Source organism: Monodelphis domestica, chromosome X (assembly GCF_027887165.1).
Source record: "Monodelphis domestica isolate mMonDom1 chromosome X, mMonDom1.pri, whole genome shotgun sequence".
Classification (NCBI taxonomy): domain Eukaryota; kingdom Metazoa; phylum Chordata; class Mammalia; order Didelphimorphia; family Didelphidae; genus Monodelphis; species Monodelphis domestica.
In genome coordinates, this window is record NC_077235.1 from 61111193 (window position 1) to 61183281 (window position 72089).

Below are 72089 nucleotides of genomic sequence, written 5' to 3' on the forward strand. Positions count from 1 at the left end.
CGAAGCCCAGTAAACTGTCTTGGCAGGTTGGCTAAACTAGATTGAGGATAACCATGAGGCCTAGAACACATCTGTAAGATAGGGAGATACCTATCCCAGACCTGTGAATACTTCTCCCTGATGAAAAGGGCAGATGAGAAAAATTTGTTTGAATGCCTACAGAGGCAATAAAAGCAGGCACTGTGGAGCAAGTAAGTCTTGATCAGACATTGAAGAAACCAAGGTCATCCATTGCATTTCAAGCCATAGGCAATCTTCTTGACTTTTGTTTGCCACTGGACTTCAATGACTCTGGAACCTAAAATGAGGCTGAATACTAGAAGCAAGAGACTGCCATATTTTCACACCAGTGCCTCATTTAAATCCAATACATGTAAGACATCAACAGTGATGGCATTTTTGGTGCTCTTTAAATATGAAGGTCAACAGCGAACCAGCTGTCTTCCAGATACCTCCCAAGTGTAAAAATGTCACTTGCCTTTCTAGCTCTGTCTCTCTCTTGTGGAAATGTATCTCTTTCCTTCATCATCCTCTACAATCATTGCCCTGCCCATTCAAAAGTCAACTTTTGTTTCTTGTTCTCCCTTTCTCCCTTTGACTCTCTCTCTTTCTATCTCTCTATCTCTAATCTCTCTGTTTCTCACAATCAACCTATTTCTGGAAACCTACACTTCTGACTCAATATCTCCACATGCCCACTTGTCCTTTCCCTTTCACTAACCTTTCCCCTAGCCTCAGCAAACCCTTCCCTTTGTCTCTCTTCTCCTATCAAGTCTTTGCCTTGCTCTCCCTCACATTCAGTAAGCCATATTTTCCTTTTCTTGCTGTAAACAATATCATCAGAGAATTAGATCTGGGAAAAACTCTAAGGATCCAATCATTTTAGGGCAGACTATAAAAAGCCTTAAACACATTAAATGACCTGCCCAGGACACATATCTAGTGTGTATAAGAAAACATAAACTCAGGTCATGTAGACTCTGAACAACAATGTTTTATAAACAGGGAGACTTTGTTGAATCTCTCCCCAAATTTCCCTCAAGCTCCATTCCTAATGGTCCTTTCCCTCTATATCTCATCTCCTCAATCAACTATTATTCTCTCTGAACCTATCACTCTCCTCCCACACCAATCCCATGTGGGCTTTCATTTCTTTGAGAGAAGCTGGAGAGACTTTAGAGGCCATCAAGTCCAGTCCCATCCTTTTACAGAAGAGAAAAATGAGGCTGAGAGAGGCTATATGAATTGCCCAGAGTAATATGGATTGTCATTGTGGGTCAGGTTCATACATAAAATGTCTTGACTCCAAGTTTAGCTCTTTCTACTATGAGATCCAGCTGCCTACCCCCTGCCTCCCCACCATCCTTAGGTTTTCTTTATCTCCCAATCTCTCCCTTACTCATAGTCTCCTACCTCTATTGTTCATCCTTCTCCTCAAAGCTCATGTGTACTCACTCTCTCTCTCTCTCCTGACTATCTCTTTAACTCTTTCTCTTCCCTCTTCCACTCTCTTTCTCTCCTTAGAAGATATTTGCTTCTCTCTTAACATCTTTCCTTCAAATGGTCTTTTCCTTCTCTCTGTCACCATTATTATCATGTATTTGGAACTGGAGGTAACATTATGGGCCATTGAGTCCAGTCCCAATATCTTGTAGCAGAATAAAGAAACTGAGGTTTAGATTTAATGGACTTGCTTAGGGTTAAATATCTAGAAGGTTTGTGAAACACAATTCAGACTCAAATCTTAATAACTCCTCCCTATCTTATCTATAGTACTCTACAACTTTCTACAACCCACTCCAAGGAATGACCAGATGAGAACTATCTACTTCAATGGCCATGGAGGCAGCTTAAACAGGCGATGTGGAGCTTGGTCAAACATCAAAGATATCTAGGTAATCCACTTCATCTTGGGCCATCACCATTCCTCCTGACTTTTGTCACTTGACATCGATGATTCTGGAAGAGAGCAACAATAAGAGAGAAATGATTAACCATTTAGTATTGAGATAGGAGAAGAATATTACATTTAGTAAAAATAAATTATCATTAAGAGACTTAGCTCTGTGACAGACATTTCCCACCCACCCTCATGCCAGTTCTCCCTTCTCTTTCTCTCTCCCCTCTGAGATGACCCATTCCCTCTAACTAGCTTTCTTCTCCCATCCCAGTCCAAAATGGCTTTCTTTGCTGTTTTTGGCACCTTTGAAATCACCGATCATCATCATCAATAGACACCATCAAGATCAGGCCCATGATTTAAAGAAAAATAAAAACTGAGGCTAACAATAGTTAAGGAATTTCTCAAGTAACAAAAGTTGCCAGCAGCTGATGTGGAATTTAAACTGAATTGGTCAACACCAAGTATACTTCTCCAACCCCTAGGACACCTAGCTGGCTAGTCATATAATTACAAGGTGTCCCTTTCCTTTACATCTCTCCCTCATTAGTGGGGATTCCTTCCTCTTTTGCTGACTATCCTCCATAAACCATCTCTTCCCTCATGTACTTGCTCATTATCAAGTGATACTCTCTATTTCCCTGCTCCTCTCTTGCTATCTCTATTTCTCTGAGAGAACTAGCTACTTCTTCCCAAACCAGGCACCATCCTTAGTAGCCTTTTTTCTCTAGATCTCTCCTCTACTAGATTCCATATTACCTCATTTGCCTTTGTCATTCACTAGAACATTGATTTGTAAGGAAATCACTAGACTAATAGCATCATTGTTCAGAGAACAATGGCATCTGAAATGAATCAAAGTTCAGAGAAGAAAACATTGTCTATGAGATATTTAAAAGTTACCCTGGAAAACCTACCTTCATAGCACTGGCATTTGAATTCAAGTAGTTAGGACTCCGAATTGAAGAACTCTTCTTTTAGCATCAGGCTGCCCTCTGGACTTCATCATGCCTCAGAAACCTCTTCTGCCTGGAAGATCTCTTCATTCTTCAAAGTCACACCTCAGAAGGACCAGCAGACCCTCAGGCATCTCTCTCTGAAGGGATGGCTTCACCAGTCTCTTCATTTATTACCAGGATATACTCGGGACATTTTCATCTTGTCCCCTAACTGACTACCCTCCTCCCCAGGGCCATGCTCACTTTTTAGCTTCCTTTGCTCTGTGCCTCCACTCCTGGGATTACCTCCATGAGGGTAAGAGCTCTCTTTCTGTTTCCTTATATTTGTATTGCCAGGGCATAGCTTACTGCCTGGCACATTTTACAAACTCAATAAAAACTTGTTGAATAACTGAATGACTCTATACACTATGACCATTGGCTACCTCTTTCCCAATCTCCACAGTTGTCTGGCAGTCCTGCTCACATTTGGTCCCCTACCTGTTTCTCGCCTCCCTATACTGTGGCCTCTTCCACATTCTCTTGTCAATGACCAAGAGGTCTTTTCTGGCTGATTCAGCACCTTTATTTCTACTACTCTCACTATCTCTTTCACTCCAACTTTGTCTCTCTTTCTCTCTTTGACTCTATCCAGTTACATTTCTGTCATGTAGCACAAGCCTCTCCTCCCTTCCATTTCTTCTTCCCCTGTCCCTGCTCTACAAAAATTCCTTCCTCTTTTCTCTCAGGCCTCCTCAAAACCTACTGTCTTATTCTTAACCCCAAAGAATAATATATACTCTTTTCTCTTGCTCTTTATCTCTCATTTTCATAGATTAGAAATTGGAAGGACTAATATTAGGGCTATGGAGTCCAACCCCAACACTGTAGAGCAAAGGAAAGTGAGACTTGAATGGTTTAAGTGACTTTCCCAGCAACAAAGAGCTAACAGAAATGTGTCTGAGGCACCCTTTGAACTTCTTACTTGCAGGAAGTCCATTAAGAGACCCAGTTCTGTTAAACATACAGTCCATGCACCTGCCCTGGGAGATATCCCTTCTGTGTAGCTCCCTCCTCCCTCAGATCCTATTCCCTCTAATTCTATCTCTTTATTCCTCTTCAAACACACAGGAGCTTTCTTTTTGCTCAGTGGCACCCATAGGACCATAGAGATGGAAGAACATTAGAGGCTATGAGTTCCAGCACCAACAGTTTAGAGAGGAGGAAACTTAGTTCAAATGAGCTTCTGGAAACTTCCCAGGCTAGCACAGCATGTCAATATGGATCCAGGTTCAAATATGATAGCCTTCATTACAAATGTAGCCCTCTGTATGCTATAACATTTGAATTTCTTTCCCCACCATACCAAGTAGGCTTTATTTTTGAGTATCATTTATTGCTGTGCTTCTACCTGTTGCCTCCTATACTCAAAATCTTCCACATTGACCTCTTCTCTTGCCACTCCATTCAATTAGTAGTATTCTCTTTCTTTCTCTTTATCCATATCTGTCTTTCTGTCCCACACCCCAAACCTCTCTCCCCCACACCCCAAACCTCTACAAATCTCCTTTAGCAAAAGCTCTTTTTTCCTTGCTCTCATTCTCATTTTGTAATGTGTAGTCTTTTCTTTTTTCTTTGTAACCAATGTGATTATATATTTAGAACTGGAAGGAATCTTAAAGACCACTGAGTTCAAATTGATTTAAGTATAACAAAAGAAGCAGAGGCTTGGACATTCAAAATGAATTGCCATGTTTCAAACAATAATAAAGAACTTGATGTAGGATTGACCTCAGATCAACAAAACTTCAAAAATCAGAATATCCATGAACTCCATCCATACACACATTTCCCAAGCCCCTTCCCAGCTCTCTTTTCTCTATATATTTCCCCTCTAACTCTCTTCCCCCACCCCAAGTCCACAAGAGCTTTCTATGCTCTCTCTGGCACCCACGAATTCATAGAATTTAAGTTTTATTATATACCATCAAGGGCAGCCCCATGATTTCACTAAACAGAAAACTGAGGCTGACAATGGTTAAGTGACTTCTCCAGAGTAACAATATTTCTTAGCTGAGTTTGTGGAATTTTAACTCCAATTGTCAACTTCAAGTAGAATGCTCTATTGATTAGAACACCTAAATTGGATTGCCCTACAGTTATAAAGTATCCCTTTCCTTACATTTCTCCCTCACCTGTGGCCCCCATTCTCTATTGCTCACTGTCCTCCACAGAGGTCCCTTCCCTCATTTCCTTCCCCATTATGAAATTGTTCTCTATCTGTTTCTCTCTGTCTCTCTAATTTCTCAGGAGAACTAGATATTTCTCCCAAAATAGGCCCTGTCCTCGAGTCGCTTTCCTCTCTATGTCTCCCCACTATTTTTGATGGCCTATTTCCTCAATGCTTTTCTGTCTCTTCTCCCCAAAATCACATTTTCTAGCCCTTTGTCATTAATTCTTAGGCACATGGAACTGGAACGAATTTTTGTTGTTGTTCTGTCAATTCAGTACAGTCTGGCTCTTCATGATCCCATGGACCATAGCAAGCCAGGTCTTTCTATGCTCCCCAATCTCTCAAAGTCTGTCCAAGTCCATGTTTGCTATTTCCATGACATATCTATCCATCTTAACATCTATGATACCCTTCTCTATTTGCCTTCAATCTTTCCTGACATCACAGTCTTTTCAATGACTAATGTCTCCTGTCTTCTCATTATGTGGATGACGTAGTTAAAGCTTCTGCTTCAGTATTAGACCTTCCAGTGAATAATCTAAATTATATTCTTTAAATATTGATAGATTTGACCTCTTTGATGTTCAAAAAACTCAAAAGTCTTCTCCAGAACCACAATTGAAAAGTATCAATTTTGTTGCACTCGGCCTTCCTTAGAGTCCAGCTCTCACAGCCATCAATAGCAAATGGAAAGCCCATAGCTATGACCAGCAGACCTTTGTGGGCAAGGTGATATCACTTTTTAGAATTCAGTCCAGATTTTCCATACTTTTACTTCAAAGGATCAAGAGTCTTTTAATTTCATGGCTGCAGTCACTCACTGTTTGCACCGATTTTTTAGTGCAAATCTGACACTGCTTCCATTTCTTCTTATACTTGCCAGAAAGTGATGGGACCAATTGATCAGATCTTAGAAAGCAAGCTTTTGCCCCCTTCTTTCACCCTCATCAAGAAAATTACAGGTCATCAAATCGAAATGTTTCATTGTTCAGAGAACAAATGCAAGTCTATGAAAAATTAACCATCCAGGGCAAAACAACTTCATGGAGCCTAAGGAGGAATTTGAACTCCAGCAGTTATGACTCCAGCTTTCAGTGCTCTTCATTTCTCAGACACCTCTTCTGCCTGGAAGATCTCTTCAGCCCTCAAAGTCACACCTCAGAAAAACCAGCAGGCCCTCAGGCATCTCTCTCTGAAGGGATGATTTCACCTGTCTCTTCATTTATTACCAGGATACACTCTGGACATCTTCATCTTGTCTCCACACTGGCTACCCTCCCCCCCACCAGGGCCATGCTCATTTTTTAGCTTCCTCTACTTCCCTCTCTTCCACTATTAGGATGTACTTCCTTGAGGAAAAGGACTCTCTTTCTGTTTCCTGATATTTGTATTTCTAGGGCATACCTTCCTTCCTGGTACATATTACAAGCTGAAAAAATAATGCTTGTTGAAAAACTAACATTTTTACCATATCCCACAAGGACTCTTCTCTCTTCCTTTTTCTCTTTCCCTTTTCCTACTATAAAATATCCCTACTACTTCTCCCATCCTCAAAACCTATTGTTTTACTCTTAATTCCAATAAATAATATATAGTCTTTTCCCTTGCTCTTTATCTCCAACATTCTCAAATATTAGAAGCTTGAAGGAATATTTTGTGCTTACAAAGTCCAATCACATCATTCTAGAGAAGAAAGTGAGGCTTGGATAATTTAAGTGACCTGTCCAGCATCAGAGCTGACAAGAATGTGTGAGGCAGAATTTTAACTCAGGTATTGTTGACTTCGAAAAAGAGTTCTTTAAGAAACATAGCTCTGTGAAATACACATTCTACTCCTCCTCCTTTTCAGTAATCCCTTCTCTGTATCTCTCTTCTCGATGACACATTATTTTCTCTAACTTTCTCCTCCTAGTTTAATACCAAGGGAAAATCTTTTTCTTTCATTGGTACCCAAAGGATCAGAGAGCTGGGGAATCTTTAGACACCATCAAATCTCATTCCATCATTTTGCTAAGGAGAAAGCTGAGGCTGACAATGGTTAAAGTGACTTCTCCAGAGTCAGTGTCTCAGCACAGAAAATGGAATCAAAATTCCAACAGTAAACTCCAAGTAGAATCCTGTTTCCAAAAGAAAATCTAACTGGTTTGTCCTCAAATTTGCCAGTGGTTTCTCTCTTTATATCTCTCCCTCACCTGTGCTCTCCAAAAACTATTGCTCACTCTCCTTCACAATGTTCTCTTTTTCATTTTCTTTCTCATCAAGTGCTTATCTTTCTCTATATGTTTCCCTGTTTCTCTTTGCTTTGGTATCTGTCTCTGTCTCTGGTTCTCTTTTTCTGTCAGTCTGTTTCTCTTTGCTTTTATTTCTATATTTCTCTTTCTTTCTTTTTCCCCCACTCCAATCTCTCATTCATTCTGACTCTTTCCATCTTTTTCCCTCATTCTCTCCATAGCCCCTTCTTTCTGTTTTTCCCAATAGCTTTGATTCCTTGTTACAAATCCCACCAGAAATACCTTTTTCTTTTTCTTTTTATATTTTTTCTCTCTCTTTTTTCTATCTAATATCGTCTCATTTTCTCCCTCCAACTCACTCTCTCTCCTTCCTCCTTAAAATCTTTTTTCTACATTGCTATAATTCCATTCAACAATTAGTTGTATTTCCTTTTTCTCTTTCTCATCAATATTAATGCATTATTAGAGTTGGAAGGAACTATAGGAGCCATTAAGTCCAACTCCATTACTTGTTACCCCCCTTGTTTTTTGAAGGATATTAAAATGACATCATTGGTGATGTCTTTTTATTAGTACATAAATTGGATTTAAGTGAGCCAAAGTCTCATAAGTTGTCTGACTCGCTGTCTCTTCCAGAGACATGAAACTCCAATGACAAGGAAAATGGCAAGATGACTAATTATGGGTTGGGTTGCAGTAGATGGCCTTCAATGTGTGACCAAGCTCTCCACACTAAACAGCACCTGTTTCACATCCACCCTTTCCAACAGGGGGAAGTATTGAAGTGCTCTAGGTAGATATCCTCCCAACTAACCAGTTAGGCATTTATCAGTGTGTGGCTGTTAAACATCTACAACTTTTTGGAGTCATAGGTAAGTGCCTAGTGGCAAGTAGAGATCTAGTTGACACACATTCTTCTTTCCTTCCTTTTCAATGGGGTCTTTTCTGGGTCTCTCTTTTCCTGGATGCCCTATTGTCTCTATCATTCTTGTCCCACTCTAAGACCACAACAGCTTTCTATGCTCCATGATAACCCTAGGATAGGAAAGTTGGTGTAGCATTACAAACTGTCAATTCATCATTTAAGAGGGAATGAAATTCAGTTTGAGAGAGTTCATGAGAATAGCCCAGGACAACACATCTTATACGTGTGCTTCAGGATTCAAATTCAAAAAAGCTTCACTATAAATGTGGTCCTCTATCCATTAAAACACCTAGATGTATCCCCCTCAGGCCCAAGTATCCATTACTTTGATGGATCATTGGTGGCATTCTACTTGTGATCTCCTATCTTCAAAACCTGCCAAGACAGTCTTTGCCTTCATTACTCTATCTAGCATTATACTGTTCTCTTTCTCCCTCCTTTGACTCTACATTTCTTTCAGTCTCTTGGTCTGTCTCTAGATTTTACTCTTCTCTCTCACCCTTTCCTTCTTATCACTCTCTCCTTCCCCAAAATTTCTTTTCCCTTGTTCTTATTGCCATCCAATAACAAGTGATCTTTTCTTTTTTGTCAATATTAACAAGATTAACATAGATTAAGAGTTAAATGGGAAGAAGTGTTCTAAATCTCTTATAATCAGAGAGATGCAAATAAAAACAACTCTGAGGTATCACCTCACACCTAGCAGATTGGCTAACATAACAGCAAAGGAAAGTAATGAATGCTGGAGGGGATGTGGCAAAGTAGGGACATTAATTCATTGCTTGTGGAGTTGTGAACTGATCCAACCATTCTGGAGGGCAATTTGGAACTATGCCCAAAGGGCGACAAAAGAATATCTACCCTTTGATCCAGCCATAGCACTGCTGGGTCTGTACCCCAAAGAGATAATGGACACAAAGACTTGTACAAAAATATTCACAGCTGCACTCTTTGTGGTGGTCAAAAACTGGAAAACGAGGGGATGCCCATCAATTGGGGAATGGCTGAGCAAATTGTGGTATATGATGGTGATGGAATACTATTGTGCTAAAAGGAATAATAAAGTGGAGGAATGGAAACAACAAATTGGGAAAAAATCTTCATAGAAACCTCTGACAAAGGTTTAATTACTCATATTTATAATGAGCTAAATCAATTGTACAAAAAATCAAGCCATTCTCCAATTGATAAATGGGCAAGGGAAATGGATAGGCAGTTCTCAGATAAAGAAATCAAAACTATTAACAAGCACATGAAGAAGTGCTCTACATATCTTATAATCAGAGAGATGCAAATCAAAACAACTCTGAGGTATCACCTCACACCTAGCAGACTGGCTAACATAACAGCAAAGGAAAGTAATGAATGCTGGAGGGGATGTGGCAAAGTAGGGACATTAATTCATTGCTGGTGGAGCTGTGAACTGATCCAACCATTCTGGAGGGCAATTTGGAACTATGCCCAAAGGGCGACAAAAGAATATCTACCCATTGACCCAGCCATAGCACTGCTGGGTCTGTACCCCAAAGAGATAATGGACACAAAGACTTGTACAAAAATATTCATAGCTGCGCTCTTTGTGGTGGCCAAAAACTGGAAAACGAGGGGATGCCCATCAATTGGGGAATGGCTGAACAAACTGTGGTATATGTTGGTGATGGAATACTATTGTGCTAAAAGGAATAACAAAGTGGAGGAGTTCCATGGAGACTGGAACAACCTCCAGGAAGTGATGCAGAGCGAGAGGAGCAGAACCAGGAGAACATTGTACACAGAGACTAATACACTGTGGTATAATCGAACGTAATGGGCTTCTCCATTAGTGGCGGTGTAATGTCCCTGAACAACTTGCAGGGATCCAGGAGAAAAAAACACCATTCATAAGCAAAGGATAAACTATGGGAGTGGAAACACCGAGAAAAAGCAACTGCCTGAATACAGAGGTTGAGGGGACATGACAGAGGATAGACTCTAAATGAACACTCTAATGCAAATACTATCAACAAAGCAATGGGTTCAAATCAAGAAAACATCTAATGCCCAGTGGACTTACGTGTCGGCTATGGGGGGTGGGGGGGAGGAAAAGAAAATGATCTGTGTCTTTAACGAATAATGCTTGGAAATGATCAAATAAAATATATTTAAAAAAATAAAGTGGAGGAATTCCATGGAGACTGGAACAACCTCCAGGAAGTGATGCAGAGCGAGTGGAGCAGAACCAGGAGAACATTGTACACAGAGACTAATACACTGTGGTATAATCGAACATAATGGACTTCTCCATTAGTGGCGGTGTAATGTCCCTGAACAATTTGCAGGGATCTAGGAGAAAAAAACACTATTCATAAGCAAAGGATAAACTATGGGAGTGGAAACACCATGGAAAAGCAAATGCCTGAATACAGCAGTTGAGGGGACATGACAGAGGAGAGACTCTAAATGAACACTCTAATGCAAATATTATCAACATAGCAATGGGTTCAAATCAAGAAAACATGTAATGCCCAGTGGATTTACGCGTCGGCTATGGGGGGTTGGGGGGGGAGGAAAAGAAAATGATCTATGTCTTTAATGAATAATGCTTGGAAATGATCAAATAAAATATAATTAACAAAACAAAACAACAAAAAAAAAGAGTTAAATGGAACCTTAGGGGAAATTGAGTTCAACTCCATTAAAGCAAAAGAGAAGTAGCATTGGAACTCAGGTCCTCCTGACTTCCAGGGAGAGTCTGCTAGGAGATGTAGCAGTTTGGCTATACATATTCCCTCCACTGCATATATTTTTGTTTCCTGTGGGTGCTTCTTTCTGTCTCCCCATCCTCAAAGGCTGATTTCCTCTAACTATGTCTTCCCTCTCCCCTTTATCCTATAGGATATCATTTTCTCTCTCTGGCACCCAGAGGATCATAGAGCCAGAGTAATTAGACACCATCAAGTCCAGCCTCATAAATATAAAACAGGAGAAAACTGAGACTGAGAGAGGTTAAGTGACTTCTCCAAAATAACAGAGGTTGTCAGCAGTTCATGTAGTATTGAAATTTTAAAATTCAGTTTCATGTAGTATTCTCTAATAATTAGGACACTTAGCTGGCTCCTTTTATAATAGCAAGGTGTCCAGTCCTTTCCCATCTTCCTTCACCTATGGTCCTTTATCTCTATTGTTCACTGTCCCCCACAATGGGCTCTCCTCTCATTCCCTTGTCTACTATTGAATAGTCCACTTTATCTTTCTTTCTCTGTAATTCTATCTCTCTTGCTGTCTTTGGCTCTAGTTCTCTGTTTTAGTCTCTCTACCTATCCCTGATTTTCTCTCTATATTTATCTCTCCCTTTTCTGTATCTCTCTGTCTCTTTGTCTATTTCTGTCTCTGTTTTCTTCTCTACTTCTATCTGTCCTCAAAAGCATTTTCCCTTTCTCTCATTCCCACCCAATAACATCTTTACTTTTTGTTTCTATCACCAATATAATATGATCATAGATTTAGAGCTGGGTGGAACCTTAAGGGCCACTTAGTCCAACTCAATTATATATATATATATATATATATATATATATATATATATATATATATATAAAGAAACAGAGGTATAACCACCCTAAGTGAATTGGCCAGAATTAAATATTAATTCAGAATTCGAAATAGGATTTTAACTCATTATCCTGATTTCCAAAAACAGTCACTCAGATACCTGGCTGTCCACAGTAATCCCTACCCTTTACCTCTCTGTGCTACTCAGAAGCTTGAAGCCTTATTGTCACTCTGACCCCAAAGGAATTTGTCTTTTCATTTTCTTTCAGTCACCAATATGATGAGACCTTTAGAGCTGAAAGGAACCTTAAAAGATAAGCGCCCAGCTCCTTTATTTTACAAAGGAAGAAAAGCAGCTTACATAATTTATCAGACTTCCAACATCACACAGTTAAGAAGTGTGTTGGGAAACAGAATGTTAACTCAAGTCATCATGAACCTAGACATCAATATTCTATCCTTTAGCAAACATAACTAGGTCACTTCACACATTTTCCCTGACCCTCAATTCAAGTTGTCCTTTCTTGCTGTCTCTTCCCCACTTCTAGCTTCCCTCAAAGAAACAGGAGATGACCAAATTTCCAGACCTGTTCATCTCAAATGTTCACATGGCCTACTTGTGCCTGACTTGTAGTAGAGTCTTCAAGCTCACATTGGTTTTATCAGCCACAGTAAGACACATTCCACATTGAACCGGAAATAGTAATGGATTCTAGTCCTCTTCAAGTATGTAGGATAACAACCAACCAAGCTAGCTTTCCTCACACAATCTTACACTAATTCCAAGGAGTCTTTTCCTTTCTTTTTTTCTTCCTCTCCCTCTCCCTCTCCTTTTTCCATTCCCTCTCCCTCCCTCCTTCCCTTGCTCCCCCCCCTCATATCCACTGGGTTGTAAAGCTACAGAGACTGACCATAAAGGTCCTCAAGTGTAGCCTCATCTTTTTGCTGAAGTTGAAATTAAGACTGGCTAAAGCTAATTTACTTGGCCAGGGGAACATGGCTGGTGACAGTGTGTAAGTCAGAATTGGAACTCAAATAGTCTTGACTCAAATACAGTGGAGTATCCACCATGCAACCTGAGCATTAGGTACAGCATTAGAGTCCTGGGGAAAAGCCAGGGAAATACTCATTGTTGAGAGCTAGTGCCATATTCAAGGCAGAGCAGGATGACAACGTGCCTGCATTGCAGAGTGAGTCAGGGAGCTGGCCTGGTATTAGGAGCCTGGCAATGGGGGAAGGGCAGTTGTGCTGGATTTGAGCTGCAAAGGGAATATTTTCTATTTCCTCCTGAAGCCAAAAGGGAACTAATGAAGTTCATTAAGTCCAGCAGGAGGAGGCTGACCTGACTGGACCTACATTTTAGGAAAATCACTTTAGCACCAGAAAGGGGGACACATTGCCTGAAAGGTAGGCAGATTGGAGGCAGGCAGACCCAACAGCAACTACTGCAACCATCCACAGGGGAGGTGGGAAGAGACTGTACCAGGGAAGTGCCAGTATCAGAGGACAAAAGGATATATATTCAAGTGATATTAAAAAGGTAAAATTCTCTCTTTTCTGATTTGGATTAATCAAGAATGATTCCTATACACATTAGAATTCTCCCTCTCCCCAAATCTGAATTGCTGCTTCATTTCATTGCCTTTGAAGCCAACCTGATCTACCAAAAAACCCTAGGTACTGGAGCTTAGACAGGTGAAGTCACTTAGCATTCTGTGCCTAGGAAATATCTAATGGAGGATTTGAAAACATAGCATTTCTGATCCAATATTGGAATCTACCAAACCAAGCTTGCTCTCTACACCTCAGGACCCTTCTCTAGTCCTCTCTTCTGTTTCTCTTTCTCCTCCAGTCAGGGGCACACATCCCCTCCAAGCCCTCCTCTGTCATCTCTGCCCTGTGCCAAGGCCTCACATTTCCCTCTTTGCTTCAAATGACTCTAGAACTACAATGGCATTATAGGAAAAAAGGCCCCCAATACCATTTAATGGAAGACAAAGCTACAGCTGAGGCATAATGAATGACTTACACAGGAAAACACCCCCTCTCTGTTAGTGAGAAGGGATCCAACCTCAGGCCTGATGCAGACAACACTAATTTTTTCCACCATGAAGTTCAGTTGTCTGTTCCATCAACATGGGAAATAGTCTCACTTTCCCCCACCTTTAGCCCTCCACCACTGACATAAACCTTCTACTACCTTAGCCCCAGGGGCTCACTCTCCAGTCAATTACCATGAGTTTTCTTCCTTAATCTGTCCCTCTTTCTGTCTCTCTTCTTCTAACCCTGTTGCTTCACTGCTGTGTATCTTTCTACTAAGCATTCGACCTTCTTCTGGAATCATCTAATGACATTTTCCTTCCAGCTGATCTTTCTCTCTAACCATTTGTTAAAAAAAACCCAAATCCTTACACAGTAAAATCAATACTATGTATTGGTTCCAAGACAGAAGAATGGTAAGACCTAAGAAATGGGGGTTAAGTGACTTGTCCAGGGTCACACAGCTAGGAAGTATCTGAAGCTGGAATTAAACCTAGGACCTCCTGTCTCTAGGTCTGGCTCTCAATCCACTGTGCTACCCAGCTGCCTCCCCTCTCTATCCATTCTAATACCTTCCTTCTCTCTCTCACCTCCTCTGAATCTTATTGCTTTGACTGTTGCTCACACCAAATATTAGATATGTATCATCATTATTCAATGGTACAAAAATACCATTGATTCAAAACTCAATGGATCTCTATAAGGCAGTGATTTCCATGCCTTCATATAAGGGGAAATGAAGAAAATATGGATTAATTAAGTCTTTAATTTGTTCCAGAGACTGTGCAATATGAATAATAAATTTGGTACTTGATTCTCAAAATTTCACTGAGTTATAACTGCTTTGAAAATTCCCCAAACACAATTGATGAAACTGAGGTTAACAGACATTAAGTTACTTGTTCAGAGAAACAGAGCTAATATGTGATTAGCACTTTCAAGGAGCTCTGTCCCCAAAAAGCCAATAAGACACTGCGGCATATGTAAGAATATACAAGCTACAAGCTACAGTGCCACCATATTTTGGAAATACACATAAAAGAGATGATGCCAATCAGAAATTTGTTCTATAATTGATGTGTAATTCCCTAAGTTTCTGCATATGGAAAAAGAATCTTTTTCTCTGTCTCTGTCTCTCTCTGTCTCTCTCTCTCAATCTCTCTCCTGTATTCCTAAACTGGCCAGAATTAGGAATACAGGCATATCAGTGGAAAGCTCCCACTCTTTTCACCCTTTTCCCTTTGGCTGATCAGACCATAGGGAAAAGATCAGCTGAGAATTTCCAAAGATTCAAAATAGAGACAATGCTGACAGCATAGTCTCTCTATTACATAGAACAGACAAGCACAAGCAACACTGCACACTCTCTCCTCAAGCCTCAGGACACAAGATATTTTCCCATGGTTCCAAAGTCCCTTCTCAACGGACCTAAAAGGAATTAAGAAAGGAAAATGTTGAGGCAAGAGATTATCTTGGATGGTGGTGGTGGTGGTGGCTTGGTTGATTTCTTGTTTGGTCCAATCTACCTATAGGCTGAACTGGTGCTTCAGACCCCAGAGGCTGCACTATAGGAGACTTTTAAAGACAGTAGGATTCTCCATGTAATACAAAAAAGACACAGCCTGTCCCTAGGCTAACTCAGGAACCAGTGACTGTCAGGGACTTTCACTGTAAGGAAATCCATCCACAGGCCTCCTGCAGGTTCATACATTCACTCACACAATCACTGGCCATCTTCATTCTTACACACTTGCAACCAAACCTAAGACAATTACCCTGGACAGAAGTGTCCTTCCTGTAAAGTCACAACCAACAGACAACTGAAGCATCTTAATATTCAGGTGTGTTTTCACTCTGCTCTCTATTGGAACACAGAAATTTGGACAAACTTACTCTTACCACCTGATGAGTAGGAGGATGACAAAGCACCATGGGAGGCTGTTAATGGAGGTAAAAAGGGTACCTTGTGCGCGCTCCAGCAATCCCAGGTGTCCCATCACTCCACAAGGCCAAAGTGAGTCACAGACAGCTACCTTCTAATGCAAATAGTGGGACAAGTTCCTCAGCATCTTGGGAGAAGCACACCAGTCAGCCAGAAGCCAATGGCTCTAGGTCAAAGATAGGAAGCCAAACTGAAAGCAACCCTATTAACTAGCCTGATAAGGAAGGTTACCATCCAGGAAGAGCAGGAACAAATTTGAGTTTCATAACTTTCAGACCCTCAGAATACAAAGCCAATAAGTGGCATTCTATAGCTTGAGAAGGAAAATGCAAATACTGCACCAGAGAGAGAGAGAAGGAAGGGGATTAGTTACTGGAAAAAAGGGGGGACTATTGACAATGAAAACCAAAGACTTTATTCTTTGGTGCCAAGCCCTGTCGATTTTACCTTCTTAACATCTACCACCCCTCTCTTCTGACACTGCCATCAATTTCATGCAGCTCCTCATCATATCATGCCTGAGTAAAGAAATAGCCTTCATCTTGGTCTTCCTGCCTCAACTCTCTTCCTATTCAATTCCATCCTCCATCTAACTTTTCAAATGATCTTTCAAAAGTTCAAGTCTTACCAAGTAACAGCAATATTCAATAACATTCCAGGATCTCCAGGAAGAAATAGAAAATCTTCTGCTTGGCATTCAAAGCCCTTCCTCACCTGCCACCTTTCCTGTCCTCTTTACTCTTATACTCTACCATCCATATACTTTGTGATCCAGTGACATTGGCCTTCCTGTTGTCCCTAGAACAAGAGGCTCCATTTCTGATCCTGGGAATTTTCATTGCTACAATGTTCTCCCTACTCATCCATGTTTCTCCAGATTCCTTCAAGTCCCAGGGGGAATTTTACCTTCTATAGAAAGGTTTTCCTGATCTGCCTCAATTCTAATACCTTTCCTCTGTTGAGTATTTCAAATATCTCAAGGCTATATCTTCTTTGTACATAATGTTGTCTTGACCATTAGACTGTGAGTTCCCTGACAGCAAAGAGATCTTTTACCTTCCTTTACATCTCCAGGGTTTAGCATGATGCCTGACACATAGTGAGTAACCAATAAATGTTTAGTGACTCACTGAAACAATCCTCTATTCAAGGACAGGAGATAAGGGGAAGGGAGCAAATACTATTAAAATTGACAAAGTAGCCATTTTGAACCAAAATGCCTGGTCTCTTTACCGAGGACAGTGAGTGGTTGTTATATCAGTGGGAAAGACTTATCCCACTATTTTGCATAGAGGTAAGAGACTATTAATATAAATAATTCTTACTAATTATTCATATTTATGATATTATTGATATTGATAATTATTATTAATATTGATTATATTATTAATATAATATTAGGCCACTCAGTGGTTGCAGGATTTCTATATTTTTAGGCCATCAAGATATGGCAAAATGATTGTGGTTCCTATTCCAACACACACACATGTGATTCCATATCCCCAAGGCTTTCTTTTCCCTCTATCACTGGAAGAATTGTACAGCTGGACGGCCCTTACAGGGCATTAAGTCCAACCCCATCATTTTATAGGAGAAAAAACTGTGGCTGAGACAAATTAAATGACCTCTCCATGGTAACTCATCTTGATAGGGGTTAAAGTGGGACTCATTCTCAAGTACCTATGATTCCAATTCCAACGCTCTTCTATGATCCCTAGAATGCCCAGAACATGCCCACCATACCATTCCACTCTTCATCAAGGAATATATCTTTAGCACAGAAATTCATACATCAGAAACCATTGCCTCTGATTTCATTCCCAGGTCCTCTTTAAGGGGCTGCCCAAGACAGACAACTCTTCTTCATGCCTGGAATCCCAAGTAACTTTCTCCCTTCCTGCTTTCAGCCTACTCTGCAGGTTCTGTTGGATTGTCCTCTCCTTGAGACCAAGGGCTATTTTCTTCTTCAGTTCTATTTAGATTCCAATAGTTTTAAAACTATGGGTCTAGCATTGTTGGGCCTATAAATACTTATTGACTAAATGAATGATTAACTCACTGAGTTTATCCCCTATCATACTGAGATGTCACCCCACACTACCCATTATCAGAAGATTTAACTTCCCTTGCTACCTCTTCATCTCTAGGGGTCTCCTTTCTGTGTGTCTTAACCCCTCCTATACTGGCCACTTCCATTATTTCCTGGTTCATGCCCAAGAGTCTTTTTCTTCCTTGTTCAATCTCAATCATCTTTCTTTCTCTCTTTGTCTAAAGAACACCCACTCTTCAATCAAATCCCCTAGTTCTCCCTTCCATTTCTCTTCTCCATGTCAACTGTCATACTATTATTCCAACTTTCTCCTTTGTTCAGAACCCATTTGTATTGTTCTCACTCCCACCCAAATACAAATGTCCTTTTTCTTTCTAACATGATTAAGATCATAGAGTTAGACCTAGAAGGTACATTAAGGACAACTTAGTCAAATTCAATGTTATCACATCAGAGGAAACTGAGGCTTAGACACTTTAAGTGACTTGCCTGGACTCAACAAGCTATTAAGAATGTGAGGCAGGATTTTAATTGAGTTCATCCTGACTTCTAAGAAAAATCCAGTAGAAGGTGAAACATTTGCATTCTGTATTATTTTCTCAGCATAATTCCCAAGGAGCCTTTACTTTGTGTGTTTCTGAGTGTTTGTCTGCCTCTGTGTATGTGTGTACCTAGGTTTCTTTCTCTCAATGTCTCTAAATCTCTCAACCTCTCCTTTTCCCTCTCTTTCCCTCCTCAATATCTCCTCCTCAAATGCTTTTTTCCTTGTTTTAATTCCCACTCAGTGATAACTAGTATTTCCTTTTACTCCCAATCATCAACATGTTGGAAAATTCAGAGGTGAAAGGAACCCTAGGGCCCCTGAATCCAACTCCATTATATTGTAACAGAGGGTTAGACACTCAAACTAAATTACCCAGATTCAAACAATTTTTAGGAATATGATATAAGACTTGGAAAAATAAATAGATAAATAAAAGACTTGAACTCAGGTTATTCTGACTTCCAAAAGGTTATCTAGCAGTTCTGGTCTACACATTCCCCTCGAGCCACATACTTCCATTTCCTGTGAATGCTTCCCTCTCTCTTCTTCTCATCCTTAATCCCTGATTCTTCCCTAACTCTATCATTTTCTACTTCAAGCTTACTACCAAGTGGATCTCTCCCTCTCTCTCTCTCTCTCTCTCTCTCTCTCTCTCTCTCTCTCTCTCTCTCTCTCTCTCTCTCTCTCGCACCCAGAGGATCACAGAACTTGACAGTCATTAGAAACCATCAAATCCAGCCCAATAAATATAGTGAGGAGAAAATTTAGCTGACAGTGGTTGAATACTTCTCCATAGAAATATACCTTGTCAAAAAGACTTGTACAAAAATATTCATAGCTGCGCTCTTTGTGGTGGCCAAAAATTGGAAAACGAGGGGATGCCCATCAATTGGGGAATGGCTGAACAAATTGTGGTATATGTTGGTGATGGAATATTATTGTGCAAAAAGGAATAATAAAGTGGAGGAATTCCATGGAGACTGGAACGACCTCCAGGAAGTGATGCAGAGCGAGAGGAGCAGAGCCAGGAGAACATTGTACACAGAGACAAACACACTGTGGTATAATCGAACGTAATGGACTTCTCCATTAGTGGCAGTGTAATGCCCCTGCACAATCTGCAGGGATCAAGGAGAAAAAAACACTATCCATAAGCAGAGGACAAACTGAGGGAGTAGAAACACTGAGGAAAAGCAACTGCCTGACTACAATGGCTGAGGGGACATGACAGAGGAAAGACTCTGAGCGAACACTCTGATGCAAATACTAACAACATGACAATGGGTTCGAGTCAAGAACACACATGATACCAGTGGAATCACGCGTCGGCCACGGGGGGGGGGGGGTGGGAGGGAGGAAAAGAAAATGATCTTTGTCTTTAATGAAAAATGCATGGAAATGATCAAATAAAATACTATAAAATAAAAAAAAAAGAAATATACCTTGTCAAAAGCTGAGGTTGGATTTAAACCCAATGAGCCATCTCTAAGTAGAAGCTCTTAACTACTATGACACCAAGGAGGCTTGCTCTACACTTTCCAGGTGTCCTCATTTCCCTCTGAAAAGGTCTCTTTCCTCACTCATCCAGTCCTTAGAAGGCAATGTTCTCTCCCCCTCCCTTCCTCTCTATTTCCTATTTAAACTCTTTATCTCCTTACTGTAAATCCTACCCTTTCCTTTTTTCCCTTTCATGATTCATAAATTTTGAGCTAGAAGGAACCCAGTGAGTTTCTCACTCATCTTTCTTTAACTCTCCTTTCTCTCAATAACTTATTGCCCTTTTATGTGATGATTTTACTCCTCATCTTTTTTCTTATGTAATATTTTATTTTTTCTAACTTCATGTAAAAGCAAGTTTACATTCATTTGGAAACCTGCCCTTCTGACTCAACATCCTCACATATCCAGCTGTCCTTTCCCTTTCACTCAGCCTTTCCTCTGGCTTCAGCAAGTCCTTCCCTTTGTCTCTCTCTCTTCTTCACAAAACTCTTGCCTTGCTCTCCCTGACATTCACTATTTCTCCCTTACATTCAGTAAGTGGCCTTTTTCTGTCTATGCTTTAACCAAAATCATCACAGAATTAATTAGAACTGGGAAGAACTCTATGGTTCATTGTGCCCAACCATATCATTTTAAGACAGACTATAAAAAGGCTTAAACACTTGAAGAGTATTTCCCAGGGTCACACATCTAATAAGAATGTGTGTGAGGGAGCATTGGACTCAGGTAATGAGGAATCCCAACTTTATAAAAATGGAAAAAGTGCTTTATAAAAATGAAGACTTAGCTGGACCACTTCACAATTTCCCTGGAAAACCCATTCCCAATGGTCACCTCACTCTAGATATCATTCCTCATTAATCTACTATTCCCTCTGAACCTATAACTCTCCTCCCACTCCTATCCCATGTGGACTTTGTTATCTCTTCCTCTCATCCATTAGATCAGAGATCTGGAGGAACCCTAGAGGCCATGGAGTCCAGGCCAATTCTTTTGCAGAAGAGAAAAGTATGGCTGAGACAAGTTAAGTGCCTCACCTGTGGTGAAATAACTTTCAACTAGCTGAGTTCAGTTAAAAACTCAGAGTTCTGACTCCAACCAGAGTACTCTGGGAGATACCTCCCATAGAGGGTGTTCAGAAACACTAACACTACCTCTGGTGACAGGGTGTGTGGAGCCCTTTTCCAGGCTGCTTTCCTCCTTAGTGCCCACTGACACTCAGGTACCACCTGTTGCTCCAAGAAGCTGGAGCATGACAAGAAGTCACAAGTTGGTAAATCCTCTTGGCAAACGGGCTAACAGCCAGGTTGAGGGTAACCAACAAACCTCAAACCCACCATTCAGTTAGAGGGCTGCCTACCCCAGGCATCTTAATACTTCCCTGTCAAAGGAGCAGATAAGAACAATTTGTTCCAATGTCCATGGAGTTTGTAGAAGCAGGTGATGTGGAGCAATTAGAGATGGGTAATGAAACATGGAAGAACCCAAGGCCATCCACTGCAATCTGAGCCATCAAAAGTCATCCTGAAAATAGTCATCTTGCCACTGGACTCTGATGATACTGGGAGAGTGAAGCCAACCTCTTGGCACAACAGCACCACACTTAAACCCAATTTATGCACCAATCAAAAGGAATAACCCCAGATGTTAATTTGGTCCTCTTCAAGTAGAAAGGACAACAACCAACCACGATACCTCCAATACACAAAACTCTCACTTCCCTTTCTAGCTCTCTCTCCCTTTTGGAAACATACCTGTCCCTCTCCATCTTCTGCAATCACTGCCCTGCCCCATTACCTAGTCAACTTTTCTTCCTTGTTCTCTATCTTTTTCTATCCCTCTATGTCTCTCCCTGTCTTTCACTATAACTCTTTCCCTGGAAATCCATACTTCTGACTCAACACCCCTACATCCCCACCTGTCCTTTCCCTTTCACTCAACCTTTCCCTGGCCTGAGCAAGCCCTTCCCTTTGTGTCTCTCTTCTTCTCACAAGTCCTTGGCCTTGCTCTCCCTCACATTCAGTAAGTCACCTTTTCTTTTTCTTGCTGTAACCAGCAACAGCACAGAATTAGAGCAGGAAGGAAGTCTAGGGGTTGTTGAGTCCAACTCTATCATTTTAGAGCAGAACAAAAATAAGGCTTAGACATTTGAAGTGACTTGCCCAGGGTCACACATAAGAATGTTTATGAGAAAGCATTTGAACTAAAGTCTTATGGACTCCTAGCAACCATGCTTTATAAACATGGAGCTTTAGTTGTATCCTTTGATAAGTTGTCCCTCAATACCATTTGCAGGGTTTCCTTCCCTCCATACCACCCTCTTAATTAATCAACTATTCTCTTTAAACCTATTACTCTCCTCCCACTCTAAAATCCCAGGTGGGCTTTCTTTTCTCACCCTCACGTCCATAAGATCAGACAGCTAGAGGGACTTTAGACCTACTGAGTTCAGGCTCATTGTTTTACAGAAGAGAAAACTGTGGCTGAGACAAGTTAAGTGTCCCACCTGGGCTAAAATAACTTTTCACTAGCTAATTCTAGATCCCAACCCAAGGGAGATCTGACTCCAACCAGAGAAATCTACCAAATAACAATTATCTGCCTCCCAGGGTGAACAAGCTATTCAGGGAAGAATGGTACCTTTGTACTCTGAGAGTTTGATCATCCCTTTTCCAGAATGCTTTGCTTGCATGGTGCTCACCTGACATCTAGCTTTCACCTATGCCTCTCAGAAGCTTTAGGATTCCCAGCATCCTTAATCTAGTGAATTGTCTCAGCAGGCTAGCTAAACCAGATTGAGCATAACCAATGGAACTCAAACCTATCAGTACTTTAGGGGGATGTCAACCCCAGGCATGTGAAGACTTCCCCAGGCAGAGGTGGTGGATAAGTGCAATTTGTTCCAATAGTCATAGCAGCAGCAGAATCCATTATTGTGCATTGTTTCAAGCTTGGTTAAACACTGAAGAAGTGAAGGTCATCCATTGGCTCCAGGGCAATCACCACTGTCTTGATCTTTCTCTTCTCACAGAAACTCAACAACTCTGGAAACTAGGGTGAAGCAGATGTCTTTGCATAACCATGCCTCCTCTAAATCCAATTTATGAAGGAATCAAAAGTCATCATCAGTGAGGTCATTTTGGTCCTCTTCATGTATGAAGAACAACTAACCAGCTGTCTTCCAGGCACCTGCCTTGTGTAAAATTCCCACTTCTCTTTATTGCTCTCTTTCTCTTGTGGAAACATACCTCTATAGCTCACTATCTTCTGTAATCACTGCCCTGTCCATTACCTAGTTTTCCTTCTTTGTTGTCTTTTTATCACTTTGAATTTTGCCTTTTTCTATCCCTCTATCTCTAGATCTCCCCCTCTCTTTCACTATCATTATGTATCTGGAAACTCACCATTATTCACATATCCCTAGTTACCCTTTCTCTTTCACTCAGTCTTTCCCCTGACCTCAGTAAACCTTTGTCTCTCTCTTCTCATGAATCTTTTGCCTTGTTTTCTCTTATATACAGTAAATAGTCTTTTTCTTTTCTTACTGTAACCAATACCATCATAGAATTAGAGCTGGGAAGAATTCTAGCGGTCACTGAATCATTCCTTTCATTTTTGGGTAAAACAAATAAAGGACGAGACACATGAAGTGACTTGCCCCAAAACATCCATGTAGTAAGGATTACTACATATGCTATGAACTCAGCTCACTTGGACTCCCAACAATACTGCTTTATACACCAGAAAATTGAGTTGTATTACTCTACAAATTATCCCTAAACCCCTTTCCTTCCCCCATCCCTCTCTCTCCTCCTTAACCAATTATTCTCTCTGAACCTATCACTCTCCTCCCACACCAATTCCAAATGGTTTTCTTTTTCTCTCCTTCTCATCCATAAGAACAGAGAGCTGAAGGGACCCCAGAGGTCATCAAGCACAATCTCATCCCTTTTCAAAAAAGGAAAGTGAAGCTGAGAAGAGGCTATATGAATTGCCCAAAGTAGCACAGATTGTCATTGTGGTCAGATTGATTTTTATAATCCTTACCTTCTGTCTTAGAATCAATACTGTGTATTGGTTCTAAGGCAGAAGAGTTGTAAGGGTTAGGTAATGGGGGTTAAGTTAATTGACCAAGGTCACATGGCTATAACGTTTTTGAGGATAAATTTGAACCCATGACCCCCCATCTTTACGCCTGATTCTCAACTCACTGAGCCTCTTTTTAAAAAAACCCTTACTTCCTGTCTTAGAATCAATACTGTGTATTGTTCTAAAGCAGAAGAGTTGTAAGTACTAGGCAATGGGAATGGGGGTTAAGTGACTTTCCCAGGGTCACACAGCTAGGAAGTGTCTGATGCCAGATTTGAATCCAGGATCTGCCATCTCTGGGCCTGGCTCTCAATCCACTGAGCTACCCAGCTGCCCCCACTGGACCTCTTAACTACCCTTTGGGTCAGGTTTCTAACACAAATGTCTTGACTCCAAGTTCAGCTCTCTTTCCTTTGTGAGACCCAGTTCCCTCCCCCATACTATCCTCAGATTTCCTTTACCTTCCAATTTCTCCCACACCTGTAATCTATTATTTATCCCTCTCCACAATGCTCATGCTCTCTCCATCCCCTTTGCCTTTATCTCTTACCCTACCCTCTCCTCTCTCTATTCCTCTTTCTCTTTCCTTCCTTCCCTCCCTCCCTTCCCTCCTTCCCTTCCTCCCTCCTTCCCTTTCTCCATCCTTCCCTTCCTCCCTCCTTCCCTTCCTTCTTCCTTCCCTTCCTCCCTCCTTCCCTTTCTCCCTCCTTCCCTTCCTCCCTCCTTCCCTTCCTTTCCTCCTTCCCTTCCTCCCTCCTTCCCTTCCTCCCTCATTCCCTCCCTTCCTTCCTTTCCTCCCTCCTTCCCTTCCTTTCCTCCTTCCCTTCCTCCCTCCTTCCCTTTCTCCTTCCTTCCCTTCCTCCCTCCTTCCCTTTCTCCTTCCTTCCCTTCCTCCCTCCTTCCCTTTTTCCCTCCTTCCCTTCCTCCCTCCTTCCCTTTCTCCCTCCTTTCCTCCCTCCCTCCCTCCTTAGAAGATATTTGCCTCTCTCTCTCAATCCCTTTCCTTCTACCCAAATAGCTAATGGCCTTTTCCTTCACTCTCCATCACCAATATCATGTTTTTAGAAATAGAAGGAATATTATGGGCCATTTAATCCATTCCCAAAATTTTAGACCAGAAGAATCTGAGATTTAGCAAGTATAATTGACTTGCCTAGGGTTATAAAAACTAGAAGGCTTTTAAACATAATTCAAACTCAGATTTTTCTAACTTCTACTCTATCTACAATACTCTACCACTTTCCACCCCCACCCCCACCCCCAGGAAATCGGAAGATAAGAACTATTTATTGCAACGGCCATGGAGGCAGCTGAAGCAGGCAATGTAGAGCATTTAGAACTTGATCAAACATCGAAGATATGAAGTTCATCCACAGCAGCCAGTCCATCATAATCTTCTTGTCTTTTGCCTTGCCACTGGACATTGATGACTCTAGAAGAGAGAGTGAAGCTCAGAACTTTGTGCAACTGGGCCTCACTTCAATATAATTCATACCTAAGTCAAGACAGCAGTGTGGAAGAGTGGAAAGGGACTAGATTCCTAGTGAAGATCTAGCAGTACTTATTTTGTGGGAGACCCTAGGTTAATCAATAAACCTCTCTGGGTTTCATTTTATTTCTATGCAGAATGAGGAGGTATGATATGGTAGTCAGAAAGAGCCAGTGATGCCTTGTGATGCATTAAGACAGGGGCTGTCAAGGACTAGGAAAGTTATTATATTATTATACATTGTCCTTGTCCTGTTCCACTATGTATAATATAGTAGAGACCTGCTAAATCTAACATTGTAAAGCACTTAGCACACTTCCTGCCATATACTATGCTCTATACAAATGATGGTTATTATTATTGTCAGAAGTACATCTAGAATGCTATACTCACTTCAGAGAATCACAGTTTTAAGATAGATAGATATAAATTAAAGGGTGGCTAGAAAAGGACACAACTGAGATTTTACCTCATAGTCCTCAAATGTCAAGAATTATAAAACATAGAAATGATCCACGCTAGAGAAGCTGTGGGAAAACAGGCACACTAATATACTGTTAGTGGAGTTGTGAATTGGTTTGACTGTTGTGGAAAATAATTTGGAGGTATGCCATAAAAAATCATTAAACTGCTCATACCTTTTGACCTAGAGATTTCACTGCTGGGGATAAACACCAAGGACCTCAAAAACACAAAGAAAGGCACCACATGTAGCAAAAAAATTCAAAGCAACACTTTTTCAGCTTGCAAAAACAACTGGTCACAAAAATAAGTGGCTACAAATTGGCAATTGGCTGAACAAATTATGGGATGAGAATGTAATGAAATACTCTTGAAGAATAAGAAATGATATATATCCAAAAGAACACCAATACCTACCAACCCATATGCCTCTTCTCCCATCTATAGAATATTTTTATTAACAATCATCTACAGATGCATTGGAGGTGGCTTTAATGAAGATATTTGTAAGGAACAGACGAGTCTTCTTCAACAAAGTTTCCATAGTGATTACATTGTTACCACCACACTGTGGATTGAAACACATAGAGAATACAATATCTCACTGATCTTATTATTTGTGTAATATAAAAGAGCATTGGTTTGAGAGAGCAAACCACTGCCTGAAAGATTCTCCTTCAACCAAGTGTTTCCCATCTATACATGAAGGGTATGCAAGATTCTTTGAAAGGTATAACAGAGATAACCTTGTTCAACAATCCTCAGATGATAAATAAAGGCAAGACACAAACAGAGGGAAAGGTATATTCTCCAAAGGCACTTACCTCCAACAGGCTCTAAAATGAAGAGGAATTCTCTAGAAATGATGAGGTTTCCTGCTCCTCTTGGAATCTGAGATTTTACAGATTGCATCAGAATACTTCTGAAACTCCTAGAAGAGATCATTTAGTTAAAAAAATGTTTGAACTAACCATTCATGAAGAAAAACTCAAGTGGATGAAGAACGTTATCAAGACTATGCTATATAGCTGGATGGCCAATCAATAGAGTTAGTCTATCACTATGAACATATTTATATGCATATGCATGTATGTGTGTATGCAAGTTATCTCAGAGGAGCAGTTAAGTTCTAATAATTGCAGAAATATAAATGCTATGAGCTTATAAAAACATTGGAAAGATTATTTAAAATTTTTTAATATTGATGTTTCTCATTAAAATGCAATGGAACTCTACTTTTTGCTACACATCACTTTATATAAGTTTTATACTTTCGTTAACTGTTTACTCAGTGACAGAAAAAATTACATTTCTAATCCTAGGCTTAGGATCATCTAAAGAACAATGTCCTGATACAGTAACAACTGTTTTCATGTAATCCCACCAGAAAAAGTCTCATGATATAGACCTCCACTACCAAGACCAAGAAAGTATCAGTCCATTAACTGTTACACACACAATGAATGATTTTCCTGACTTGTTAAAGTTTAAAATATATTATTCAAAACTCAAAAAAAACTTAAAAATCATAAAAGAATTTCAAATAATTAAACCAATCAAATATGCAAAGTTATTAGGACATAAAAATGCACTAAAAGTCTTGGGATACCCTTCATATATACGTATATATGTGTGTATATGTAAATATGCATATGTGTGTATATATTCATGATCTAGAATTAGTAGACAATTAATTGGGCCCAGAATTGAACAGGCAGAGGCAAGCAGGCTGAATCACCTTCAGAAAACTTGAAAATTCTTTTAATAGCCCCCAACTCTTCCCTGAAATACTCATGCTTTTAATATCAAAGGCCTATAAGTATAAAGTCATGGAGCATCACAAACACAGCAGAATTAAATTAGTATCACAACCTGGGCTCTTTTTACTTTGGCAGTCTTTTTGTAATTCTACTATTCCCTTCCATGTACTCCAAGACTAATGCTATCACCAATAGGATAAGCCCCCAAGAGTAGGGGAATAATAGACACCTTTCTAAGGAGGGGCAAATTGACTTAAGTCAGAAATGGAGCAGAGCATTCTCCATTCTGAGAGACTCTGTGAGTGGCCATTATACTTGCAGCCTGGGTACAATAGGGAGACTCAGTTCTTGTCTTTCCCCAAAAATCAATTCCATAGAAGTTTAGGGGTTTACATATTTTTCTCATTTCATTTTACTTTGTATGTGGAAATGTTTTCTTTTTGAGTGTCCCTTAAGTTCTGAATTTAAAAATTAAAATTGAAAAATCAATTTTTCAAAATAGTTTATATCAATAATCATAATCATACCTCATATTCCAAGAGCTTTAAGGTTTCTGAATCACTTTTCTCACAACTCTTGAGTTTAAAACATAGGTAAAGCAGGTATTATTATCCCTATTTTATAAGTGAGGAAATGGGGATCCAGGAAGAGAAAGTGCTGGTAACTGCAAGCTTGCTGGTTCCACTCTTTACACCTTACCCATTTGCACCTTATATTCAGAGATGAGAAGCAGCATGGTAGAGTAGGATGAATGCTGAGATTAGAAACAAAAGTTGTGGGTTCAAACCTTGCCTCTGTTCCTTACTTCCTGTATGATTTTTGTTGTTTTTGTTATTGATATGGTCAATTACACTTATACTTTTCCTAAAACTGAACCAAAGTGCATTCCTGGTATAAATTCAGCTTGGCAATAATGCATAATCTTTGTGAAATATTGCTACAATCTCCTACCTCTTATTTTAGCTAAATATTTTGTATCAAAATTCATTATGGTTTTCTTTTATCTTGCTCCAGACTTGTCAGTATATAGGTAAATCTACTCCCCATCCACAAGTACTAGAAACAATCTTACTGAATTCTTGGGGAGACTGGAAAATACCTTCATTAATATTTATATTGGTGGGGGGAAAGAAGGCAAATGACAGTGCCATTATGGCTCTGATAATTTTTTTTAAAAGAACAAGTATTAAGGTGCAAGATTAAAAGCATGTTTTTAAAGGGCTGCCGTATTTACATGGAAGCAATACTACTTAATATGTGTAAAATATTCTTAGCTGTGGATGGCATATAGTAGGTACTCCCCTCCCCCTTGTCTGGATTTTTATAATTAGGTCTTTTTGTAGAATAGGATAACCTTCACAGAGGCAAATAACAATGCATTATGCAATTTTGAAACAAGTGTTTTCTTAAAGCATATTCAAATGTACAGAGTCCTGAAGATAAGCTATGGAACTTTAGCTCATGTTTGCCTCCATCATATTTACAGGGCTTGTCATTTTTATTTTTATCGCTTTTAAATCCTGGGACAAGTACAAAACACACACACACACACACACACACACACACACACACACACACACACACACAAACAAAAGCCTTTTTATTACTAAAATCATTTTATGAACAATGGTGAGTCCAGATTTGTTTTAATATGGAAAGGAAGGCCAGGATGGGGCCTCCAATTCAGACTTGCTCTAAGGCAGGACAATGGTCTTTATTTTCCATATAGCCTGACCCCCTCATTTACAGAGGGAAAATCTGAGACTTAGGCAGGAAAATTGACTCCCTCAAGGTCACATACAAGTCATAAGTAATGGAGGTAGGCTATAAATCTAGCCATAGACTTCAAATACAATGTTCTTTTCCACTATGCCTATGCGTTCTTTTTTAACTCCAAATTAAAGATCTGGACATTCCATATACCTTTTCACTTTAAATTTATTGCTCCCTTTGGCTTCCTTCTCTGCTGCAGCATAGAAGTATCAGAGAGACAACCTTAATTCCTTTGATTCATAGCCATAATAGGGAGGATCCTATAATGGCCGCCATGTCTTTGGTGCATCCAGGAACACTATAAATGGTGAATTGAATTGAGTTGAACTGAACCTGTCTGCAGAATCCATAGTCAGTTCTGTGACTGACACAAAATTCTTCTTTCAGGAAGGAGGACAGAGAGACCACAGCTGCCTTTTACCTTTTACATAGCTCCAAGGAAGTTTCAGCCATTAGCAATATCAATAAAGACTGGAAAGACTTTCTACCCAAGACTCAGCAAAGAAAAAAATTTCATAAAAAGCATTCTTTTCTCTGATTATTGACATTTTTTAGGCAGTTCAAGTCAGTCTAGAGCCCACTTTGTTAATAAGTACATCATCACCCTCATAAGCATAGGCAGAGAAATATGATCAATTATACACTCTCAGAGGACAGACTCTGTGTAAATTGGCAGGTGTTTGAGAAAGCTCCAACCCTTTTCAAGGACTCTTCAACATGTTTACAAAGCACAAAAGGCCAGACTTCCAAAAAATGAGAAATAACTTTGCTTATTTAAATATTCTGCATCCAGCAAGGCAGAACAACATGTGGGAGACATAGTTAAGGGCTTCTCACAAGGGCCAGTCCCAACCTTGTTCAACTACCATTTGCATTTAAATATGTTCCTTCAAACTTAGACATCAGAGCCATCTAAGGGAACCACTGGACTGATTTGGAGCTGAGACAAAGGGATGCCAGTGACAACTATAGGTATATCTCTAAGAAAATAGGATTCATTCTTGCCTGCTAGGTTTTTCCATACCATGATTCCCAGAATAAAACCTATTTTCTCCCTCTCCCCTTAAAAGAAAAAATGCTTTAGAAAGGGAGCAAAGCAGCTAGAAACAGGGAGGAGGAGAATTCAATTAGGAGTCAGAAGACCTGGATTTCAATTCTAGCTTTGACACTTTTCAACCCAGTGATTTAAATCACTTACCTTCTCTGCATCTCAGTTTCCTTAGCTGTTGAAAGAAGATGTTGGATGAGAAAATCTGCAAAGTCCTTTACTTTTAAATCCTATGATTAACAAAAGAAATTCTCAGTTTTAGACACAATCAGCTTTTTCCATTATCCTGTGTATGTAGAAAGGCTTGTTTTATTTGGTAGTGTAAATTTTGGAATTTAAAATTTGTTTTCTAAAATTTAAATAATAATAAAAAATTAAATAAATAAATAACAAATAATAATAAAAATTTTTTAATTTAAAAATTCTATTTAAAATAGAATTGGTACTTTTCAATCCTCTTACATACTTATTCTTAATGACAGTTTTTTCTGTGTAGATCTCCAGTCTTGCATTGGGGGAACTCCCTATGGCAAATTCATGGGAAGTGATGGCAAAGGGTCACAAGTGTTGGGAACACATAGACCATAGACTGGTTGTCATGATTCTTGGAGATAACTCCACTATCAATGAGATCACAGATCTGTTGGGATAGCAGAATAACTCTAATTGCCCCAAGTAGACTTTAAGTGCCTTGAGGGAGAAATCATGTCTTACTTATCTTTATACCTTTCTCTTCACCTTACTAGGGCCTCACGTATAAACAGCAATTCTAAATGTTTGGTGAATGAACAAAACTGCCAGTCCCTTTTTTTTTCAAACATAGTCCAACATTATTAATCAAAATTTTAAAAATGGAGGAAGAATACAGTGTGGATCATAGGATATATTTTAAGCAACCTCATTTTCTTACTTTAAAATAGACATTCGAATTAGACTGCCAAAGGAAAGGTCCTTATGATACCTGCTTTGATGATTAAGAACAATTTGCATTAACATGGGAAATTCACAAAGGCAAGACAGGGCCAGTTGAGATCAGGGGAAATTTTGTAAGTCCAAATTGGCAGCACATAGAAATTGATTAGCTATAAGAAGAGGGAGAGAAAAAAAATATAGGATGGCTCCAAGGATACAAAACCAGGGTGAATGGGAGGTAACTAGTGAAATATTGTGGTGAAGTCAAAAAAGCCCTAGACTTTCAAGCTCAAAAGACCCAGGTTTGAATCCCTTTGTCCTTCCTAGCTATGTAACCATGAACAGAGGACTGAACCCTCCCAACCTGTTTATCCTCAATGGTAAGATGAAAACAGATAATAACTGTAACTCCTTCCTCAGAAGTTTGCAAGAATCAAGGGGAAATGCTTTATATACTTTAAGGAATTATGGAAATATAAGTAATTATTAACTCTCAATCAGTAAGTATTGATTATCATGTGCCAGGCATTGTGCTGGGTGTGAAACTGAAGAATGTGAGTGCTATTATTCTTATTTTATATACAAAATGAAATTGAGACTCAGGGAAGGTGAAGTGAGCTGCCCCAGGTCCCACAGTTAGTAAATCAGAGGCAGAATTGAAACCTAATTTCTCAAAATCCAGAGGCTTCCTAGAGAAAGAAGAGACAGAAATTTCCCTTTTCAAGAAATTCTGTTCCCTCAGAAAAGGTAATGGTTTCTATTGGTAGAGTATCCTCTTTTTAAGTCAAGTTCTTAGGATTTGAAATAGGAGAAATGATACAAAGAGGATCACGTGCTAAGCTTGCCAAACTATAAGCAGAAAGGCAGGGTTGAAAGCCCGACAGCTGTAGCCAGACACTTGAAATAGCTGGCACACAAACAGGTTTCCTTGGAAACAGTGGGGCCTTGCACCAGTCTTAACACAAAACAGCAGGCTCCAATAGATGTGCAGTAGATCTAGGGAGGGGTTGGAGAGGAGCAGTGGGACAAAGGATAAAGGCAAACAGAAAAATGTTCTGCAACAATACATCTGTCCAAGGACCTCCCATATCACCATTGATCACTATGCTCCTATGTGATGTTTCTCCCACCCATCATAGACTCTCAGAGCAGGGAGGGATCCTGGCAGCCATCTAGTCCAACCAATATTTGAATGAAAGGGCCCTTTATGCCATTTCCAGCAAATGGTCAGTCACCCTTTCAGGAAAGATCTCCAATAAAGGATAACACACTCTCTCTCCCAAGGCAGTCTTGTACTTGGAATATTCTTGTCAGTATCATAGATCACCTGAGACTAGGACCCTAAGCATACTCTTGAGATTCCAGAATATTATCATATGATGGCTTTACTGGCTCAAAGGCAACTGACCTTTGGTTCCAACAAACAAATGAAGGAACTAACAACAGATATGTAATATGTAAAATAGGACCCTGGTTAATTAAGTAAATTGCTAATGGCACCAAGAATAGAGTCAAAAATTTTGCATCAATATATTTTCATATTTCCCCCTTCAATCCAAGATCATTTTTCTTAGCTTTTTATGTATCCATTTTAGAGTCACAGAACCAAAAAGCTGTGATAATTGTGTTCTGTTTAGAGAAATCTCTAAAAAAAGGAGAATATGGGCATCTTCAATAGGCTAATGGCAAATATTAACAAGAATTTTGCATTAAATTAATAGTTTCACCAGTCTTTGTTCAAACTACATGCTGATGTATGCAAATTCACATAAAAAGATCTGTAAAAAGCAAGACTAGCATTTACTACTTGTCTTGAAATGAGTTTTAGTCATGTTAGTTTAAAGCCCAAAGAGGATGTTACTAATGTATTTTCTGCATCATCAATTTTCTAAGTAATGGTGCACTTACAAAAGATTCTCCAGGACCAGCTAGCTATTACCCTATTGAGCTCCCCTCTTCAGATAGCCCCCTAAAAAAGTGGTCTAAACTCAGTGTCTCCAGTTCTCTCATTCTCTTTTTAACTCTAAAAATCTGGCTCTGATCTTATCATTCAAATAAAATTGCCCTCTCCAAAGTGAATTCTATCAAAGGCTTAAGAACAATTAATACACAAATTATTCTCGAATTTGAGAAAGAAAAACACTCTATTCAACTTCTTTTCTGAGACAAATACAGTCCTATTATGTAAATTATAGAAGTATGTATAAGGTATCATTAAGAAATTTTTTATTTCTTAATTTTATTAAAAGAGGATTTATTGATGCTTTCTGCTTAGATATAATTCAAATCCAGTCCTTAACACATATTAGGTACTTAATAAATTTTTATCAATTCATTTACTGATATAAAAATATCTCCTGATCTACTGAGTCCACCCTTTTAATTTTTAATTTTTAATAAAATTTATTCCCAGGTATCTGTCTCTTCCCTCTCTGAACCACAGAAAGAATTACACAACAAAAAGATACAGCTATATGAATCATTTCTTTCATTTTATTAGTTCTTTTTCTGGAGATGGAAATCCACAAGTTTTTCTTCAAATATTCATTACATTAATAAATATTGATTCAAAATTTTAAATAAAATACTAGAAAGAGGAGAACCTAAAACATATTCAAAATTCATTCATTATGGCTGAAATAGATTTATATCTAGGATGCAGAAATGACTCAACATTAAGAAAACAAATGATTAATAATATTTTTAAAACACAGTTACAACACAATTACAAAAATGAATGTATAAAAACATTCATCGGTATAGAAGGTCCATATCTTTTTCCCTTAGCAAGAATATGGCAGCTATTTGGCACAGTGGGTAGAGCACTAGGCCTGTAGTCAAGAAGACCTGAGTTTAAATCAAGCCTCAGGCACGTTATTACCTGAGTAATCCTGAACAATTGGCTTAATCCTATTTGCCTCAGTTTCCTCATTATTCTTCTGGTTCTGCTCACTTTATTTTGCCTCAGTTCATACAAATCTGGTATTCATGCTAAGTTTGGGGGTCAAAAGATTTGTCAATTGCCTCTTTATACTGTCTTGGTACACAAGGCACATCATCAAATTAGCATGAAATTTTCAAAAGAGCCCTGGACTTCTCAAAAGTTAGATGGCCTGGATTTAAGTCCCAGATTTGACATTTACTAGCAATGTAAATAATAGATAAATTGCTTTATGCCTCTGGGCTTCACTTTCCTGATCTAATGGCACCATCGCAAAAACAAGGAACTTGAGAGGATGGGAAAGGTGTTGAGTTCCATTTCAAACATATTAAGTAAGAGCTGCCAATAGCAGGTCATCAGTATTAGGATATCCAACAAGCAGTTTGTTGTAAGAGAAGACTGGAGTTTAAAAGAGAAGTTAAGGCCAAATATATAGAACTCAGTTATACACAAAGAAGTGGTAATTAAAACCACAGTAGTGGATGAGTTTACCACATAAAAGGAAAAAATGGAAAAGGGCTGATGGCAGAACCTTAAGAGTCACTTAGCCTTCAGAAATGGGAGGAGGAAAAACAAAGTACAACTTCATATCTCTAACTGGACTGGAGGCTTCATGAGTTCAGGGACCATATTATAGCTAAACTTTACATATCCACAAATATCTAGTATACAAAATGATGATTCATAAATTCTTGTTGAAAACAACTCTGAAAGACTTCAGAACTCTGTTTGGTGTAATAATCAGTCCAATATCATTCTTAGGGTATGAAGAAGGTGAAGTCATCCCACCACCTTCCAGAGGAATGATGGGCTCAAAATGCTGGAGGAAATCTACATTTTAAACTTATTTATACTCATACTTTCTGCCCTGTCAACAGCTCTAGGACAGAAGAGCAAGGGCTACATAAATGGGATTAAGTGACTTGCTCAAGATCACACAGATAGGATGTGTCTAAAGCCAGATTTGAAACCAAGTCCTCCTTACTTCAGGCCTGATTTTCTATCCCCTGTGCCACCTAGCTGCCCCAAGACCAGCATGTTTAAACATGGTCACAAGGGGAATTCATTTTGCTAGACTAGCAGAATGTCATAAAAATAGAGATTTGGTAGGGTGGGTAATGGTGGGGTAGGAAAAAATTATTGCTTGTTAATTTTTAAAAATACATGAAATAAATGTTTTCAAATGAATAAATGAATTACCTTAAGATCAATGCAGCTCCATTTTTCTCTTCTTCTTGACAAGTAGACATAGATGAATTTTTAAAGTTTCTATTATAAAGTAGAATTATTCACTAAAGTAACTAACTAGAAACCAAACTGTTCCAATTCCACACACCTGTCAGAAAAAAAGGAAGAAAAATAAAGGGACAAAGCTGGTACTCTCCCAATTAATTAACTGCTACAATAATACAGCAGAAACCTCCTTAAAGTATTTTTCAAGGGTCAAACATCCAAAAAACTAGGGAAAGTTATTTCAACTCAATGAAAAAATCTCTACAGAACACTTACTATGTAGCCAGCACTGTGCAAAATTTAAGGGAAATTAATAGAGCAGTAGAAAGGAATATAGAAAATGAAGAAAAAACATCCTATATAACCTTAAGGACTTTGTGATTGAATTAGAGAAATGAGTCTTACATAAACTACTGCTCCTAATGGATGGGGAAATTTCAATGGATAACAGAAAGAAGGCTAAACTACTAGATTCTAATTTCACATAGAAGAAGTGATCAGGAGAACTTTCTGTTCTTCCTTAATACATGTTTCTCTTCCTTTCAACAAGAAGAATTTCCAGATTGTGAAAAACAAATATACACAGTTGATTCAGAAATTTGTTTTGCTTTGCTATAAGGGTTTAGTTTTTCTTTTTTTCCGTGGGGAAGGGAAAGATGGAAGGGGGGAGAAAATCTTGTTAATTGAAAGAAAAAAATTAATTGATGCTACTCACATCAATCTGTGGTGTCAGACCAACACCAATCAAATGCTTTATTGGGAGGAGTGGATGCCTATGCAGGTGAGTCTAATTGATTTCTCACCCCTGAGGAAAACTACACCCAAACACACACACAGAGACACTACAGGGGTAATCTCCCTCTCCAGAATCAGATACACATTAGTGGTGCATGGGGTGAAAGTGATGGACCTGGAGTGAATTCAAATTTGACCCCAAATATTTTCTAGTTATTTAACCCTAGGCAAGTCACTTGACCTTCCTCAGCCTTAGTTTCCTCTTCTGCGAAATAGGGAAAATAAGAGTAGCTACCTCTCAAGGATTGTGAGAATCAAATGAGGTAAACTGCATGAAGCACTTAGCAAACTTTAGAATGCTATATAAATGCTAATTATTATTCTTATATCCCTAATACATTAGTCCATGAGAAAGAATGGGCATACTCCTCACAGAATAACAAAATTTTATGAGCTTGAAGGAACCTCAGTGATCACGTAGACCAATCTACAATATTCCCAAAGAAATGCACAGGATAACATACCCTACCACTGGTCCTGAACCTTGTGCTTGAGAAGCCCCAAGAAGGAAAGATCTTACTATTCCTGCTTGTTGGCAAATTATTCCTGACTTCAAGCCTCAATTGGCCTCTGCATCTTGTTCTGCCCTCTGGAGACAAGCATAACAAAGCCACTCTCTCTTCCTCATGACAGCTCTTGAAATACTGAAAGAAAGCTATTATGTCTTGCCTGAGTCTTCTCTTCTCCACACTCAACATCCTTGGTTCTTTCAGCTGTTCTTCATATGACTTGGACTCCACAGTCTTCACCATCTTGGATGCCCTCCTCTGTCTACTGTCCAGCTTATCAAAGTCTTTCCTAAAATCAGGCACCAGAACCAAAGAGAGTACTCCAAATGGGTTCTGACCAAGGCAGAGTGCAGAGAGGCTCCTTATACCTGGAAGCTATGCCTCTCAATGCAGCCAATACACATTCAGCTGCCACATCATAATACTAGCAGTTACTGAGCTTATAGTCCACTAGAAATCCCAGGTCTTTTTCAAACAATTATTATCTGGCCATGCCACCCTCACCTTGTACTTAGGAAGTTGATTTTTTGAACTCAAGTAAAGGATCTTGTGTCAAGGAAGCTCATCCCCTCCCCCTCCTGAGTAACTTTATCTGTCTACCAAACATTCCTGACATACCACAGTTGTTCCAGGGTTGCTTTGGTGTACCTTCTGTATGTGAATAAAAGTTAAAATTTGGGGCAGAATCCAGAGAACCTCAGAGGAATCTGGAGAACCACGAGGAGAAGAGACTGAGCAGGCAGGTGAGGGGGAATGAGGAAGAGACTGGCAGGCTAGGAACCATGTGGTCAGGTTACTAATAGGAACATTGTCTACCCTTCCAATAAACTTCATAAATATATATATATATATACATATACATATGGGTAGAAATATTATTTTTTAATTATCACAACTTTAAATTTGTCTCTGCTGAATTTAACCTTATTAGATTCCATGCCTCAGTTTCCTAATCTAAAAATAAAGAAATTGGATTAGATAGCTTCTCAGGTGTCTTCCACCTCTAGAACAATATTCCCATGATCTGCAAATTTGGTGAATTCCATTTATTCCAATCAATGGAAAAAACGTGAAATATACCTGTATGCTCCTCCATATCTCTAGAAAAGGACACTCAACTGTGTCAACAGAGTACACTACAAATTTATGTTGCTCCATATCATCTACTACTAATGAATATTACTGAATGGATGTCCAACTGATATTTCAAACTCATTTCTTTGGCTTTTACATAGGCTTTGCCCCCATCCCTGACCTACATTCCTTCTTCACTTTTGCCTCACAGAATCACTACCTTCCTTCACAGTTCAGGTCAGGCACCACTTCCTAAGGAAAACCTTCCCTGAACATTCCAGGTCTTAGTGCCTTCTCACCTCCAATCACTACAAATATATTTATATGAATTAGACATTAAGGGTGACATCATAAGTAAAAAAGTGAACCATGAAGTTCTATGGATAGGGGAAGCATTTGTGATCAAACAAGAGTTAGAGAGGTTCATGGGAGGTAAAATGGATAATTTTGATTGTATGCAATTAAAATTTTTTCACAAATTAAGCCAATACAATTAAAATTAAAAGAAAAGCAGGAAATTGGGGGGGCAATTGTTATAATAAATTTCTTTCATGAGGATCTCATTATTAAAAAGCATAAGTAACTAAGAGTCAAATTTATAAGAATAAAAGCCTCTACCCAATTAATAAATGGTCAAAGAATATGAATAAGCAATTGTTAGAGGGAAAAAATCCAACCTATTAAAAATGCTCTAAAATACTAATGACCAAAAAATGCACAAAACTAAAGTACCATTCCAAATCCATCAAATTGGCCAATATGATAAAAAGGGAAAATGAAAAATGTTGGATGGAATGTTATAAAAACAGGTACTTTAATGCACTACAGGGAGGTTGGGAGGACTGTGAACCGGTCCAATCATTCTGGAAATCAATTTGGAAATATACACAAAAAGGTATTAAATAATGTATACTCTTTTAACCAGCAATGCTGCTACAGTCTATACATAAAAGGGATTAAAAAAGGGGGAGAGGAAGAGGAAGAAAAGAACAAGATGATGAGGAAGAAGAACAAGAGAAAGATAAGAAGGAGAAGGAAAAGGGGAGGAAGAAAATAAAGAAGAGAAACAAGAAGAGGAGGGAGAGGAGGAAGAAGAACATGAAGAGGAAGAAGATGGAGAAAGAGGAAGAGAAGAAGAGGAGGAGGAGGAAGAAAATAAAGAACAAAAAGAAGAGAAATAATAACAAGAAGAGGAGGAAGAATAAGAGGAAGAAGAACAAGAGTGTGAAGAGGAGGAAGAGGAAGAAAAAGAAGAAGAAAGAGGAGGAGGAGGCAAAGAAGGAGAAAAAGGAGAAGTATCACCCATGTGTACAAAAATATTTACAGCATCTCTCTTATTGTGCTGGCAACAAATCAGAAACTGAGGAGGAGGGTTCCATTGATTGGAGAATGGTTAAACAAGTTATACTATATGAAGGGAAGCAGGGGAAAAGGGAAAGGAGAAAAGAATTATATAATTAGGATAAAAACAGGAGAGAAAAAGTAACAAATAAACAAAACCACAAAGAGAGAACAACAGGAAGATATCCAGGATAAGGGGAAGAGAGTTGATGGGAATATCACCATTTTTCAAAAGATTAAGGTAAAGCAAATGAAGAAACATAGTACTGTATTTATAGCAGAAGTGAGAAATCGTAACTTGAAAAAAATCTCAACATTGGAGATACAGGAAAATATAAACCTAACTCTTGTAACTCTAGAAGTGAAGAGATAAAACAACTCAATAAAATGAAAAAGAATGATCAACATGATAAGAAGACAAAAATCCAACAATCTGTTCCTTATAAGTTAATTTTTAAAAAATATATGCAAAACAAAATTGAATTGGTGAAAAAATATTTACTATGCATTCGGTGAGTCCAAAAAAGGCACTTGTAATCATATTATCTGACAAAGCAAAATCAAATATTTAAAAAATAAAAAGGAATAAGCAAGGAAACTACATAATGATGAAAGTAATTATACACAACAAACAAGGAAACTATTATAAATATCAGCAATACAGTTTTATGCTCCAAATGTCCTAGCATCCAATTTCATAAAGGAAATACTATCTGAGCTTCAAGAACACATAGACAGTAACACAATAGTGAAAGAGGACTTCAGTAATATCTCACTTTTGGAAAAACCTAACAGAAATATAAACAAAAGAGAAACTATGGGACTGAACAAATTGCAAGAGAAACCATAACTAAAAGACCAGTGGGACATTTTCTAAAATACGACTTCAAATGGATATATGTATTTCTCAACAACTAATGGAACTTTTAGAAAAACTGACTGCACTTCACACACAGATACTGCAAACAAAAAACACAGAAAGGCAGAAATAGTAAATATATCCCTTATAGACCACAAAGAAGAAAAAGACGGTCATTGGTTCAGGGACAACAAACAAGTGACACAGACCCAAATGAAGACTTAATAATAAAATCCCAAATAATGAAAGAATCAAAAAATAAATCATGAAAACAATTAGTAATTATGTGAAAGAAAATTATAATAATGGTACAATAAACAAAAATCTCTGGGATGCAGCTAAAGCAGGCCTTTAGGGAAAAATCAGATCCCCATAAATATACATTAGGAAAATGAACAAAGAAAGGATTAATGTACTGAATATGCTTTTTAAAAATCTTTTTTTTAAAGAGGGCCAACAAATAAATAAACCTAAAATAAGCACCAAAAAGAGATATTAAAAATGAGAAGAAAAGAAGTTTGATCAGAAATGAAAATCAGTAGAAAGGATAAATATAACAGAAATCTGGTTCTTTGAAAAGAGTGATAAAATTAACAAATCTTTGGTCTATTTTTAAAGAAGAAAGCAGAAAAACAATAACATAGCAAATGCGTAAAGTGAAATCTCAACAAAACCAGAAGAAATAAAACAAAAATATCAGAATATGTTATATACAGTTATAGGCTAACAAAACTGAACCAAAAAAATTAGAGGAATACCTTCAAAAATATTAAGTACCCAACCTATCAGAAGAACAAAGAGATTTTAAATAACCCAATATGAGAAAAGGAAATAAATCCAGCTATAAAGGAACTACCACAGGAAGAAACAACTTCTTTGTTCTAATGGATTCACAGAATAATTAGTGCCAATACTTAACAAATTATTCTCAAATATTGATAAAAGGATTCTTGAGAGGTGTTTCCTTTATGAGACAAATATAGTCCTAGCACCTAAAAGTGGGAAAGAAAAAACATAGAAGGGAAACTAGATGGCAATATCATTCATTAATATTGACTCCATTTTTTTAAACAAAACCCTATCAAAAAAATTAAAAATCATTCATTAAAAACAAGTAAGATTTACACTAAGTATAAAAGGATGGCTCAGAATTAAGAAAATAATCAACACACTTTATCATATTAAAAATAATAAAAACATCTAAAATCACATGATTATCTCAATAGATACAAAAAAGCCTTTGACAAACTATGGTACTAATTTAAGCTAAAAGCAATGAAACCACACAAAGCTTTGGAATAAAGGGACCTTTCCTCATGTCATTAAAAGTATCTATCTAAAATAAAAAGCAAGCACCATATGCAATCGGGGAACATTAAAACCTTTTTCATTAAATACAGGAGTAAAGCAAGGATGCCTAGTCTGCCCCACTATTATTTGATATAGTTCTTGAATTTCTAGCAACAACAAGAGAAAAGAATTAATGGGATAAACATGAGTAAGGAGATAAAATCCCTCTTTCCTAATGATATGATGGTATACTTGGAAAATCCCAGAGAAGCAACAAATATTCTAACTGAATCAAGTTAAAAATTGAAGGCTACAAAATGAAAACTCAAAATCTCAAAATTTCTATATAATGCTAACAATATAAAAAGCAACAATAGAAAGGGAAAGTCTAGGTTTTAGGGAATAGCATCTCAAAGTACACAACAGACTTCTATAGATTCAATTACAAAGTTCTTTTAAAAATGAAGAATAACAAATAATTAGAGGAAAATTCAGTATTTATGACTGTCATGTCAATATAATAAAAATTGAAATACTGCCAAATTAATTTCCTTTTTAATGCCATAGCAATCAAATTAAAGAATGTATTTTCTAGAACCTGATAGAAAAGCAAAATTCATTTAGAAAAACAAAAGACCTATAATATCAAGGGAAATAAAAAAGAAATGAGGATAATAACAGCTGTAGTCTGTCATTTATATAGGACTTACTATACACCAGTGCTAAGTGCTTTATACTTATTATCTCATCACAACAACCCTGGGAGGTAGGCACATACTATTATTATCTCATTTTGCAAATAAGGAGAATGGGGCATACAGAGCTTAAGTGACTTGCCCATGGTCACACAGCAAACATATGTCTGAGGCCAAATTTGAACTTCTTGACCCTAAAGCCAGCACTCTATCCAATGCACCAACCAAAAGACAAATGAAGAGGAAAATAAAGGGGTACATGGGGAAGAGCATTTCCAGACATCAAACTATTATAAAGTAGCAGTCACCAAAACCATCAAGGACATTAGTTAAAATATGAAAAAAATAGAGATCAATAGAACAAACTAGGTGGGAGAATCAGAAACAATAGAGCTCAATAATCTAGTGTTTGATAAAGTAGAAGTCATGATATGACTAGAGGAAAACCCTTTTATTTTATTAATAAATTGCTGCAAAAATAAAAAGCAGTCTGAGAGAAGTTAGGTTTAGAGCAGCACCTTACATCATATACCACAATACATCCTAAATGGATACATGGCTTTAATATTAAAGATCATACTATTGAGAAATGAACAAGGGGGCAGCTTGTTGTCTCAGTGGAGCCATGGCTAGAGACAGGAAGTCCTGGGTTCAAATCTGCCTTCAGACACTTCCTAGCTGTATGACCCTGGAAAAGTCATTTATCACCCATTGCCTAGCCCTTACCACTCTTCTACCTTAGAACCAATACTCAGTAGTAATTCTAAGATGGAAGGTAAGGGTTTAAAAATTTAACCAAAGAAATAGATCATATATCTCATAGCCCTGAGTAGGAGAGGTAGTCTTAATTAACAAGAGATAAAACAATTACAAAAAAATAGATGACTCATTATGTGAACTTGAAAAGCGGCTGCACAGACAGCATTCACACATCTAGAATAAGAAAAATCTCCACATATAAAGGTTTGGTATTTAAGATATAGAAACTAATAGCCATTCCCCAGTAGATAAGTGATCAAAGGATATGAACAGTTCTCAACAGCATTGCAAAGTATTCAGAACCACATATAAGAAATGCTCCAAATCACTAATAATAAGAGAAATAGAAAACAAAACAAACCTGAACCTCCACCTCCCACACCAAAATTGGCAAAAATGACCAAAATGGCAACAGTCAGTGATGGAAAGCTAATGAAGTGAAAGGCACACTAATACATTGTCAGTGGATCTGAGAAATGGTACAACCTTTTTAAAAACAGAATTAGGCAAATAAAGTGACTAAAATGTCCATACCCTTGGAACCAGAGACTATACTACTGGGGATTATATGCCAAGTAGCCATCAATAAGAAGAAAGTCCTTACATACTCCATAATGTTTATAGTAGCACTTTTAACTACAAAGAATTAGGAACAAAGTAGATGCCCAACAATTGAGAGATGACAAAACAAATTGTGGCAAATGACCATAATGGAATATTACTGGGCTGTAGGAAATGATGTACATGATGAATAAAAAAAGCATGGAAACATCTATGTGAATGGATGATGCAGAGGGAAGTAAACAGAATCAAAATAAAATTTCAAAAGAGAAGTCACTTTACTTTCCTGGGCCTCAGTTTCTTCATGTAAATGTAGGTGGGGCTAGACTTCTGGAGAACCTTCCAGTTCTAGATACACATGTCAGCTCCTTTTGCTATTCCTTTTGGCAGGCCTCAGTCTCCCTTTATGTCAAGTGAGAGGGTAGGATCCAGAGAGTGTTGAATTTCCCTTTTGTTTGGCAGGAAGCCTTCTGATCCCCCTACCTCCCAGTGTACTCTGCTGTAAGGGTACCTTCTATACCTGCTATATCCCTCCCCATCCCCCCACTTAGAATATAAGGTCCCTGAAGCTAGGTGCTGCTTTTGCTTGGCATCCCTAGCATAGCCTCCAGCACCAAGGGACAGAGAATGAACTTCCAGTGCAAGTCTCTGCAATTTATGGACTTAGACTCTCAAGACATAGAGAACTGCCTAAAGTACAGAGGAGTTAACTGGCTTGCACTGGGTCACACCCTCAGTAGGGGCCAGAGAAGGAACTAGTACAAAGGGCTTCCTCACTCTAAAGCCAGTTGTCTGTCCACCATCCAATAGTGCATCAATACATTTGTTTTGAGTGAACGATTAACTGAAACTCAGATCTCCTGACTTCCAAACCAGAGGCTTTTCACCTAGAGTTGGGGGTAGGGGGTGAGGGCAAGGAGGGCGGGGGTAGGGGTACACACAACCTGCAAGCGAGGCAGAGGGCTTTAGATTAGATCCAGTAGGAAAGAGTGGCCTGGATGACTCAGGATCATTCCTCTGAGTACACTGGGTGACAGCATTCAGTACACTGGACAGCTCCCTGCCTGGGTGCTCTTTCTCACTGAGCCACCAAATGCCCTCTCTGCATGTTCCACCCTCTTTAACTCTGGCTGATAAGGGACTTTGAAGCTGAACAGAGAGAAAACTGGCTCCTGATAATAACTTCCTCTCTGCAAAATCTGCCCCTTTTAAAAATAGAAAACATTGAAAGAACCTTTTCATACCCAGTTCAAATGTGACTGAGTACATGTTCAATTTCAAACAGTGAAGTGTCAGGCAGTAAATATTTTTGTAATGTAGCCACTTAAATGGAAATCATAGCAAGTGTCACTAAGAAGTAAAGAATGAAACCTTAGCAGAAAAGTAGGAGGCTGGAGGAACCTTGCTGGAGGAACAGCAACAGCACCCAAGTCTAGATCTGAGAGAATCCTCAGAAGCCCTGGGGTCTAATCCCCTCATATGACTGAGGGAAAAACAAAGGGCCAAGGGAAGGTGGGGGGGGGGCTTAGCCAAATAAGAACCTAGCTTTCATGTTGGCAGGGAAGCAAACAGGCACTGTGGTCAAACCCTTTTATTTACAGGTAGGTAGACTGAGACCTAGCCAGAGGAATAACTAAATGAAATCAGACCCATGCTTATTAGTCTTCATCTAGTGCAATTTCCTCTTTGTAGGAGGGAAAATAAATCTGCATAATAGGAGAGTAAGTGTAGAGGAAAAGGGCCAAAAGAGCCATTTGGGCAACCCTTCAGTAGTTTGGGTGAGCAAAGTGACACCCAGACAGGGAAAACGACTAATCAGATCCTGGCTCTAGAGCTAAGGAAAACCTCAGAAACCATCTAGTAAAAAAACCCTTCATTTTACTGAGGAAGAGCCTGAGGCCCAGGGAAGGGCAATAAATATGTCTTACCAAGGAACCTGGAACAAAAGCTGCAAGGAACCCTGGAAGCCATTTTGTTTGACACCTTCATTTTACAGCTGAGCAGTGGGAAAACCAGGGAGAGGCAATTCTTATGTATAATCAAGGAAGCCTGCAGATCTCAGGCTAGCAGGGACCCTGAAAGCCCTTTTGTTCAACCCTTCCTTTTACAGGCTAGGAAAATGAGGCTGGGGAGAATCAAGGAACATGCTTAACCCAGGAACCTGGATCAAAAACTGGGAAGGTCCCTGGAGGCCATTTTGTTCAACCCCTTCTTTTTACAGATGAGCAAAACAGGACCCAGGAAGGGAATTGACTTTGAAGAATAGGAGCCAGAAGGGACCCTTATAAGGCATCATTGAGTCCATCCCCTTCCTTTTACAGGGGAGGAAATCATCCCCAAGGGGAGTAAAAGGTCTGAGTATAGCCTGAATCTCCAGCCAGAAGTGGCCTCGGAAGCCATTTTGTCCAAGCCCTTCATTTTACAGACAAGCAAAATGAGACCCTGGGAGGGACAATGACAAAGCATCTTTGTAGCCTTCAAAAGGGACCTTGGACCCCTTTTGCTCCAACATTATCATTTTTCAGATAAGGAAACTGAGGCTGAAGGTAAGGAAATACTTTAAGATAGTGTAAGTCTCACAAGAGCTAAAAGGGACCAAATATACTATCCATTTCAATCCCCTCATTTTCCAAATAAGGATATCAAGACCCAGGAATGTAAAATGATTCAGAACATAAGGAGGCTACAGCTGGTGCTTGAAGAGATTTCAGACACCATCTAGCCCACCTCCTTTCTTTTACAGATGAGGAAATGGAGGCCCAACAAGGGGAAGTGACTTACCATAACATGGACTTAGAGCTAGAGCTGAAAGGGACCTCTGAGGCTATCTAGGCCAACCCTCTGATTTTCCAGAGCAGGGAGGTTATGTGGCAATGCATAATAGGAGTTTAAACCTTAGACCCAGGTAAGCCAAACCTTTTACTTCAGACATAAGAAAACCAAGGGCCCTGGTGAAGCTCTTTAAGATAATAGTCTAGATTTGGAGCTGAAAGTGACCCCAGAAGCCATCTCATCTCTTAGGATTCCAGATGAGGAAAATGAGATCCCGACTTAGAATATTAAAACTGCACATCTAGAACTGGAAGAGGCCGTCCAGTCCAATTTACTCATTTTACAAAGGAAATCAAGGCTCAGGGAGCTGACATGACTTGCTAGACTCTCCCTCCCTTTCAAGACCACTCGTTGGCTATGTTACTACAGCTGTCATTCAGTTCAGTTATGGATAAATTCAATGGCTTCTTTGATCCCTTCCAACTCTCAATCTCCCCAAGTCTTTTCAGACATGGATGGGTTGCAATGAATGAAATCAGTGACCCATCTATGTCCTGGGATCACATTAAATGGAGGGCTTTTTAGAAAAATAGGGAAATGGGAGCGGGGAGGGAAGCTTTAAAGGCTTTGTGCAAAGCCTGAGCCTTACCTTTGAATCATCTTCATGGAATATGCCACTGGGAGCGGGAGCATCTTCGGGAGCCTCACAGGCGCATCGAGTTCCCCCAATCAGGAAGGTGCTGGGGATGAGAAAACCAAATTTTGGCTTCTGCTCCACAGCCTACACCTCCTTTGTAGAGATCATCCAGCAAAAAGGGCGGGGAAGGCTGAAGCAGCCGCCCTGAGCAAGAGCATTTCCTATGGCTGATGCTGCCCTCTAAAGGTTGCTAGAAAGATAGAGCCTTGAACAAAGGAAGGGGAGAGGGCTGTGCATAAGGAGCCCTAGGATGAGCCACAGCCCTGAATCTGTGCATCCACAGCCCTTCTGACAAGCAGCAGGAAGGAAGCTTCCATTTTGGACCTCACTGAACCAGAGATACCTCAATTCCCTTCCCAGGTAGAGTAATCATCTAGGAATTACATTGGCCTGGCAAAGAGTGAGAGCCAAGGATCCCTCCCTTGGCAGAGTCGGGTTGGATGAGCTGATGAATCATCCCTAGGATTCTCTTCTGTGTCATTTTGTCCTGCAAAATGGCTTCCCTTCCTCCCAAACCAGCTCAGCCTTCCACCACCACCCCCCACCCAGGTCACCCTCTTTGAGGCCAAAGCTTTCAACAGCTTTCTCTGCACCTTGCCTTGAGAATTATGTAATCCTAGAGCTATGGCTCTGAGGAGGCCATCTAATCCAACCTTTTCCTTTTACAAAGGAAGAAAGTGAGGCCCAGGGAGGTGAATTCCCACTGGATCCTAGGTCTACAGCTCAAAGGGACCTTGGAGGCCATCTAGTCTAAGCCCTGCTCATGTTACAGAGAAGGAAACTAAAGCCCTGGGAAGTTTACTTGACCAAGGTCATACATAGGATCACAGATGTGAAGTTAGCAAGGAGTGAAGATGTCAACTAGCCCACCCCCTTCATTTTGCATAGAAAGATACTAAGAGCCATGGAGGTGAAACAATCCACACCCCCAGATCATATGAATAGAAGAATTTCAAGACTCAAAATCCTCCTTCTATGTGTTTATCTTTGTCTCTGCTCCTAAAGCTTAAATTCCCTCTGAGAATAGAAATCAACTTTTACCTTCCTTTACATCTCCAGTGATGCCTGACACATAATGGTTGGTAGATAAATGTTTAGTGACTCAGTGAAAGAAGAATACATTCTCTATTCAAGGACAGGAGATAAGGGCAAGAGACCAAATATTACTAAAATTGACAAAGAAGACAGTTTGAACAAAAATGCATGGTTTATTTTTCAAGGGCAGCAAGTGCTTGTTATATCAGTGGAAGAGACTTTTCCCTCTTCTTTTCATAGGGGTAGGGGATTTTTTATTAGGCAACTAGGTTTTTGCAGGATTTCTACATTTTAAGGCCATCAATATGTGGCAAAATGATTTTGGTCCCCCCACACACACACACACACACTCACAAGCACACCCATAATCCCAGGGTTTTCTTTTCCCTCTTTCACTGGAATGACTATATAGCTAGAGGGATTTTAGAAGCCATTAGAGGCCACCAAATCCAACCCCATCATTTTATAGGAGAGAAAACTGAGGCGGAGACAAGTTAAGTGACTTTTAGGCAAATCATCTCTTCAGGAGCTGAGGTCAGATTCCAACTCAAGGTTCTGACTTCAACCAGATTATTCTATCAAATCACACTGAACTGCCTCCCAGATAACTCCCATGTATAAAATTCTCACTTCCCTTTCTAGCTCTCTCTCTCCCTTTTGGAAATTTATCTCTGTCCCTCACCATTCTCTATAATCACTAGTCTATACTTAGTCAACTTTTCTTCCTTGTTTTCTTTTTCATTTCAACTCCATCTCTAGGAACCTATGCTTCTGACTCAATGTCCCCCCACATGCCCAGCTATCCTTTCCCTTTCACTCAACCTTTTCCCTGCCTTCAGCAAGCCCTTCCCTTTGTCTCTCCCTTCTCACAAGTCTTTTGTTTTGCTCTCCTTCACACTCAATGAGAAGTCTTTTCCTTTTCTTACTGTAACCAATATCAACACAGAATCAAAGCTAGAAGGAACTCACAAGGTCACTATGTCCAACTCTATCATTTTAGGGCAGAATATAAAAGGCTTAGACACTTAAAGTGACTTACCCAAGGTCACACATCTAGAAAGAATGTGTGTGAGGAAGCATTTGAACTCAGATCATATGGGCTCCTAACAACACTGTTTTCTAAACATGGACTTAGGTGTATCACTCCACAAATTGCTTCCAAACTTCATTTGCTCCTTCTCTCTATATCCAGCCCCTTCTCTAATTCAAAATGCCTCTCCCTCTTTCTTCATCCTCTTTAAAACCTTTTTTTTATTTGCTCTCATTCCCATCCAATAATATCTGACCTTTTCTCATTCTCTATATTGTCAATACTGTCATAGATTTAATGCTAGAAGGAACCTTAGGGTTCACTGAGTCAACTCCATTCAATTTCATTCAATTACAACTGAAGACATAGAAGCTTAAACACTTTTAAGTGGATAGCCTAGTTTCAAATGATTACAAAGAAAGGGAAGCAAAATTTAAACTCAGGCCCCAAAACATTAAAGATCAGATCATTGAGGGATTTCACTTTGTGACACACATATTTCCCACATCCTCCCTTCCTAATTCTCACTTCTATTGCCCCTCCCTGGTACCCTGTTCCCTCTCACTATGTTTTCTATGGCAGCCATAAGATCATGGATCTTCAGCCTGATTATACACCTTTAAGAAAAGTCAGCCCCATGATTTAACTAAACAGAAAACTGAGGCTAAGAGTGATTAAGTGACTTATCCAGTGTAACACCATATGTCTGCAGCCATGGTGGGCTTTCAACTCCTATAGTCAATTCCAGTTATCCATTCACAATATCCAAGTTTCTATTTACTAGAACACTTACCTAACTTGCCTTAACCTTGCCAGGTTTCCATTCCCTTTTTATCTCTCCCTCTCCTATGGTCTTTTATGTCTTCCTCATTTTCCTCCACAATGGGCTCTTCACTCACTCCTTTGCTCCTAATCATGAGGTTTTTTTCTCTCTCCTTTTCTGTGTCCCTCTTCTTTGTTTCTTGAATGGTATCTCTGTTTGTCTGTCTTTATTTCTGTTTGTCTGTCTCTATCTCTCTGTCTATATCTCTGTCTCTGTGTTTTTCTTAATATCTCACTACCACTGTCTTTATCTCTATCTCTCTATCTCTCCCTCTCCCATACATAACACATACAAATAAAATCTGTCTCCCTCCCTCTTCCCTTCCCTACCTCTTATTTAAAAACTTTTTCTCAATATACTAATTCATAACCATAAATAATTTGTCTTTTCTTTTTCCCTTATAACTATAATCACTAAACTATAAATCACAAACTCAAATGAACCCTAGGGGCCACTGGGTCCAACTCCATTACAATAAAAATTGAAGAGAGAGGATTACACACTCTTAACTAAACTGCTCAGGTTCAAACATTTATTCCCAAATGTTAACTAGGATTTGAACTTTGCTCATTCTTAATTAATTTTCTCACTAGGAGACCTGGCTTTTTGGGTCTACATATTCCCCATCACAGCATATATTTCTATTTGCTGTGGATGGTTCTCTCTGTCTCCTTCTCATCCTCAGTCTCCAATCCCTAAATAGATCTCTTTCTGCTCCAAGCTTAATGCCAAGTGGGCATCCTTATCTCCGAGCACTCACAGAATCCAAGAGCTAGAGTATCATTAGACTCTATTGGAATCTGCCTAACCAATTTAATGAGGAGAAAATTGCGGCTGACAGTGGTTAAGTGACTTCTCCACAGTAATGTAGTTTATCAGAACTATGCTGGGATATGAATTAAAAAAAAACGCATCTTCCAGTAGAGTGCTCTAACTACCATGGCACCTTGCTGGCTTCTTCTACAATCACCAGGTAGACCTTCCCTTTGCATCTCTCCACCATATGTGGTCTCATTTTTATTTTTCATTTTCCTCCATAAAGGGCTCATCCTTTGATCAATACTTTGTGGTTCTCTGTGGGTCTGTGTTTGACTCCATCTTTCTTGATGCATCCATCTCTGGTTTTCTTTTTCTATATTACTGCAACTCTCTCATTTTGTCCCTATATATCACTCTGTATCTATCTTCTATTTTTCTCTCTGGCTCCATCTCTATTCCTCCCTTTCCCTCTCAATCTCCTCAAAAGCATTTTGCCTCTTTTTGATTCCCATCCAATGAAACATGGCCTTTTCTTTTGCTCCCTGTTATCAATGTGAACAAAGATTATGAACTGGGAGGAAATGTAGGCACCTCAGCCTCTGACCCCATTATGGAAAAATACTGGAATGGAAATATGTTATCTATATGATATGGGGCCAAATTATTATTAAAAATGATAACTAGGATCTGAACTCATCATTCTGACTTCCAAGAGGATTCTACTGGGAGACTTGACTATTTTGGTGTACATATTACCTCCACTACACAGTGTTCCTGTGGACACTTCCCCCTCTGTTTCCTCATCCATGATGCCTGATTTCTCCTAAATCCATCTCTCTCTATTCCAAGGTTAATCTCAAACTGGACATCCTTTTCTCTTTGGCACCCCAAAGATCTTATAGCTCACCATCATCAAAAACAGTCACAGGAATTTAGTGTGAAGAAAACTGAGGCTGACGAGTTAAACGAGTTAAGTGACTTGTCCAGAGTAACACAGCTAGTCAGTGGCTAGGATTTGAACACAAAAGTAAACTCCAGGTAGGGGCTTTTCTTTTTCTTTTTCTCTCTTTCACTCGGTCCCTGCATACCTGTATTTCTTCTCTCTCTCTCTCTCTCTCTCTCTCTCTCTCTCTCTCTCTCTCTCTCTCTCTCTCTCTCTCTCTCTCTCTCTCTCTCTCTCTCTCTCTCTTTCCCTTACTATACAGTCCCCTCTTTTCACTCTCCCTCTCTGGATATCCTCTTCAATAGCTTTTTTCCTTGCTCTCATTCCCCCTCAGACAACAAGTGACCTTTTCTAATATGCTCATAGATTGAGAGCAGGATGGAAGTGAAGGGGCCATTTAATCAATCTCTAATTATGATGGAAGAGAGGCTTAGATACTCTAAGTGGATTGGCCAGTTTCAAACTCTGAGCTATGATCTGAATGTGGGACCTCACGACATCAAAGATTGGTCCACTAAGAGATGTAACTGTGATATACACATCCTTCTCACACTCCTTGTCAGTTCTCCCTTCTGTCTCTCTCCCATCCTTGATGTTCTTTTTCCTCTAACTTTCTTCTCCCTTTCAAATCTATAAGGGCTTTCTATGCTCTCTCTGACACCCATAAGATCATGGAATTTCAGTATCATTAGACACCATCAAGATGGAAGAGGCCGTCCAGTCCAATTTACTCATTTTACAAAGGAAATCAAGGCTCAGGGAGCTGACATGACTTGCTAGACTCCCCCTCCCTTTCAAGACCACTCGTTGGCTATGTTACTACAGCTGTCATTCAGTTCAGTTATGGATAAATTCAACGGCTTCTTTGATCCCTTCCAACTCTCAATCTCCCCAAGTCTTTTCAGACATGGATGGGTTGCAATGAATGAAATCAGTGACCCATCTATGTCCTGGGATCACATTAAATGGAGGGCTTTTTAGAAAAATAGGGAAATGGGAGCGGGGAGGGAAGCTTTAAAGGCTTTGTGCAAAGCCTGAGCCTTACCTTTGAATCATCTTCATGGAATATGCCACTGGGAGCGGGAGCATCTTCGGGAGCCTCACAGGCGCATCGAGTTCCCCCAATCAGGAAGGTGCTGGGGATGAGAAAACCAAATTTTGGCTTCTGCTCCACAGCCTACACCTCCTTTGTAGAGATCATCCAGCAAAAAGGGCGGGGAAGGCTGAAGCAGCCGCCCTGAGCAAGAGCATTTCCTATGGCTGATGCTGCCCTCTAAAGGTTGCTAGAAAGATAGAGCCTTGAACAAAGGAAGGGGAGAGGGCTGTGCATAAGGAGCCCTAGGATGAGCCACAGCCCTGAATCTGTGCATCCACAGCCCTTCTGACAAGCAGCAGGAAGGAAGCTTCCATTTTGGACCTCACTGAACCAGAGATACCTCAATTCCCTTCCCAGGTAGAGTAATCATCTAGGAATTACATTGGCCTGGCAAAGAGTGAGAGCCAAGGATCCCTCCCTTGGCAGAGTCGGGTTGGATGAGCTGATGAATCATCCCTAGGATTCTCTTCTGTGTCATTTTGTCCTGCAAAATGGCTTCCCTTCCTCCCAAACCAGCTCAGCCTTCCACCACCACCCCCCACCCAGGTCACCCTCTTTGAGGCCAAAGCTTTCAACAGCTTTCTCTGCACCTTGCCTTGAGAATTATGTAATCCTAGAGCTATGGCTCTGAGGAGGCCATCTAATCCAACCTTTTCCTTTTACAAAGGAAGAAAGTGAGGCCCAGGGAGGTGAATTCCCACTGGATCCTAGGTCTACAGCTCAAAGGGACCTTGGAGGCCATCTAGTCTAAGCCCTGCTCATGTTACAGAGAAGGAAACTAAAGCCCTGGGAAGTTTACTTGACCAAGGTCATACATAGGATCACAGATGTGAAGTTAGCAAGGAGTGAAGATGTCAACTAGCCCACCCCCTTCATTTTGCATAGAAAGATACTAAGAGCCATGGAGGTGAAACAATCCACACCCCCAGATCATATGAATAGAAGAATTTCAAGACTCAAAATCCTCCTTCTATGTGTTTATCTTTGTCTCTGCTCCTAAAGCTTAAATTCCCTCTGAGAATAGAAATCAACTTTTACCTTCCTTTACATCTCCAGTGATGCCTGACACATAATGGTTGGTAGATAAATGTTTAGTGACTCAGTGAAAGAAGAATACATTCTCTATTCAAGGACAGGAGATAAGGGCAAGAGACCAAATATTACTAAAATTGACAAAGAAGACAGTTTGAACAAAAATGCATGGTTTATTTTTCAAGGGCAGCAAGTGCTTGTTATATCAGTGGAAGAGACTTTTCCCTCTTCTTTTCATAGGGGTAGGGGATTTTTTATTAGGCAACTAGGTTTTTGCAGGATTTCTACATTTTAAGGCCATCAATATGTGGCAAAATGATTTTGGTCCCCCCACACACACACACACACACTCACAAGCACACCCATAATCCCAGGGTTTTCTTTTCCCTCTTTCACTGGAATGACTATATAGCTAGAGGGATTTTAGAAGCCATTAGAGGCCACCAAATCCAACCCCATCATTTTATAGGAGAGAAAACTGAGGTGGAGACAAGTTAAGTGACTTTTAGGCAAATCATCTCTTCAGGAGCTGAGGTCAGATTCCAACTCAAGGTTCTGACTTCAACCAGATTATTCTATCAAATCACACTGAACTGCCTCCCAGATAACTCCCATGTATAAAATTCTCACTTCCCTTTCTAGCTCTCTCTCTCCCTTTTGGAAATTTATCTCTGTCCCTCACCATTCTCTATAATCACTAGTCTATACTTAGTCAACTTTTCTTCCTTGTTTTCTTTTTCATTTCAACTCCATCTCTAGGAACCTATGCTTCTGACTCAATGTCCCCCCACATGCCCAGCTATCCTTTCCCTTTCACTCAACCTTTTCCCTGCCTTCAGCAAGCCCTTCCCTTTGTCTCTCCCTTCTCACAAGTCTTTTGTTTTGCTCTCCTTCACACTCAATGAGAAGTCTTTTCCTTTTCTTACTGTAACCAATATCAACACAGAATCAAAGCTAGAAGGAACTCACAAGGTCACTATGTCCAACTCTATCATTTTAGGGCAGAATATAAAAGGCTTAGACACTTAAAGTGACTTACCCAAGGTCACACATCTAGAAAGAATGTGTGTGAGGAAGCATTTGAACTCAGATCATATGGGCTCCTAACAACACTGTTTTCTAAACATGGACTTAGGTGTATCACTCCACAAATTGCTTCCAAACTTCATTTGCTCCTTCTCTCTATATCCAGCCCCTTCTCTAATTCAAAATGCCTCTCCCTCTTTCTTCATCCTCTTTAAAACCTTTTTTTTATTTGCTCTCATTCCCATCCAATAATATCTGACCTTTTCTCATTCTCTATATTGTCAATACTGTCATAGATTTAATGCTAGAAGGAACCTTAGGGTTCACTGAGTCAACTCCATTCAATTTCATTCAATTACAACTGAAGACATAGAAGCTTAAACACTTTTAAGTGGATAGCCTAGTTTCAAATGATTACAAAGAAAGGGAAGCAAAATTTAAACTCAGGCCCCAAAACATTAAAGATCAGATCATTGAGGGATTTCACTTTGTGACACACATATTTCCCACATCCTCCCTTCCTAATTCTCACTTCTATTGCCCCTCCCTGGTACCCTGTTCCCTCTCACTATGTTTTCTATGGCAGCCATAAGATCATGGATCTTCAGCCTGATTATACACCTTTAAGAAAAGTCAGCCCCATGATTTAACTAAACAGAAAACTGAGGCTAAGAGTGATTAAGTGACTTATCCAGTGTAACACCATATGTCTGCAGCCATGGTGGGCTTTCAACTCCTATAGTCAATTCCAGTTATCCATTCACAATATCCAAGTTTCTATTTACTAGAACACTTACCTAACTTGCCTTAACCTTGCCAGGTTTCCATTCCCTTTTTATCTCTCCCTCTCCTATGGTCTTTTATGTCTTCCTCATTTTCCTCCACAATGGGCTCTTCACTCACTCCTTTGCTCCTAATCATGAGGTTTTTTTCTCTCTCCTTTTCTGTGTCCCTCTTCTTTGTTTCTTGAATGGTATCTCTGTTTGTCTGTCTTTATTTCTGTTTGTCTGTCTCTATCTCTCTGTCTATATCTCTGTCTCTGTGTTTTTCTTAATATCTCACTACCACTGTCTTTATCTCTATCTCTCTATCTCTCCCTCTCCCATACATAACACATACAAATAAAATCTGTCTCCCTCCCTCTTCCCTTCCCTACCTCTTATTTAAAAACTTTTTCTCAATATACTAATTCATAACCATAAATAATTTGTCTTTTCTTTTTCCCTTATAACTATAATCACTAAACTATAAATCACAAACTCAAATGAACCCTAGGGGCCACTGGGTCCAACTCCATTACAATAAAAATTGAAGAGAGAGGATTACACACTCTTAACTAAACTGCTCAGGTTCAAACATTTATTCCCAAATGTTAACTAGGATTTGAACTTTGCTCATTCTTAATTAATTTTCTCACTAGGAGACCTGGCTTTTTGGGTCTACATATTCCCCATCACAGCATATATTTCTATTTGCTGTGGATGGTTCTCTCTGTCTCCTTCTCATCCTCAGTCTCCAATCCCTAAATAGATCTCTTTCTGCTCCAAGCTTAATGCCAAGTGGGCATCCTTATCTCCGAGCACTCACAGAATCCAAGAGCTAGAGTATCATTAGACTCTATTGGAATCTGCCTAACCAATTTAATGAGGAGAAAATTGCGGCTGACAGTGGTTAAGTGACTTCTCCACAGTAATGTAGTTTATCAGAACTATGCTGGGATATGAATTAAAAAAAAACGCATCTTCCAGTAGAGTGCTCTAACTACCATGGCACCTTGCTGGCTTCTTCTACAATCACCAGGTAGACCTTCCCTTTGCATCTCTCCACCATATGTGGTCTCATTTTTATTTTTCATTTTCCTCCATAAAGGGCTCATCCTTTGATCAATACTTTGTGGTTCTCTGTGGGTCTGTGTTTGACTCCATCTTTCTTGATGCATCCATCTCTGGTTTTCTTTTTCTATATTACTGCAACTCTCTCATTTTGTCCCTATATATCACTCTGTATCTATCTTCTATTTTTCTCTCTGGCTCCATCTCTATTCCTCCCTTTCCCTCTCAATCTCCTCAAAAGCATTTTGCCTCTTTTTGATTCCCATCCAATGAAACATGGCCTTTTCTTTTGCTCCCTGTTATCAATGTGAACAAAGATTATGAACTGGGAGGAAATGTAGGCACCTCAGCCTCTGACCCCATTATGGAAAAATACTGGAATGGAAATATGTTATCTATATGATATGGGGCCAAATTATTATTAAAAATGATAACTAGGATCTGAACTCATCATTCTGACTTCCAAGAGGATTCTACTGGGAGACTTGACTATTTTGGTGTACATATTACCTCCACTACACAGTGTTCCTGTGGACACTTCCCCCTCTGTTTCCTCATCCATGATGCCTGATTTCTCCTAAATCCATCTCTCTCTATTCCAAGGTTAATCTCAAACTGGACATCCTTTTCTCTTTGGCACCCCAAAGATCTTATAGCTCACCATCATCAAAAACAGTCACAGGAATTTAGTGTGAAGAAAACTGAGGCTGACGAGTTAAACGAGTTAAGTGACTTGTCCAGAGTAACACAGCTAGTCAGTGGCTAGGATTTGAACACAAAAGTAAACTCCAGGTAGGGGCTTTTCTTTTTCTTTTTCTCTCTTTCACTCGGTCCCTGCATACCTGTATTTCTTCTCTCTCTCTCTCTCTCTCTCTCTCTCTCTCTCTCTCTCTCTCTCTCTCTCTCTCTCTCTCTCTCTCTCTCTCTCTCTCTCTCTCTCTTCCCTTACTATACAGTCCCCTCTTTTCACTCTCCCTCTCTGGATATCCTCTTCAATAGCTTTTTTCCTTGCTCTCATTCCCCCTCAGACAACAAGTGACCTTTTCTAATATGCTCATAGATTGAGAGCAGGATGGAAGTGAAGGGGCCATTTAATCAATCTCTAATTATGATGGAAGAGAGGCTTAGATACTCTAAGTGGATTGGCCAGTTTCAAACTCTGAGCTATGATCTGAATGTGGGACCTCACGACATCAAAGATTGGTCCACTAAGAGATGTAACTGTGATATACACATCCTTCTCACACTCCTTGTCAGTTCTCCCTTCTGTCTCTCTCCCATCCTTGATGTTCTTTTTCCTCTAACTTTCTTCTCCCTTTCAAATCTATAAGGGCTTTCTATGCTCTCTCTGACACCCATAAGATCATGGAATTTCAGTATCATTAGACACCATCAAGATGGAAGAGGCCGTCCAGTCCAATTTACTCATTTTACAAAGGAAATCAAGGCTCAGGGAGCTGACATGACTTGCTAGACTCCCCCTCCCTTTCAAGACCACTCGTTGGCTATGTTACTACAGCTGTCATTCAGTTCAGTTATGGATAAATTCAACGGCTTCTTTGATCCCTTCCAACTCTCAATCTCCCCAAGTCTTTTCAGACATGGATGGGTTGCAATGAATGAAATCAGTGACCCATCTATGTCCTGGGATCACATTAAATGGAGGGCTTTTTAGAAAAATAGGGAAATGGGAGCGGGGAGGGAAGCTTTAAAGGCTTTGTGCAAAGCCTGAGCCTTACCTTTGAATCATCTTCATGGAATATGCCACTGGGAGCGGGAGCATCTTCGGGAGCCTCACAGGCGCATCGAGTTCCCCCAATCAGGAAGGTGCTGGGGATGAGAAAACCAAATTTTGGCTTCTGCTCCACAGCCTACACCTCCTTTGTAGAGATCATCCAGCAAAAAGGGCGGGGAAGGCTGAAGCAGCCGCCCTGAGCAAGAGCATTTCCTATGGCTGATGCTGCCCTCTAAAGGTTGCTAGAAAGATAGAGCCTTGAACAAAGGAAGGGGAGAGGGCTGTGCATAAGGAGCCCTAGGATGAGCCACAGCCCTGAATCTGTGCATCCACAGCCCTTCTGACAAGCAGCAGGAAGGAAGCTTCCATTTTGGACCTCACTGAACCAGAGATACCTCAATTCCCTTCCCAGGTAGAGTAATCATCTAGGAATTACATTGGCCTGGCAAAGAGTGAGAGCCAAGGATCCCTCCCTTGGCAGAGTCGGGTTGGATGAGCTGATGAATCATCCCTAGGATTCTCTTCTGTGTCATTTTGTCCTGCAAAATGGCTTCCCTTCCTCCCAAACCAGCTCAGCCTTCCACCACCACCCCCCACCCAGGTCACCCTCTTTGAGGCCAAAGCTTTCAACAGCTTTCTCTGCACCTTGCCTTGAGAATTATGTAATCCTAGAGCTATGGCTCTGAGGAGGCCATCTAATCCAACCTTTTCCTTTTACAAAGGAAGAAAGTGAGGCCCAGGGAGGTGAATTCCCACTGGATCCTAGGTCTACAGCTCAAAGGGACCTTGGAGGCCATCTAGTCTAAGCCCTGCTCATATTACAGAGAAGGAAACTAAAGCCCTGGGAAGTTTACTTGACCAAGGTCATACATAGGATCACAGATGTAAAGTTAGCAAAGAGCCAAGATGTCAACCAGTCTACTCCTTCATTTTACAGATAAAGAAACTGAAACCCATGGAGGTGAAACAACAGGTGACACCCAGATCACATGAATAGTAGAAATTCAAGACTCAAATTTTTCTTTCTAAGTATTCATCTTTGTTTTTGCTCTTGGATCCCAATTGCTTCTGAAGTACTGACCTCTATCAACAACAATGAGGGCCTCTCTGGTCTTATTCCTGGAAGCTTAGAAGCCTGAAACTCAGAGAGGTGAGGATGTTTATGACTCATTTGGTGATCACAGAATTATGGGATTTTAGTGTAGAAAAGACCTCTGGAGCCACCTAGGCTAAGATATACACAAAAGGAGTCCCTTGAATACCTCTACAGAGGGGAATGCCACCAACTCTCCAGGATACTTAACCCAACTCTAATTAGTAGCATGGTTTTTTTTTCCTGACATCAATTCTAAATTTGCCCCTTTGCAGCTTCTGCCCATTCATCACTCCAGGTTCTGCCCATTAGGGCCAAATAAAATAAAGTTAATCCTTCCTCCATGTGATAGTCCTTCAAATACCAAAAGACAGCTCTCACATACCTCCTGAATTTGCTATTTTCCAATTTAAGCATACTCATTTCCTGTTAATGATCTTTCAAGACACAAATTTAAGGCTCTTCATCATCCTAGTTATCTACTCCCCTTTTGAATGCTTTCCAATTCATCATTTCCCCTAAAATGAAGTGCCCCAAATCAATCAACTAGTATTTTGTGATCTCTTACTATGTGCCAGGTTCTATACTAAGCCAAATCACTGCCACCACTACCTTCTTGACAACTATCTCCCCTCAAAGGGCTGATGAAGACATCCCAGAACCTGAGTGTCTAAAAACCCTAGAACCATGTTGGGGAGCATATGGCATTTTTGCCACAGTGTGCTGGAGGAGGCTGCTCCCTTCCCCCTCTCCATGAGTGCCTAAAGGTATTTCTCTCATCACCCACCCCTCTGCCCAGCAGCCCAATAAGGGGGCTTCCTCCCTCCCCTTTCTAGGATAAGGTGGAGGGCTCACTCATATGCAGTGTGAAGGTTGCAGTTTGGGTACTTGGTCTCTAAAAGGTTCACCATCACTGCCCTAGGAATAATAGGGCTGTTGCAATACCCTCCTCCCCAAACTAACAACCCTGCTTCCAAGCAAGCTCCTGCAGCATCACTTATGGGAACAACTTTGTGAAGGATGAGCCCAAAATTCTTCCCACTGCCAACAGCATCCACTGAGCAACTCTCATGGATGGGCAGATAAGCCCCAAACCTAAGGAATAGTAGTGCCTCCTATTTGCCATCACCTTTTAGATATTCTAAACAAGATGTCAGGCATCAACTCAACGTTTTCAGAACAGTACTCATCTTTCCATCCAAATCCTCATTTCTTCTAAACTTCCTGATTGTTCCTGAAAACCTTACCATCCTTCTAGTCAGTAAGATTTTCAAACTCAGGGGTCATCCTCCCCTCATTCATACTATATATCCAATCAGATGCCAAATTTTGTCATGTCTTTCTCCACAGCATCTCTCCCTTCTTTTCTTTTCTTTTTTTTTAATTTTATAGTATTTTATTTGATCATTTCAATGCATTATTCATTAAAGACAAAGATCATTTTCTTTTCCTCCCCCCACCCCCGTAGCCGACGCGTGATTCCACTGGGTATCACATGTGTTCTTGATTCGAACCCATTGCCATGTTGTTAGTATTTGCATTAGAGTGTTCGTTTAGAGTCTCTCCTCTGTCATGTCCCCTCAGCCATTGTAGTCAGGAAGTTGCTTTTCCTCGGTGTTTCTACTCCCTCAGTTTGTCCTCTGCTTATGGATAGTGTTTTTTCTCCCAGATCCCTGCAGATTGTTCAGGGACATTACACCACCACCAATGGAGAAGTCCATTACGTTCGATTATACCACAGTGTGTTTGTCTCTGTGTACAATGTTCTCCTGGTTCTGCTCCTCTCGCTCTGCATCACTTCCTGGAGGTCGTTCCAGTCTCCATGGAATTCCTCCACTTTATTATTCCTTTTTGCACAATAATATTCCATCACCAACATATACCACAATTTGTTCAGCCATTCCCCAATTGATGGGCATCCCCTCGTTTTCCAATTTTTGGCCACCACAAAGAGCGCAGCTATGAATATTTTTGTACAAGTCTTTTTGTCCATTATCTCTTTGGGGTACAGACCCAGCAGTGCTATGGCTGGATCAAAGGGCAGACAGTCTTTTATCGCCCTTTGTGCATAGTTCCAAATTGCCCTCCAAAATGGTTGGATCAGTTCACAACTCCACCAGCAATGAATTAATATCCCTACTTTGCCACATCCCCTCCAGCATTCATTACTTTCCATAGCTGTTATGTTAGCCAATCTGCTAGGTGTGAGGTGATACCTCAGAGTTGTTTTGATTTGCATCTCTCTGATTATAAGAGATTTAGAAAAATAAGTTTGGGTAGGATGGTCATTTTTATTATATTGGCTCGTCCTATCCATGAGCAGTTAATGTTTTTCCAATTGCTCAAGTCTAGTTTTAGTTGTGTGGCGAGTGTTTTGTAGTTGTGTTCATATAGTTCCTGTGTTTGTCTCGGGAGATAGATTCCTAAGTATTTTATTTTGTCTAAGGTGATTTTGAATGGAATTTCTCTTTCTAGTTTTTGCTGCTGAGCTGTGTTGGAGATATATAGAAAAGCTGATGACTTATGTGGGTTTGTTTTGTATCCTGCAACTTTGCTAAAGTTGTTGATTATTTCAATTAGCTTTTTGGTTGAATCTCTTGGATTCTTTAAGTAGACGATCATGTCATCTGCAAAGAGTGATAACTTGGTCTCCTCCTTGCCCATTTTGATGCCTTCAATTTCTTTTTCTTCTCTAATTGCTACTGCTAGTGTTTCTAGTACAATGTCAAATAATAGAGGTGATAATGGGCATCCTTGTTTCACTCCTGATCTTATTGGGAATGCATCTAGTTTATCCCCATTGCAGATGATATTAGCTGATGATTTTAGATATATACTGTTTATTATTTTTAGGAACGACCCTTCTATTCCTATGCTTTCTAGTGTTTTTAATAGGAATGGGTGTTGTATTTTATCAAAGGCTTTTTCTGCGTCTATTGAGATAATCATGTGGTTCTTGTTGGTTTGCTTGTTAATGTGGTCAATTATGTGGATGGTTTTCCTAATATTGAACCAGCCCTGCATCCCTGGTATGAATTCTCCCTTCTTTTCAATCATGCAGCTATCACATTTCCAAACTTTCATCACCTCTTTTTTTAACCCTTACCTTGTGTCTTAGAATCCATACTAAGTATCAATATGACTAAGGGATAGGCAGCTGAGGTTAAGTGACTTATCTAGGCTTATATAGCTAGGAAGTGTCTGAGGTCATATTTGAACCTGAGACCCTCTGTCTCTAGACCTGTTGCTCTATCCAGTGAGCCACCTCACTGCCTGCCTTAAATGGCCTATTGCAATAGTATTTTAATTGATCTCCTTGCCTCAATTCACTCATCTCTCCACTCCGTCTTGCACTTAGCTGCCAAAGTGATTTTCTTAGAGTAAAGTCCTGACCATGGCCTGACCTCCCTACTTAGTAAACTGCAGTGACTTCCTATTACTTGCAGGATTAAATATAAAGTCCTTTGGTATTTAAATGTCTTCATAATATGGTCCCTTCTACCTTTCCTATATTCTTATTTCTCTTCTCTTTCTCAAACCCTATCATCTAACCATATTACAAATATGCTGTTCTTTGAACACAATACTCCATCACTCATCTCCATACCTTTGTACATGCTCTTTCTCTAACCTTCCCAATCCCTAACTCCTAGAATTCCTTGCTCTTTTGGATTCACCTCAAGTTGTCCTTTCTCCAGACAGCCTTTCCTGGGACCCCCAGCTACTAGCAACATCTTATTTACAGTTACTTTCCATCTGCTCTATATTTATCTTGTGTGTGCTGATTTATATGTTATCTCCCCTATTACAAATTACTCAAACTCCGGGACTATTAGGGGGAATGTTTTTGCTTTGTATTCCCAGCAGGAGGGTACAATGCTAGGCACATATTAAGAGTTTAATAAATGTTTATCAAATTTAATATGAATAAAAAACAGACGTGACAAAAACAGAGAACAGCAATGATAAAATGAATAAAGCATCTTCATTTAAATAGAAAAGAATTTCTAAAAACCCTTCTTGAATAAGTTTGCTCTGGTAATTTTATGTAAATATTTTGCTTGCATATTTTGCCTTCAAAGAGATCTAATATTAGGAGGATATCATATCTAAAGACAAATATGGCAATAACAACAATTACAGGCCTTTATTTAGTGGCATAAGGCTTGCAAAGTGTTTTAAGTACAAAATCTCATTTGATATTCACAACAACCTTGTGTCTTTTGGGCTTTTATTATCCTTGTTTTACATATGAGGAAAACAAAGTCTGGGTCACTGTCTAAGGAGGAATCTTTCCCAGATTTCCTAACTCCAAATCTAGCACTCTACCTGAAAAAGATGAGCAATAGTTAGCTGGTGAGCCCAACAGACTTGGCCTTATGTTCTGACATGAGAATGTCAGGTTTCTTCTGAGATGGTGATCTCTCCAAGCAGGGCAGCTGGATACCTTAAGCCTCCAGCTCCATAATCAGTGCTACAGCAGAAGAAAGCTAAAAGCACATTTTGATTCCCAGATAAACAAATGGGGCTGGAGATGGAATCATCTGCCCACCTGAAAAAGTTTTCTATCTACTAAAAAATACTGCAGGTTTGGAAAAGTTTAAAAGTCTCCTCCCTACCCTCCACATTCCACTATAATTAGACCCCATTTTGAAGCAAATTGAAGGTGGCAGCCTTCAGTGATGGCAGCCTGGTCCCCTTGGAAACTGACTCTACAAAGGCTGCTTGTTCATTTCAAATACATTGCCATAATGCCACTATTATCTGCCTACCTCCCCCTGGAATGTTAACTGATGGGGTCATTGCTGGCTGTACAATATAAGCATTAAACCAAGTATAGTCCATGGAAGGACAAAGACAGATGTCAAGTCATCTCATTTGTTGCTATCCTCCATTTATCCATCTGCAAAGGGTCTCGTAACACCAAAACTCTAGCTTCACACAGCTCTGCTAGGAAAGGGAGTTACAGAGAAAAGAAGTAGGAGAGGGAGAAAATAAAAAGAAAGGTAGAAGAGAGGTTAGAGGAGAAAAGAGAGAAGAGGACAGGAAAAGAAGAAGAGAGGAAAGGACAGAAGAGAAGCTGCTTTGATTTGTAATATGGTAAATATGATAGCTATAACTCACATTTTTAAATTGTGGTGTTTTAACAGTCCAAAACCGTGATGAGACAAATATGGTACTGATTCCAAAGCCAGGCAGGTCAAAAACAGAGAAAGAAAACTATAGCCCAATCTCCTTAATGAACAGAGGTGCAAAAATCTTAAATGGGATACTGGCAAAAAGACTCCAGCAAGTGATCAGAAGAGTTATTCACTATGACCAGGTAGGATTCATACCAGGAATGCAAGGATGGTTCAATATTAGGAAAACCATCCACATAATTGACCACATTAACAAGCAAACTGACAAAAATCACATGATTATCTCAATAGATGCAGAAAAAGCCTTTGACAAAATACAACACTCATTCCTATTGAAAACACTAGAAAGCATAGGAATAGAAGGGTCTTTCCTAAAAATAATGAACAGTATATATCTAAAATCATAAGCAAACATCATCTGCAATGGGGATAAACTAGAAGCCTTCCCAATAAGATCAAAAGTGAGACAAGAATGTCCATTATCACCTCTATTATTTAATATTGTACTAGAAACACTACCTGTAGCAATTAGAGAAGAAAAAGAAATTGAAGGTATTAAAATTGGCAACGAGGAGACCAAGCTTTCACTCTTTGCAGATAATATGATGGTCTACTTAAAGAATCCTAGAGAATCAACTAAAAAGCGAGTCGAAATAATCAACAACTTTAGAAAAGTTGCAGGATACAAAATAAACCCACATAAGTCATCAGCATTTCTATATATCTGCAACACATCTCAGCAGCAAGAATTAGAAAGCGAAATTACATTTAAAATCACCCTAGACAATATAAAATACTTAGGAATCTATATGCCGAGACAAGCACAAGAACTACATGAACACAACTACAAAACACTCTCCACTCAATTAAAACTAGATCTAAACAATTGGAAAAAACATTGATTCCTCATGGGTAGGATGAACTAAAATAATAAAAATGACAATCCTACCCAAATTAATTTACTTATTTAGTGCCATACCGATTGAGCTACCAAAAAACTTTTTTACTGAATTAGAAAAAAGCATAACAAAGTTCGTTTGGAAGAACAAAATATCAATGATATCCAGGGAAATCATGAAAAAATGCAAAGGAAGGAGGCTTTGCAGTCCCAGATCTCAAACTATACTATAAAGCAGTGGTCATCGAAACAATTTGGTATTGGCTAAGAGACAGAAAGGAGGATCAGTGGAATAGACTTGGGGTAAGTGACCTCAGCAAGACAGTCTAGAGACTCTCCATAGATAAGCCCAAAGATCCCAGCTTTTGGGACCAAAATCCACTATTTGATAAAACTGCTAGGAAAATTGGAAGACAGTATGGGAGAGATTATGTTTACATCAACATCTCACAACCTACACCAAGATAAACTCAGAATGGGTGAATGACTTGACTATAAAGAAGGAAACTATCAGCAAATTAGGTGAACACAGAATAGTATACATGTCAGATCTTTGGGAAAGGAAAGACTTTAAAACCAAGCAAGAGCTAGAAAAAAATCACAAAATGTAAAATAAATAATTTTGATTACATCAAATTAAAAAGGTTTTGTACAAACAAAATCAATGCAACCAAAATTAGAAGGGAAGCAACAAACTGGGAAATAATCTTCATAACAAAAACCTCTGACAAAGGTCTAATTACACAAATTTATAAAGAGCTAAACCAATTGTACAAAAAATCAAGCCATTCTCCATTTGATAAATGCACAAGGTACATGAATAGGCAATTTTCAGTTAAAGAAATCAAAACTATTAATAAGCACATGAAAAAGTGTTCTAAACCTCTTATTATCAGAGAGATGCAAATCAGAACAACTCTGAGGTATCACCTCACACCTAGCAGATTGGCTAAATGACATCACTTGAAAGTAATGAATGCTGGAGGGGATGTGGCAAAGTTGGGACATTAATTCATTGCTGGTGGAGTTGTGAATTAATCCAACCATTCTGGAGGGCAATTTGGAACTATGCCCAAAGGGCACTAAAAGATTGTCTGCCCTTTGATCCAGCCATAGCACTGCTGGGTTGTTTGTACCCCAAAGAGATAATAAGAAAAAGACTTGTACAAGAATATTCATAACTGCGCCTCTTTGTGGTGGCAAAAAAAATTGGAAAATGAGGGGATACCCTCCAATTGGGGAATGGCTGAACAAATTGTGGTATATGTTGGTGATGGAATACTATTGCGTTCAAAGGAATAATGAACTAGAGGAATTCCATGTGAACTGGAATGACCTCCATGAACTGATGCAGAGTGAAAGGAGCAGAACCAGGGTAACATTATACACAGAGACTGATACACTGTGGTACACATACATACACAATCGAATGTAATGGACTTCTCCATTAGTGGCAATGCAGTGAACCTGCACAACTTGGAGGGATCTATGAGAAAGAACACTATCCACATTCAGAGGGAAAACTGTGGGAGTAGAAACACAGGAGAAACACAACTGCTGGATTACATGGTTCGAGGGGATATGATCGGGGATGTAGACTCTAAATGAACATCCTAATGCAAACACCAACAACATGGAAATAGGTTTTGATCAAGGACACATGTAATAACCAGTGGAATTGCATGTCAGCTATGGGAAGGGTGGGGGGAGGGAACGAAGGGAAAGTATATGATTCTTGTAACCAAGGAATAATGTTTTAAATTGACTAAATAAATTAAATTTAAAAATAAATAAAATTTAAAAAGACTATCATCCAAATTTCTGATATTGCTAGATTATTCTATACAAATACAGTGCTTCCCCTATTCCTCTAAAAATCATAACTGAACTACAGACTACTCTTCTTTCAAACAAACCTTACATGAAAATCTAGATTCATAAAGAAGATAAGTTAGAAAACAATTTCATCAAAGGATTCACCAGTCTCTCTCCTTTCCAATTCATTCTCCATATAGCTGACAAATTGATAGTTAAAATATAGATCTGACCATATCACTCCTCTGCTCTGAAATCTTCAGTGGCTCCTCTTTGTATTTAAGAATATACAAAATTCTCAATCTAGTTTTACGGCCTTTTAAGATCTTTAAAACTAATCTTCCCAAGTTCAAATCTGGACTTAGACACTTACTAGGTATGTGATCCTGGGCAATTCACTAAATCCATGGGACCTATTCAACTGACCTGTCCCTGAAACCTTCCATACATTGCCTTCCCCCCTAGAATGTGAGCTCCTTGAGAGTAGGGATTGTCTTCCTTTTCTATTTTTATTCCTAGAACTTTGGACAACATAAGTGCTTAATAAGGAAAGCTAGATACTCTGTAGAGAGTATCAGGCCTGGAATCAGAAAGCATCATCATCATAAGTTCAAATTTGGCCTCAGACACTTACTAGCTGTAGGACCCTGGGCAAGCCAATGAACCCTGTTTGTCTCAGTGTCCCCATCTATAAAATGAGTTGGAAAAGGAAATAGTAACCACTCCAATATCTTTGCCAAGAAAATCTCAAATGGAGTCATGAAGAGTTGGACGCTGCCAAAAAATGACTGAATTAAAAAAAAAAACAAACAACAATATAGTCTGTCTCTTATCAAACTCTCCAGATTTATTTTACTTTATTCTTCCTTATACACTATCTGTTCTAATCAAACTGGATTACAAGTTTTCTACTTATACACTTATTATTTCCCACCTCCATGCCTTTATACAGGCTATCTCTGTCTGGAATGCATCTCCTTCTCATCTCTGCATTATAAAAACTCTTAATTTCCTTCAAAATATAGCTAAACTACTTCCAAAAAAGGCCTTTTCTGAACCCACCACTTATTTGTGGCTAAAATTCTTTTGCATATACCTTGGATTGACTTCTCTGAGTACATTATATCTACCCTACCCTACAATGTAAATCATTCATAAGTGAGCGAATGCCAAATTTCTTACAACTTTCTGAACATAGCTACCTTGTTAATGAGCCCTATTTATCACCACCCAACAGGCAAACAAAGTGAGCTTGCTAAGTCATATCTGACATGCTGGTCTTTCTAGCTTACCAAGCTGCCTTGGTTTCCCTGATTTTACTCTAGAAGAAAAGTTCGGTAAGCGTCTCTGTAGTGCTCAGGTGCCTGTATGCAAAATCTGGTCTAGTTCAAGAAAAGTACCCAAGGAGCAGTGGTGGCAGGAGATGAAGATTAGTGGAAGAGATCAGTCCCTGACCTCCAATCCCTCTGGGGATTCTGGGAGTAATGCCAGGAAGAAGGAGAAAAGACAAGAATTATGTCTCCCATTTTCATTCAAAACCCTATGAAATAGGTAATAGAAGAATTGTTAGCTCATTTTACAAATGAGGAAACTAGGGCTCAGAGAGATGAAGTGATTCTCCCAAGGTCATAGGGTCAAGAAACGGAAGAGTCAGTATTTGGTTCCAAAGCTCCCAATTCTCAGTCCTCTTCTTCTACTATACCACTCTTTCTCTAAGGAGGAAGGCATTCTCCAGGATTGTTCAGAACCACACAATCTTAACCTTGGAAGAGAACTCAGAGGCCATTTGATACAACCTACACTTGAACAAGAATTCCCTCTGCAATATCCTTGACAAATAGGCACCAGACCTTCACTTAAAGGCCTCCAGTGAGGTCTCCCTTCCAAAACTGCCTATTTCTTCTTGGGATAGTTTCAATTGTTAGGAAGCCAAATCTCCTTTTATACGACTTCCATCCATTGTTCCTAGTTCTGGCCTCTGAGGTCAACCAAAACAAGGCTAATCCTTTCTTGAGACAGTCTTCCAAATACTTAAAAACCATTATCATTTCTCTACTAAGTCTTCTCTCTATTAAGTTAAAAAAAATCCCAGGTACTTCAAAGGATTCTCATATGGCAAGATCTTGAGACCTTTCACCAACCCTTAATCTTTCTCTAGACATTCTCAAGCTCAAAGTCTTTCATCAAAAGTGAATATAATATTCAAGCCATGACCCCCCAGTCCTAAGCATTGTGGCTCTCTTTTAGTTCATAGTCCAATTTCATATTATGTGCTTTGTTGGTGACCACGTCATACTATTGACTCTCTGTGAGCTCATAGTTCACTAACCCTTCCCATCAATATCCTTTTCACCTGAAATTCTGCTTAGCCTTTCTTCTCGCATTCTTTACTTCTGAAGTTGATTTCTTGACACCTATTACACTTTATCTCACTATATTTGGTCCATTATTTTAGTCTACTGACATCATTTGGGGTCCTATCTCTGACATCCAACATATTAGTTATTCCTCCCAGCTTTGTGTCATCGGCAAATTTGGCAAGCATACTTTCTTATGTCTTCATTCAAGCAAATGCTGAAAGTATGATACAGCTCAAGGCCAAGGACAGAACCCAGGGAGACTCCACTGGAGACATTCCTCTCCTCTCTGGGTAGACCTTTGTACAATGGTGGGCATATTACCTGCTCCCTAGAATCCCTAGCTCACTGTAGCTCATTGCAATGAGAGAATTCTCTCATTCACTCACTTATTAATTAGGTCCCTAAGAGATGCTATCTTCTTGGCAGCAAGTCCCTGAGATCTCTTAAATTCTTCTAGCTCCATCCTTCATAAAAGCTCTCAGTCACAATGGGAGGCTTTTTCTAGCCCCCTGAAAGTCCTTAAGGTTGCTCAGTCTTAGTTGGATGCCAGTTAAAGAGAAGCCTTCCAGACCTTCACCACCCTGCTCTCCAAAGAAGAGAGTTCTCTATCCAGATATGCTAAATAAAGAAAGCCTCCTGAAATCTCTGCTTATGTATTTTCAAAGTTATTTTCTCAATAGAGAAAAAAGCATCTGTACACTCCCATGGCATACTTCTTTCACTCTCTAGGACACTACTGACACCTGGTGGCAGTGAACCCTAATGTCAGCCAAATAACCAAGATGAAATCAACCACTTCATGGGCTCATCCATATTCATTCAACAAACATTTCCTGAGCACCTACTATGTACTTCTCTGAGCCTAGGTTTCCTCATCTGTAAAATGAGTGCTAAATTATCTCTGAGATCGCTTCCAACTTTAAAACTGTTATCCCATAGGCTTATATAGTTTAGTACAGAATATGCATGGTAAAATTCAAGACAGCAGTCTCATAAGCAATTCAATTAAATCAACATTTATTAAATTCCTACTGTATATAGAGTTGGAGGAAGTGCCTACTGTATGTAGAGCTGGGGGGAAGTCATATAAAAAAGCTTCCATTTATGAAGTACTTACTTCTCTCCTACCAATCCAATAAGCTAGTCATGGACAAGTCAGTTTCCTTTGAGGTCTCTTGCAGCACTTCATCTACAATCATGTGATCCTGTTCTCAACCTTTCCCTCATCAGTATCACACCCCATATATATCACCATGCAGAGATCATGCAAGCATATGTTCAATAAATGACAAGCCTTTATTAAGTATTTACTGACTAAGCGGGCCAGAATCTCTAAGGTTCTAAGAGCAAAGACATCCTCCTGTGTCCAAGTCCCATTCTCACTCCCCTTAGACTTCTCTGCTATAGTGGTAATGACATGGAAGTCCCTTCACCATGAGAAGCAAGTGCCCTGGTGTTTTTTAATAAGAAATGACTTTGATTTCCAAGATGAATTATATGAATTACATGGGGAATCTGAGAATGAGGCAGGGAAATAAGTTTTAGGTTCAAAAAGCAGTGTCTCTAAAGAATTACTGCAATTTGTACAAGAACATGAGGCTGGAGAGAGAAAAACATTAAGTTATCAATTTTGGAACAATTTCTTCTCTACATGATGGAAATTGAAATACAGGGTTTATAATTTTTAAATGTTTTTTAATGCCAAAGAGAGCTTCATGGGATGTTTTCTCTGGCATTGTTGGATGTGGCATTACTTTTGTGGCTATTCCAGATTGGAGTCATTCCCCAATCATGAAGCTCACTTTCCTACCTCCATACCTTTGTTTATACTGAGCTCTCTTTTTGTCTGTGTGGAAATGTCATTTTTTCCTGCACTTTAAACAATGGAATTCTTACTAAGGGAAATAATGAGGCTTGGATGGCCTCTACTCTCTTCCCCCCTCCAATAAGTCCTTCATATCACTCTCTGAATACTCTTTATTAAGTCTGGTCATAGCACTTTTCAGTTCCTTGTCATCTACAAAGGGAAGGCCTAACTCATCAGCCTAATATCCAATGCCTCGATAGTCTGACACCACTGTGCCTTTCCAATCTCATTTCACTAATATTCCTCTCTTATATGTACTCTGTTCTGTAGTCAAACTGGTCTTTGTCTGAATAAACGCTATGTCTTCTTATTTTCTCAACAAGAATGCTTGCAAACAATTGATTCTATTAAAGGTCTCCCTCCCTATACAATTATGTTCAGTTTTGCAAGATGAATTATTTTTAGTTGAAGGTATTTTTCTTTTGCCATTTGGCACTTAGTGGCTCAAACTTTCCTTTCCTTTTTATTATTTGCTGTATTATCTTGTTTGATTCAGATTACAGTATGTAGGTTCATTCAAATTACTTTAAATTCACATCGCCAACAGACCAACCTCACCACAAAGTTGTTCCAGAGTCAGAACTTTATATTTGGAATCCTATTTTCAATTCATTAGAGAAGCTAATATTATTGTTCAACTAATGCCCAAGCTCTCAGTTCCAAGAAAACATTTTTCAAAGGCCATGAACAGAAAACTTTCAAAAGGAGAAA

The 72089-nt window shown here is 39.4% G+C and overlaps 1 long non-coding RNA gene across 1 annotated transcript; it reads right to left on the reverse strand.

The window, feature by feature from the left end:
• Nucleotides 1–17713: 17713 nt before the first annotated feature.
• LOC130453523 (uncharacterized) lies at nucleotides 17714–47699 on the reverse strand. Its single transcript, XR_001625852.2, has 6 exons — nucleotides 46846–47699; nucleotides 35509–35644; nucleotides 30606–30685; nucleotides 26699–26805; nucleotides 26292–26442; nucleotides 17714–25355 (listed from the first exon to the last, which is right to left on the reverse strand). It is a non-coding gene; the product is annotated as an uncharacterized LOC130453523 (long non-coding RNA).
• Between the last annotated feature and the right edge of the window lie 24390 nt (nucleotides 47700–72089).